Source organism: Muntiacus reevesi, chromosome 9, assembly GCF_963930625.1.
Source record: "Muntiacus reevesi chromosome 9, mMunRee1.1, whole genome shotgun sequence".
NCBI lineage: Eukaryota > Metazoa > Chordata > Mammalia > Artiodactyla > Cervidae > Muntiacus > Muntiacus reevesi.
In genome coordinates this window covers 40,407,113-40,479,201 of record NC_089257.1, presented here as the reverse complement: position 1 = coordinate 40,479,201, position 72,089 = coordinate 40,407,113, and the positions used below count along the sequence as shown (strand labels likewise).

At 38.9% G+C, this 72,089-nt stretch overlaps 3 protein-coding genes and 3 pseudogenes across 3 annotated transcripts in view; all 6 read right to left on the bottom strand.

The window, feature by feature from the left end:
* The window catches only part of LOC136175150 (olfactory receptor 52B4-like), a 945-nt gene extending 795 nt beyond the window's left edge, over positions 1 to 150 (bottom strand). The window contains exon 1 of the mRNA XM_065945465.1: positions 1 to 150. This exon is cut by the window's left edge and continues 795 nt beyond it. Within this exon, the coding sequence (XP_065801537.1) occupies positions 1 to 150 (150 nt within the window).
* Positions 151 to 20,441: 20,291 nt separating this feature from the next.
* LOC136175049 (RNA polymerase II subunit A C-terminal domain phosphatase SSU72 like protein 3-like) lies at positions 20,442 to 21,025 on the bottom strand (annotated as a pseudogene).
* A 15,986-nt stretch (positions 21,026 to 37,011) lies between these two features.
* LOC136174948 (olfactory receptor 52B4-like) lies at positions 37,012 to 37,956 on the bottom strand. The gene has a single exon (XM_065945215.1). The coding sequence runs from the start codon at positions 37,954 to 37,956 to the stop codon at positions 37,012 to 37,014; it is 945 nt and encodes a 314-aa protein (XP_065801287.1).
* A 6,796-nt stretch (positions 37,957 to 44,752) lies between these two features.
* On the bottom strand, positions 44,753 to 45,366 carry LOC136175771 (RNA polymerase II subunit A C-terminal domain phosphatase SSU72 like protein 6-like; annotated as a pseudogene).
* Positions 45,367 to 51,670: 6,304 nt separating this feature from the next.
* LOC136175770 (RNA polymerase II subunit A C-terminal domain phosphatase SSU72 like protein 3-like) lies at positions 51,671 to 52,267 on the bottom strand. The gene has a single exon (XM_065945994.1). It carries the CDS (start codon positions 52,265 to 52,267, stop codon positions 51,671 to 51,673), a length of 597 nt encoding a protein of 198 aa, XP_065802066.1.
* A 10,146-nt stretch (positions 52,268 to 62,413) lies between these two features.
* On the bottom strand, positions 62,414 to 63,356 carry LOC136175769 (olfactory receptor 52B4-like; annotated as a pseudogene).
* Between the last annotated feature and the right edge of the window lie 8,733 nt (positions 63,357 to 72,089).

The following is a 72,089-nucleotide window of genomic DNA, read 5'->3' as shown; positions in this document are numbered from 1 at the left end:
AATGAAGATGAGCAGGCTGTTCCCAAGCAGGGCGGTGACATAGGAAATGAAGAAGGGGATGGAGATCCATACGTGCTGGTCCTCAAGGCCAGGGACGCCCAGCAAGTGGAAGACTGTGTAACTGACACCAGTGTAGTTTAAGGCAGTCATGTTTGATGAGATGATTGGGACTCCACCATCTACGTGCAGATATAGAAAAAATGAAGATTATATACAAAGATATTCTTTAATATCACCAGCACCTTGGTGCTTTCTGATCCCATTCTGTTCAGAAGATGCCATGAATTATGCTATATAAAAAGACGAAGAAGATATGCTCTATAAGGTTGTTATATAGAGAGATAAAATGCTTGTTCTCTAAATGAGATCTTATTCACAAAAACAATATACACACTTTTATAACTAAAGAAAATGCAGTTATGAAGTTAATATGTTAGCTGTACAAAAAATTAATACAGTGACACAAGAGAAGTAATGCTTCTGTATTTGTGAACTTCTAAAGAATAAGTACATATCTGAAGTAGCTCTTGAAGATAATGTAATATACCAATAGGGAGGAGGAGTGGCAAAAAGCTTTTCTTATGAGAGGCACAGAAGAGAGCAAGGAACTCGAAATAAGGCATAGTTCATAGGTAAACCTGCATGTACTCGAGTGATTGGCTGTCTAATCCAACATCATTCTAAAAGACTTCTCAGAGGTTTCATGAAGGTTTTCATGGTTGTGATCTAAATGTCTTCAGCATCATGAGAGGTCAACTCAATCTTTGTGTTTTGTTATAAGAGAATTAGCCCTCTTCAGGGGACTTCTCACCATGTGTGTAACACATCTCCCCTTCATTTACTCTTTTCCTTGATTTCACAGGGAGCCTTATATTAGAGTATCTATCTCATGCATAGGAGTACATCTGATTAGCTGCTGATGATCTCCCCAATTGATTGTGAACTTACTGTGGCTTGCATGACTTCCTTTGCTCATTTTCAAAACCTAGCACTCTGAAACATAGCATAGTCCTCAAAATGCCTAGCAAAAAATCCCATAACAAGCTGATTCATATCAATGTATGACAAAACCCACTGAAATGTTGTGAAGTAATTAGCCTCCAACTAATAAAAAAATTTTTTTTAGTAAATAAATAAAAAGAATAAAGGTTCGGTTTCATCTCTCAAAAAAAAAAAAATCCCATAACAAATATTGCATGGGTGAAATGATAAATTGGGGCAGTAAAATCATGAATAAACCATTAAATAAATACCTTGGATGTTCACAGTGGTCAGGATCTGCGGGCCAATGTAGAACTTTTTCTGTTAGTACTCAGGGGTCTTTGGAACAATAAGAGCTAAAGATTCCCTCAAGTTCGGTTTTGCCTCACTCCCCCCTGCTTTATAGGACTTTCCATTCTACTAGCACATTGCATAAATGTAACTTTGATGCAGTAGTGTACTGGTAAATGGCTAATAAAATAAATAAATGCATATATGCATACATATTACATACATACATATAAATAAAATAAAGCAAAGCTGTTTTGTTAGTGTTTTCCAATTTCTATGATGTATGTATTCCCACCACAGCTTGTTGCAAACTACTAATGTGATGTCACTGAGTATGCTGTCTGAAAGAAATATATACAATTGCACAATTTCATTTTTCATGAATCTGTCAGTGGTTTAGGCACACAACTGCTCTATTCTTTCCAGCTGGGTCTATTTCATACTAAGTAAATGTCTTAATGTTTTCGGCCTCTGAATGGCCTCATAACAGCTAAATATGATATAAGATAGATATAACAAGTTTTCTCATCCCCTGTAATTTGAATTTCACCCCACAGCAATACAGTTTCACTCACTTGCATCAAGTGGAGTTCTCATGAGCTACAATGAATTCATTGCATTTGAACTATCAGAGTGATGGGGAACAGGGATCTGAGGTTTTATCATTTGCCTGAAGCCCTCAGGGACAACTGTTACCCCAGGGGCTGTAGACATAGAGCTGTCCTTCCAGCAATACCCTCTCTGACCTACAGAGTTGGGTCACTTCATGACAGCTGTCCAACCCAGTCCACACCACCCTGTTCTCCACAACATCCTTCCTGCATAGGTGGGCCCATGTGCTTTATTCAATTAATAAACTGTTAGTATGACTTCACAAGGCTTCCTGTTCCCATTTTAATAGGAATTAGCAAACATGAATTCTATTTTCAGTCAGCACAAGTAATTTGAAGTTAACATATAACTTATTTTTAAACTGAAAAAAAAAATACATTTCTTCAAAGTTGAGATATACTTGAAATTCAAAATATGCTTTTTTTTAAGTTATTTAAACTTTGAAAATTATAATAATAATATTCTAAATAATAATCTAGAATGAAAATATTCTAAATATTCTAAATACTATTCCAAAATAATATTCTAAATTCTAAAAAACATGATATTCTAAATAATATTCTAAATTTTATTTGTTCTAAATAAAGATAATATCCTAAATAGAATAAATAATATTCTAAAATTCTAAGTAGAGATAATAATAATTTACATATTCTAAATAAATAATTAAATAATGTTTAAATATCTCAATATTTTAGCTTCTATATATTCCTAAAAATACATAGGAATACTTTAGTGTATTTTTTAAGTTTATTTACACTACATATGTGAATCAAGGTGAACTATAAAAAATATTCTGTACCCTTTTCTCCTTTGGCTACCAAATAATGCATTTAATTTTCAGTTATTTTGTGCAGCAAAGCTCCTTTTGATAAAACTGTCTTCTTTTTATTGTGCTCATATATTTGTGTTTTTATTTAATCTAAGTAAATAATATATACATATTGACAAAGGAGAAACAGCTTTATGCCTTAGAATCACTTATGTGTCTGTGTGTATGATTATAAAACCACAGAATTCTAGTCAAAATGATGTAAGAAGTGATTCAGAAGAACTCTTTTCCCACTTAGAGAGGGGCTCAACAAAAATTCTTACTTTGTTGTTCTTTGTTGTTGTTTTGATGAGCTGTACTTTCGTTGTAGAAAAATATCCATTCTCGTTTACAGAGGCTGTGATAGTTCTAGCTACAAGTCAACTTGCCTAGGCCACAGGTTCTAGATATTTGGTCAATCAGTGGTCTGGGTGTTGCCATGAGGTTATTTTTTCAGATGAGATTAACCTTTAAATCAGACTTTGAGCAAAGCAAATTACTCTCCATAATATGGGTGTGCCTCATCAGTCAGTTGAAGACCTCAGGAGAAAGCAAACTGAGGTCCCCCAAAGAAAAGGAATGTTTTCTTCCAGGCTGTCTTTGGACTGGAGTTGCAATATCAGCTCTCCCTGGTTGCCAGCCTGCAGTCTGCCCTGCAGATTTTGGACTTGCCAATCTCCCCAAATGTGTAAGCCAGTTCCTTAAGTATATAAATACACACACACACACCCTTTATTGGTTTTCATTCCCTGGAGAACCCTAATACAGAAACTAAGAGTACTTTTGGTGGACATATGATTTCATCTATTTTATGCAAATACCTGGGATTGGAATTTCTTGGTCATATAGAAAGAATATATCTAACATCATAAGAAAATGTCAAATCTTCTTTTAAACCAATATGCTCTCACCAACCTGCTATGAAAATTCTATTTGCTCCACATTCTACCAACATCTGTTAATTGTTTTTATTGTTTTAGCAATTGTGTTAGAAGGCTAATGGCATCTCACTGATGCTTTAATTTTAATTTTTAATAGCCAATGAATATTGAATACATTTTAATATACTTATTGGCCATTTGCAAGTCTTCTTTGTTGTTGTTGTTCAGTCACCAAGTCGTGTCAAACTCTTTGTGACCCCATGGCCTGCAGCATGACAGGCTTCCCTGTCATTCAGCATCTCCCAGAATTTGCTCAAACTCATATCCATTGAGTGGGTGATGCCATCCAACCACCTCATCCATCTACAATTTGTGTTTTTCAATTTTTAAATTTTTTTTTACTTTTTAAAAAAATTTTAGTACATGTTTTGATGATAGAATCTTTCATTGCAATGAAATCTAACTTACAAATGTGTTGTGTTTATTCCTTTTGTGACCTGGTAAGAAACCTTTCTCTACACTAATGTCACACAAATATTCTCCATATTTCCTTCCTAAAGTTTTATAGCTTAAACTTTATGTTTAGACCTACAGCCATTCCTTTTTTAATTGAAATATAGTTGATTTACAGTGCTTAGTTTCAGATGTACAGAAAAGTGATTCAGTTACACATATTTTTTTTCAGTTTCTTTTCCCTTATAGGTTATTACAAAGTACTGAATATAATTTCCTGTGCTGTACAGTAGGTTCCTGCTGGTTATCTTTTGTGTACCTACTAGTGTGTATATATTAATCCCAAACTCCTGATTTATCCCTCCCCCCCACCCATTCTCCTTTGTTAACAGTAAGTTTGTTTTATATGTCTGTGGATATATTTCTGTTTTGCATATAAGTTCATTTGTATCTTTTTTACAATTCCACATTTAAGTGATATCATATATTTGTCTTTCTCTGTGTGACTCACTTCACTTAGGACGACAATCTGTAGATACACCCATGTTGCTACTATTGGCATTCTTTCATTATTTTTTGTGACAGAGTAATGGTCTGTTGTCTAAATATACCACATCTTCTTATGCATTCATCTTTTGGTGGACATTAGGTGGCTTCCATGTCTTGGCTATCATAAATAGTGCTGCAAGGAACACTGGGCTGCCTGTATCTATTTGAATTGTGATTTTCTCTGAATGTATGCCCAGGGGTGGGATTGCAGGATCATATGGTAGCTTGAAACAATCCAATTTACTCTTGTGTCAAAAAAAGAATAAATACCTGGGAAAAAATCTACCTAAGGAGGCAAAAGATCTATAGCCCAAAAGCTATAAAGCATTCATGAAACAAATCAAACATGATAAAACAGCTGGAAACAGAAGAAAAATGTGTTCTTCGCTTGGAAGAATCAATATGGTCAAAATGACAATACTACCCAAGGCAGTCTACAGATTAATACAATTCCTATCATATTATAATGATATTTTTTCACAGAACTAGAACAAAAGAAAATTAAAATTTGTTTGGAATCACAAAAGATTCCAAAATAGCCAAAGCAATTGTGAGAAAGGAAAGCAAACCTGAAGGAATCAGACCCCCTGACTTCAGACTATACTACAAACCTATGCTAATCAAAGCTGTATGGTACTGGCTCAAAAACAGAAATGTAGATCAAAGGAATAGAATAGAAAGCCCAGAAATTAACTCATGCACCTTGGTCAATTAATCTGTGACAAAGGAGGCAAGAATATACAATAGAGAAGATACGGTCTCTTCAGTAAGTGGTACTGGGAAAACTGGACAGCGACTTGGAAAGTATAAAAGTAGAATATTCTCTAATGCCACACACAAAAATGAACTCAAAATGGATTAAAAACCTATATGTAAGCCCAGATACTTTAAAACTCCTAGAGTAAAAAGGAAAATACTCTGACATAAATCATAGCAATATGTTTTTGAATCTGTTTCTTAGAGTAATGGAAATTAAAATAAACAAACAAATGAGACCTAATTAAATGTAAAAGCTTTTGCATAGCAAAGGAAACCATAAAAAGAAAAACAACCTTATACAATGGAAGAAAATATTGCAAACAGTGCAACTGATAAGGGCTTAATTTCCATAATAAACAGTTCATGGAGCTCAATATCAAAAAACAAACAACCCAATCAAAAACTGGGGAGAATATCTAAATAGTCATTTCGCCAAAGAAATATACAGATGACCAAAATGTACAAGAAAAGATGCTCAACATCATTAATTATTATTTAAATACAAATCAAAACTAACATGTTCTATCACCTCGCACCTGTCAGAATGACCATCATCAAAGTCTACAAATAATAAATGCTTGAGAAACATGGGAAAAACAGGATCCCTCCTTGTTTGTTACATGCCTTGACACAGTGAAGTAGTTCTCGTTCTTATTTTCTACCTTGGGGAATTGCTATTTATATTCTTCCCTCTGTCTGGCCTATCACAAAGTTTTATTATTCACAGGCTCACTTCTAGCTATGTATGTTCTGTTATTTGTTCTATTGGAAAGAAGGAAGAAGATAGGATAGGAGGAATAAAGGGAGGAAGGAGAGAGGAGGAAAGGGAAAGGAGGTAGGAAGCAAAGGGAACTTTCAGAGGGAAAAAAGTATGCAAAAATCTCTGGCATTCATATATTTCCCTATAACCTTTATACCTCTCTCCCTTCTTTTCCTCCTGCTGTTCCTCCTCCACCTCCTTCTGTTCACCTTCTTCTCTTCCTTTTCTCCTCTCTCTGTTTCCATGATAGAAAAATGCCTTGAAAGAGTTGTCTATATATTCAGGAATCAATAGTTTCCTATTTTTTTAATCTCACCAGACATTTTCCCTTTGTGTTGCATTCATGTTAGAGTGACCCCCACACTGCCAAATCCAATGGTCAATATTCATTCCACATCTTACATAACACATTAGAAATATTTGACACAGTAAATATTCTCTCATTCTTGAAACTTGTGCCTCATCCCACATCAGACAGTGTACTAGAACTAAAAGCTGTACAAAATCAACTGTTTCTTTTAAAATAGAGATATTCACTACTAGTATTTTACAGAATACTGTTATATATTTTCTATTGTATATGTGTGTGCAGGTAAATAAATATATGACCAAAGTTGACATCATGCACCAAAAACCCATACCAGATATTTACTCGTATGTCATCACAGGAAAGAAGGGCCAAGACAATGTGCTTACAAGCAGTGTTTGGGAGGATGTTACTTTTGCAGAAAGTCAGTCTTTTCAGGAGAAATATCACGGGGAAAAGTGTACAACAACTTCTCAGAATTAAGGTGACACCAATTTTCCCAATCAGTGTACGTGTAAGAACAGTGGTATACCTCAGGGGACAGCAAATGGCAATATAGCGGTCAAATGCCATCACCAACAAGATCCCTGACTCATAGATGAAACTAGAAGAGAGGAAGAATACTTGAGTAATGCAACGATCAAGAGAGATTTCCCCAGCATGGAACCAGAAGGTAGCCAAGGCCTGAGGGACTATGCACGTGGAGAGGACGTCTGCTCCAGCCAGTATGCAAAGGAAGAGGTACATGGGTTCGTGGAGGCTGTGCTTTGTGACAATAATGAAGATGAGCAGGCTGTTCCCAAGCAGGGTGGTGACATAGGAAATGAAGAAGGGGATGTAGATCCACACGTGCTGGTCCTCTAGGCCAGGGATGCCCAGCAAGTGGAAGACTGTGTGACTGACACCAGTGTAGTTTAAGGCAGCCATATTTGATGAGATGATTGGGACTCCACCATCTATGTGCAGAGACAGAAAAAAAAATGAAGATTATAATTAAAGATTTCTTTAATATCACCAGCACCTTGATACCTTCCTGATCCCATTCTGTTCAGAAGATGCCATGAGCTATGTTATATATAAAGATGATAAAGATATGCTATATAAGGATGTTATATAGAGAGATAAAGATGCTTGTTCCCCAATTGAGATCTTATTCACAAAAACAATGTAGACATTTTTATAACTAAAGAAAATGCAATTATGAAGTTAATATGTTAGCTGTACAAAAAATTAATACCGTGACACAAGAGAAGAAATGCTTTCTGTATTTGTGAAGTTCTATCCAACCAGTCTGAAAGAATAAGTATATATCTGAAGTAGCTCTTGAAGAGAATGTAATATACCAATAGGGGAAGGAGTGGCAAAAAGCTTTTCTTATGAGAGGCACAGAAGAACTAAGGAACTTGAAATAAGGTCTAGTTCATACGTAAACTTACATGTACTAGAGTGATTGGTTGTCTAATCCAACATCATTCTAAAAGACTTCTCAGAGGCTTCATGAAGGTTTTCATGGTTGTGATCTAAATGTCTTCAGCATCCTGAGAGGTCACCTCAATCTTTGTGTTTTGTTCTAAGAGAATTAGCCCTCTTCATGGAACGTCTCACCATGTGTGTAATACATCTCCCCTTCATTTAATCTTTTCCCTGATTTCACAGTGAGCCTTATATTAGAGTGTCTATCTCATGGAGAGGAGTACATCTGATTAGCTGTTGATGATCTCCCCAATTGATTTTGAACTTACTGAGGCTTGTGTGACTCCATTGCTCATTTCCAAAAACTAGCACTCTGAAACATAGCATAGTCCTCAAAATGCCTAACAAAAAAATCCCATAACAAATATTGCATGGGTGAAATGGTAGATCAGGGCAATAAAATCATGAATAAGCCATTAATTTAATACTTTGGATGTTTACAGTGGTTAGGATCTGTGGGCCAATATAGAACTTTTTCTGTTAGTTACTCAGGTTTCTTTGGAAAAATGAGAGCTAAAGATTCCCTCAAATTCGGTGTTGCCTCACTCCCCCCTCCATTATAGAACTTTCACTCTATAGAACTTTCCATGAATGTAACACTGATCCAGTAGTGTACTGGTAAATGGCTTATCAAAATAAATAAATATATATGCATACATATTACATATATACATATAAGTAAAATAAAATAAAGCTGTTTTGTAGTATTCCCACCACAGCTTCTTGAAAACTACTAATATGATGTCACTGATATGCTGTCTGAATGAAATATGTACAACTGCAAAATTTCTTTTTTCATGAATCTGTATCAGTGCTTTAGGCACACAGCTGCTCTATTCTCTCCCGCTGTGTCTATTTCATACTAAACAAAGGTCTTAATATCTTCAACCTCTGATAGGCCTCATAACAGCTAATTATGATATAAAACTTAGCAAGTCTTCCCACCCCCTGCAATTTCACCCCACAGCAATACAATTTCACTCACTTGCTTCAAGTGGAGTTCTCATGAGCTAAAATGAATCCATCACAATAGGACTTTCAGAGTGATGGAGAACAGGGATCTGAGGTTTTATCATTTTCCTGAAGCCCTCAGGGACAACTATTACCCCAGGGAATGTAGACATAGAGCTGCCCTTCTAGCAATAACCTCTCTGACCTATAGAGTTGGGTCACATCATGACAGCTGTTCAATCCTGTCCACACCACCCTATTCTCCACAACATTCTTCCTGCATAGGTGGGCTCATGTGCTTTTTTCAATTAATAAACTGTTAGTATTACTTCACAAGTCTTCCTGTTTCCATTTTAATAGGAATTAGAAAACATAAATTCTATTTTTAATCAGCACAAGTAATTTGAAATTAACATATAAATTATTTTTAAGCTGAATGAAATATTTCTTCAAAGTTGAGACATATTTGATTTTCAAAATATGCTATGTTTTTAAAGTCATTTAAACTTTGAAAATTATAATAATAATATTCTAAGTAATAATCTAGAATAAAAAATTCTAAATATTCTAAATAAAGTTCTAAATACTATTCTAAAATAATAATACTCTATATTCTAAAAACAAATAATATTCTATTATTGGAAATAAAAGCAAAAATAAACAAATGTGAACTAATTAAAATTAAAAGCTTTTGCACAACAAAGGAAACTATAAGCAAGGTGAAAAGACAGCCCTCAGATTGGGAGAAAATAATAGCAAAAAAAGCAACAGACAAAGGATTAATCTCAAAAATATACAAGCAACGCCTGAAGCTCAATTCCAGAAAAATAAATGACCCAATCAAAAAATGGGCGAAAGAACTAAACAGACATTTCTCCAAAGAAGACATACAGATGGCTAACAAGCACATGAAAAGATGCTCAACATCACTCATTATCAGAGAAATGCAAATCAAAACCACAATGAGGTACCATTACACGCCAGTCAGGATGGCTGCTATCCAAAGGTCTACAAGCAATAAATGCTGGAGAGGGTGTGGAGAAAAGGGAACCCTCTTACACTGTTGGTGGGAATGTAACTAGTACAGCCACTATGGAGAACAGTGTGGAGATTTCTTAAATAACTGGAAATAGAACTGCCATGTGACCCAGCAATCCCACTCCTGGGCATACACACTGAGGAAACCAGAATTGAAAGAGACATGTGTACCCCAATGTTCATCGCAGCACTGTTTATAATAGCCAGGACATGGAAGCAACCTAGATGCCCATCAGCAGACGAATGGATAAGAAAACTGTGGTACATATACACCATGGAATATTACTCAGCCACTACAAAGAATTCATTTGAATCAGTTCTAATGAGATGGATGAAACTGGAGCCCATTATACAGAGTGAATTAAGCCAGAAAGATAAAGACCAATACAGTATACTAACACATATATATGGAATTTAGAAAGATGGTAATGATAACCCTAAATGCAAAACAGAAAAAGAGACACAGATGTACAGAGCAGACTTTTGGACTCTGTGGGAGAAGGCAAGGGTGGGATGTTTCGAGAGAACAGCATCGAACCGTGTATATTATCTAGGGTGAAACAGATCACCAGCCCAGGCTGGATGCATGAGACAAGTGCTCGGGCCTCGGGCACTGGGAAGACCCAGAGGAATCGGGTGGAGAGGGAGGTGGGAGGGGGAATCGGGATGGGAATACGTGTAAATCCATGGCTGATTCATGTCAATGTATTACAAAAACCACTACAATATTGTAAAGTATTAGCCTCCAACTAATAAAAATAAATGGAAATAAAAATAAATAATATTCTAAATATTCTAAATAATAATATTGTAAATAATATTCTAAATTTTAATTGTTCTAAATAAAAATATTATTCTAAATAGAATAAATAATATTCTAAAATTCCAACAAGAAATAATAATGTCTTAAGTATTCTAAATAATATTCTAAATAAATAATTAAATAATATTCTAAATATTCTAAATTCTATGTATTCCTAAAAATACATAGGAATACTTTAGTGTATTTTTTAAGTTTATTTACACTACCTATGTGAATCAAGGTAAAAAATATTCTGTACCCTTTTCTCCTTTGGCTACCAAATAATACATTTAATTTTCAGTTATTTTATGCAGCAAAGCTCCTCCTGATAAAATTGTCTCCTTTTTATATTGTGTTCATATATTTTTGCTTTTATTTAATCTAAGTAAATAGTATATACACATTGGCAAAGGAGAAATAGCTTTATGCCTTAGAATCACTTATGTGTCTGTGTGTATGATTATAAAACCACAGACTTCTAGTCAAAATGATGTAAGTGATTCAGAAGAACTCTTTTCCCACTTAAAGAGGAGCTCAACAAAAATTCTTATTTTGTTGTTCTTTGTTGTTGTTCTGATGAGTTGTACTTTCACTGTAGAAAAATATCCATTCTCATTGATGGAGACTATGATAGTTCTAGCTACAGGTCAACTTGCCTTGGCCCCAGGTTCTAGATATTTGGTCAATCAGTGTTCTGTGTTTTGCCATGAGGTTATTTTTTTAGATGAGATTAACCTTTAAATCAGACTTTGAGCAAAGCAAATTACTCTCCATAATATGGGTGTGCCTCATCCAGTCAGTTGAAGACCTTAGGAGAAAGCAAACTGAGGTCCCCCAAAGAAAAGGAATGTTTTCTTCCAGGCTGTCTTTGGACTGGAGTTGCAATATCAGCTCTCCCTGGTTGCCAACCTGCAGTCTACCCTGCAGATTTTAGACTTGCCAATCTCCCCAAATGTGTGAGCCAATTCTTTAAGCTAATAAATACACACACACACACACACACACACACACACACACACACACACCTTATTGGTTTTGCATTCCCTGGGGAACCCTAATACAGAGACCAAGAGTATTTTTGGTGGGCATATGATTTCATTTCTTTTAGGCAAATACCTAGGATTGGAATTGCTTGGTCATATAGAAAGTATGTATCTAACTTCATAAAAAAATGCCAAAACTTCTTTCAAACCAATATGCTCTCACCAACCTGCTATGAAAATTCTATTTGTTCCACATCCTACCAATATCTGTTATTTGTGTTTATAGTTTTAGCAATTGTGTCAGAAGGCTAATGGTATCTCATTGATGCTTTAATTTTAATTTTTAATAGCCAATAAATATTGAATACATTTTAATGTACTTATTGCCCATTCGCCAGTCTTGTTTGTTGTTGTTCAGTCACTGAATCATGTCCAACTCTTTGTGACCGCCTGGACTGCAGCATGACAGGATTCCCTGTCATTCATCATCTCCCAGAATTTGCTCAAACTCATATCCATTGAGTGGGTGATGCCATCCAACCATCTCATCTTCTGTCATCCCCTTCTCCTCCTGCCTTCATTCTTTCCCAGCATCAGGGTCTTTTTTAGTGATATGCTTTTTCTAATGATTTGCTCATTTTCAACACATTTTTTGTCTTTTTATAATTCATTGTAGGAGGTTTCATGTATGCTGAATACTAGTCTTTTGTCAAATACATGTTCCATGAATACATTCTCTTTACCTACAACTTGCCTTTTTCACTTTAACTTTTTTTTACTTTTTAAAAACTTATTTTTTTTAAGACCCTGATGCTGGGAAAGATTGAAGGCAGAAGGAGAAGAGGATGACAGAGGATGAGATGATTGGATGGCACCACCAACTCAATGGAGATGAGTTTGAGTAACTCCGGGAGTTGGTGAAGTACAGGGAGGCCTGGTGTGCTGTGGTCCATAGGGTCGCAAAGAGTTGGATACGACTGAGTGACTGAACTGAACTGCACTGAAAAGCTATTTTTGGTATGTGTTTTGATAATAAAAGCTTTCATTTTAATGAAATCTAACTTACAAATGTGTTTTGTTTATTCCTTTTGTGACCTGGTAAGAAACCTTTCTCTACACTCATGTCACATAAATATTCTACTTATTTCCTTCTAAAAGTTTTATAGTTTAAACTTCATGTTTAGACCTATGGTCATTCCTTTTTTTAATTGAAGTGTAGTTGATTTACAGTGTTTAGTTTCAGATGTACAGCAAAGTGATTCAGTTACACATTTTTTTTCAGATTCTTTTCCCTTATAGGTTATTACAAACTATTGAGTATAGTTTCCTGTGCTGTACAGTAGGTTCCTGCTGGTTATTTTTTGTGTATCTACCATTGTGTATATGTTAATCCCAAACTCCTAATTTATGCCTCCCCCCACCCTTTCTCAGAGAAGGAAATGGCAACCCACTCCACTACTCTTGCCTGGAAAATCCCATGGACAGAGGAGCCTGGTGGGCTGCAGTCCATGGGGTTGCTAAGAGTCAGATATGACTGAGCTACTTCACTTTCACTTTTCACTTTCATGCATTGGAGAATGAAATGGCAACCCACTCCAATGTTCTTGCCTTGAGAATCCCAGGGATGGGTGATGGGGTCCCACAGAGTCGGACACGACTGAAGCAACTTAGCAGCAGCAGCAGCAGCAGCAGCAGCAGCCACCCTTTCCCCTTTGTTAACAATAAGCTTGTTTTATATGTCTATGAATCTATTTCTGTTTTGTATATAAGTTCATTTGTATCTTTTTTTAAGATTCCACATATAAGTGATATCATATATTTGTCTTTTTCTGTATGACTTACTTCAGTTCAGTTCAGGTCAGTCACCCAGTCATGCCTGACTCTTTGCAACCCCATGAACCACAGCATGCCCGGCCTCCCTGTCCATCACCAACTCACGGAGTTTACCCAAACTCATGTCCATTGAGTTGGTGATGCCATCTAACCATCTCATCCTCTGTTGACCCCTTCTCCTCCTGCCTTCAATCTTTCCCAACATCAGGGTCTTTTCAAATTACTTACTTCACTTAGTATAATAATCCGTAGGTACACCCGTGTTGCTACTAATGGCATTATTTCGTTATTTTTTATGACCAAGTAATGATCTATTGTATAAGTATACCACATCTTCTTTATGCATTCATCTTTTGGTGGACATTAGGTTGCTTCCATGTCTTGGCTATCATAAATAGTGCTGCAAGGAACACTGGTCTGCATGTATCTATTTGAATTATGATTGTCTCTGGATATATGCCCAGGGGTGGGATTGCAGGATCATATGTTAGCTTGAAACAATCCCGTTAACTATTGTGTCAAACAAGAATAAAATACCTGGAAATAAATCTACCTAAGGAGGCAAAAGATCTATATTCCAAAAGCTATAAAGCATTCATGAAAGAAATCAAACATGATAAAACAGATGGAAACAAAAGAATAATGTGTCCTTGGCTTGGAAGAGTCAATATTGTGAAAATGATGATATTACCCAAGGCAGTCTACAGATTAATGCAATTTCTATCAGATTACCAATGATATTTTTTCGCAGAGCTAGAACAAAAGAAAATTAAAATTTGTTTGGGAGCACAAAAGATTCCAAAATAGCCAAAGCAATTGTGAAAAAGAAAAAAGAGCTAAAGGAATCAGGCCCCCTGACTTCAGACTATACTACAAATCTATGTTAATCAAAGCAGTATGGTACTGGCACAAAAACAGAAATATAGATCAATGGAATAGAATAGAAGGCCCAGAAATTAGCCCATGCACCTTGGTCAATTAATCTGTGACAAAGGAGACAAGAATATACAATAGAGAAGATACAGTCTCTTCAGTAAGTGGTGCTGGGAAAACTGGACAGCTACATGGAAAAGAATAAAAGTAGAACATTCTCTAATGCCACACAAAAAATGAACTCAAAATGTATTAAAAACCTAAATGTAAGACCAGATACTTTTTTTTTTAATAAATTTATTTATTTTAATTGGAGACTAATTACTTTATAATATTGTATTGATTTTACCATACATTGGCATGACTCTACCACAGGTGTGCATGTGTTCCCCATCCTGAACCCCCTCCCACCTCCCTCCCCATCCTATCCCTTTGGGTCATCCCAGTGCACCAGCCCAGAGCACCCTGTATCATGCATCAAACCTGGACTGGTGATTCGTTTCACATATGATAATATACATGTTTCAATGCCTTTCTCCCAAATCATCCCATCCTCGCCCTCTTCCACAGAGTCCAAAAGACTGTTCTATGCATCTGTGTCTCTTTTGTTGTCTCACATACAGGGTTATTTTTACCATCTTTCTAAATTCCATATATATGTGTTAGTATACTGTATTGGTGTTTTTCTTTCTGGCTTAATTCACTCTGTATAATGGGCTCCAGTTTCATCCATCTCATTAGAACTGATTCAAATGAATTCTTTGTAGTGGCTGAGTAATATTCCATGGTGTATATGTACCACAGTTTTCTTATCCATTCGTCTGCTGATGGGCATCTAGGTTGCTTCCATGTCCTGGCTATTATAAACAGTGCTGCGATGAACATTGGGGTACACATGTCTCTTTCAATTCTGGTTTCCTCAGTGTGTATGCCCAGGAGTGGGATTGCTGGGTCACATGGCAGTTCTATTTCCAGTTATTTAAGAAATCTCCACACTGTTCTCCATAGTGGCTGTACTAGTTACATTCCCACCAACAGTGTAAGAGGGTTCCCTTTTCTCCACACCCTCTCCAGCATTTATTGCTTGTAGACCTTTGGATAGCAGCCATCCTGACTGGCGTGTAATGGTACCTCATTGTGGTTTTGATTTGCATTTCTCTGATAATGAGTGATGTTGAGCATCTTTTCATGTGTTTGTTAGCCATCTGTATGTCTTCTTTGGAGAAATGTCTGTTTAGTTCTTTCGCCCATTTTTTGATTGGGTCATTTATTTTTCTGGAATTGAGCTTCAGGCGTTGCTTGTATATTTTTGAGATTAATCCTTTGTCTGTTGCTTTCTTTGCTATTATTTACTCCCATTCTGAAGGCTGTCTTTTCACCATGCTTATAGTTTCTTTGTTGTGCAGAAGCTTTTAATTTTAATTAGGTCACATTTGTTTATTTTTGCTTTTATTTCCAATATTCTGAGAGGTGGGTCATAGAGGATCCTGCTGTGGTTTATGGCAGAGAGTTTTTGGCTATGTTTTCTTCTAGGAGTTTTATAGTTTCTGGTCTTACATTTAGATCTTTAATCCATTTTGAGTTTATTTTTGTGTATGGTGATAGAAAGTGTTCTAGTTTCATTTTTTCACGAGTGGTTGACCAGTTTTCCCAGCACCACTTGTCAAAGAGATTGTCTTTTCTTCATTGTATATTTTTGCCTCCTTTGTTGAAGATAAGGTGTACATCGGTGTGTGGATTTATCTATGGGCTTTCTATTTTGTTCCATTGATCTACATTTCTGTCTTTGTGCAAATACCATACTGTCTTAATGACTGTGGCTTTGTAGTAGAGTCTGAAGTCAGGCAGGTTGATTCCTCCAGTTCCATTCTTCTTTCTCAAGATTGCTTTGGCTATTCAAGGTTTTTTGTATTTCCGTACAAACTGTGTAACTGTTTGTTCTAGTTCTGTGAAAAATACCGTTGGTAGCTTCATAGGGATTGCATTGAATCTATAGATTGCTTTGAATCGTATACTCATTTTCACTGTATTGATTCTTCTGATCCATGAACACGGTATTTATTTCTCCATCTATTGGTGTCCTCTTTATTTCTTTCACCAGTGTTTTATAGTTTTATATATATAGGTCTTTTGTTTCTTTAGGTAGATATATTCCTAAGTATTTTATTCTTTTCGTTGCAATGGTGAATAGAATTGTTTCCTTAATTTCTCTTTCTATTTTCTCATTGTTAGTGTATAGGAATGCAAGGGATTTCTGTGTGTTGATTTTATATCCTGCAACTTTACTATGTTCATTGATTAGCTCTAGTATTTTTCTGGTGGAGTCTTTAGGGTTTTCTATGTAGAAGATCATGTCATCCTCAAAGTGAGAGTTTCACTTCTTCTTTTCCTATCTGGATTCCTTTATTTCTTTTTCTGCTCTGATTGCTGTGGCCAAAACTTCCAAAACTATGTTGAATAGTAGTGGTGAGAGTGGGCACCCTTGTCTTATTCCTGACTTTAGGGGAAATGCTTTCAATTTTTCACCATTGAGGATAATGTTTGCTGTGGGTGTGTCATATATAGCTTTTATTATGTTGAGGTATGTTCCTTCTATTCCTGCTTTCTGGAGAGTTTTTATCATAAATGAATATTGAATTCTGTCAAAGGCTTTTTCTGCATCTATTGAGAAAATCATATGGTTTTTATCTTTGAATTTGTTAATGTGGTGTATTAAATTGATTGATTTGTGGATATTAAAGAATCCTTGCATTCTTGGGATAAAGCCCACTTGGTCATGATGTATGATCTTTTTAATATGTTGTTGGATTCTGTTTGCTAGAATTTTGTTAAGGATTTTTGCGTCTATGTTCATCAATGATATTGGCCTGTAGTTTTCTTTTTGTGGCATCCTTGTCTGGTTTTGGTATTAGGGTGATGGTGGCCTCATAAAATGAGTTTGGAAGTTTATCTTCTTCTTCAATTTTCTGGAAGAGTTTGAGTAAGATAGGTGTTAGCTCTTCTCTAAATTTTTGGTAGAATTCAGTCTAAAAATTTAAATATATGGAGGCTAAACAACACGCTTATGAATAACCAACAAATCATAGGAGAAATCAAAATATGCATAGAAGTGAATGAAAATGAAAACAAAACAAACCAAAACCTATGGGACACTGTAAAAGCAGTGCTAAGGGGAAGGCTCATAGCATTACAGGCTTACCTCAAGAAACAAGAAAAAATTCAAATAAATAACATAACTCTACACCTAAAGCAACTAGAGAAGGAAGAAATGAAGAACCCCAGGGTTAGCAGAAGGAAAGAAATCTTAAAACTTAGGGCAGAAATAAATGCAAAAGAAACAAAAGAAACCATAGCAAAAGTCAACAAAGCTAAAAGCTGGTTTTTTGAAAAAATAAACAAAATTGACAAACCGTTAACCAGACTCATCAAGAAACAATGGGAGAAGAACCAAATCAACAAAATTAGAAATGAAAATGGAGAGATCACAACAGACAACAATGAAATACAAAGGATCATGAGAGACTACTACCAGCAGCTCTATGCCAATAAAATGGACAACTTGAAGAAATGGACAAATTCTTAGAAAAGTATAACTTTCCAAAACTGAACCAGGAATAAATAGAAGATCTTAACAGACCCATCACAAGCACAGAAATAAAAACTATAATCCGAAATCTTCCAGCAAACAAAAGACCAGGGCCAGATGGCTTCACAGCTGAATTCTACCAGAATTAAAGTTCTAACTTTCCAATCTTTTTTATACTTCTCTGACCTATAAAGACCCTTAGAAAAACAATGTTCCACAATCTATTTAACCTAGTCCCATTCCTTATAATTTATTCACATACACCTTATATTTTGTTTTTTCAGGAAATGTATTATATTTTTAATTTCTACTGGGCTATATAGAGCTGATTTACAATGTTGTGTTAGATTCTACTGTACAACAAACTAAATCACTTATGCTCATGCTCATGCTTAGTCCTGTCCAACTCTTTGCGGTCCTATGGACTGTAGCCCACCAGAATCCTCTTTCCATGGGATTCTCCAGGCAAGAATACTGGAGTGGGTTGCCATACCCTCCTCCAGGGGATTTTCCCAACTCAGGTACTGAATCCATGTCTCCTGGGGCTCCTGTGTTGCAGGAAGATTCTCTACCACTGAGCCACTGGAGCATTCAGCATTTTCTATATTTTTTTCCCATATAGTTCATTACAGAATTGAATAGAATGCTAGAGTAGGTCATTATTCATTATCTATTTTATATACACTTTGTATTTTGTAATTCATCACTATAATTACTCCATTTCAGCACCTGCAACATTTTAATCCTCTGTCATATCTGCCTTGGTTTGCCCCAGTGGACAGGAACTTAATTAGAAAGACATCAAATTTTCCTCAAAGGAGATTTTCTGGCAAAAATAACTGACTGGAAAAAACATCTCTATCTTCAGAAGAACTTCCAACACTACCTAAAAACCTACTTCAATTTGGTGTTCCCATCTCATGAAATGATAGCCTCAACAGATTATCCTGTCCGGTCACCAATCCTGACCCTGAGAACCCAGAAGCAGCAGAAAAACTAATCATAAAGCCCAATGAATTCCCCAGGAAAGAAACCCTCATGTGCCTACCACCAGTACTGCCATGTGCAGATTTGTACACATGATCACCTGTGGTGAAAGATAGAAAACAGAGTGCTCCTAAATTCCTCTCTCCTCTTCAGCAGTTATATATTTCATCTCCAAACCTGTCTCTGACCCTACACCTGCTCCACCTGTTCAGAGCCACCACCTTACTCCTCAGTGCAGTCTCCTCCTTGGGAATTACTGTACTACCTGGTCCCTCAAGGTCCACCCTAGCTCCATCCTGCTTCCAGTTTGTAAACAAAGTTGGCGTTTACATACTGACATAGCAAATTATCTAAATCATTCATGCCACTACATGGTGGTGGTTTAGTTGCTAAGTTGTGTCCAACTCTTGTCACCCATGGACTGTATCCCGAGAGATTCCTCTGTCCATGGGATTTTCCAGGCAAGAATACCAGAATGGGTTTCCATTCCTCCTCCGGGGTATCTTCCCGATCCAGGGATTGAACCCAGGTGTCCTGCATCACAGGCAGTATCTTTACCAACTGAGCCACAAGGGAAGCCCTTGCCTCTCCTTTATTTTCTTCCATAAGTCAAACAGGTCTTTGTGTCACTGATCAGAATCAAAAATGTTTTACTTCCCAAGAGTGAGGGTCCCTTTTCCAAGAAGAGCAATACTCAAAACAATGAATGTTTCAAACTTGAAGAAAATTTTCTTCAGGAAAGAATGCTTTTCTCCATGGAATTCATGTGACTTGAACAATAAGAAATTGAAGGGCTCGCTTTGTAAGATCCATTTTCTATCACAAATGGTAAGACACTTTTTTTAATCAGAGATTTTTATTTCACTTTATTTAATTTAATGAGCTATTTCATTGAACAGATTGTCAGGATTTTAGTAATAAATGCTGCCCATCATCTAGCCTGAGTTTCTATGAGAGTTAGCATTAGTAAAAAACAAACAATCTACAAATAACAATATTTCTAAATTCAAACATTCAATATAAACCCATATAGCTCACTTAAAAAAAAAATTCATACTTATATAGCACACTGAAAAGGCAAAAGGAAATTGTTTTCAAGAAAAATAGATGGACTTGACAATTTTTGTTTGTTTTTCTAACTGGAAAATCCAACACTTTATTCTTCCAGACCTCCATAATTAACCTTGGTTTGTTCATAGGGAAAATGGAGTCCTTGTAGTTAATTTCCTTGAAGAATTGTTTGTCACTGAATTTTTCCTCCCAAGTCAAGTACCCACACCATTGTCCCTCAAATTGAAAGGGTTTTGGTGTCTAGTGGTAGTCCATGTTCCATTTACATACAAAGATTTTTTTCTCCAATTCCTTCCCTGGGAGGGGTGTACCTGAAAAATATCATACAGATGACTTTAGCAAAAAGGATTTTGAAGGCTCTTCTCAAAGAAGATACCCACTAGTCCAAAAGTCTAGGCACAAATTCTTACCAACAAAGAAGCTGAAACCAGCCAAGATCTTCAGTAGAAGCAGACTGTGTGCAGAAAGCTCCTTCCTGTTTTCTGCTTTGCTGCCTGGAGCAGCTCGGCCAGACTGCTTTGCACGTCATCAGCCTGCTGGAGACCCTGGCAGAGCTCACAGAGATCGAAGCACAAAGGCTGGCTGCCTTCAGTGTGTCCTTTATATCCAAGTTGATCACATGCACAGGCTGCCAGGTCTTCTATTCTCTATCACACAGATCTTTCACCACCATTTTATACACTCTCTCAGCACAGGTGAAGATGACATTGAAGGAATCTCTGCACCCTTGAAATCGTTCTGGACGAGGCTTGATTCTCTCATTTCTTCCCAACATCCGTAACACCCCATTGCTATTATAGTGTACCTGGTCTTTGAGGAGAAGGTCCTTGCGCATCTGCTCACATGTGGTAGAGAAATCATAGACCACGGGGAGGTTGGGTGTCAGTCCTGGAAGTGTCACATAGGATCGCACTCCAAAAGACCTGACATTGAATCCCTTCTTCTTGAGGAAGTTGTGGGCTTCCATGCTCCTGTTCATGTTGCTCATACAGACCACAGCCATGCTGAGTGGGAAGGAGGGCATGATGGTGACCACTTGGGACTCCAGTCAGACAGATGGACTTCAGGGTCTGAGGGGACTCTGAAATCTGGGAGATGAGGGTGTGGGTCCAGCTCTTCCAACAAGAGTTAGTGTCAAAGAACAAACCTTGCTTATATAGAGTCACCTTCCCAGGTTGGGTGGAGAATTTTTGACTGGTGATTGGGTTAAATCTTGATTGATTGGGTTTTTGTTTTGTTTTCTCAGCATAAACTTTATTGAATTGTGCATATGTGTGTGCACATATCCTAAGTGTAAAGCTCAATACTATTCACAAAGGGAACATATCCACAGAAACTCAGGGGCCCCCTCAGACCATCTTTTAGTCTTGAGTGATTGGGTTTGGATATTGGGTGCTGAAGAGAGAACCCAATCCAATCACCAAAACAACCAGTGATTAAATCACCCAGCATCTACCTCAAGGTGTTCCTATCCCCACACCCATCACAGAGCATTTTGTAATCTCAAATAGACTTCTGTTGATGTCTTGTAATTTTTCACAAGTTACAAGATCACTGCATTTTGTCCATTGACTTTTTTTCAATTCATAATGATTCTAGAGAGAGTAGGTCAGACTCAGTGCCCTTTACCACTTTCATGCACTACTCTGAGCACTCCATACTAAGAATATAAAACTTTTAATTACTTTTCTTATATCTATTTGCATAATTGATTAATCAAATAATGTTTGCTGTTGTTCAGTCTCAAAGTCGTGTTCAACTCTTTGGGACCTCATCGACTGCAGCACACGAGACTCCCCTGTCGTTCACTATCTCCTGGAGTCTCCTCAGATTCATGTCCATTGAGTCTGTGATGCTACCTAATATTTCATCCTCTGTCGCCCCCTTCTCCTCTTGCCCTTAATCTTTCCCAACATCAGGGTCTTTTCCAATGAGTCAGCTGTTCGTATCAGGTAGCCAAAGTATTGGAACTTCAGCTTCAGCATCAGTCCTTCCAATGAATATTCAGAACTGATTTCTTTCAGGATTGACTGGTTTGATCTGCTCGCTGTCCAAGGGACTCTCAAGAGTCTTCTCCAACACCATAATTTGAAAACATAAATTCTTCAGCACTCAGCCTTCTTTATAGTCCAACTCTCGCATCCTTACACGACTACTGGAAAAACCATAGCTTTGACTGTACAGGTATTTGTTGGCAAAGCAATGTCCCTGCTTTTTAATATGCTGTCTAGGTTTGTCATAGCTTTCCTTCCAAGGAACAAGTGTCTTCTAATTTCATGGCTGAGATCACCATCTGCAGTGATTTTGGAGCCCAAAAAAGTAACATCTGTCCAGCTTCCACTTTTTTACTTTCTATTTGCCATGAAGTGATGGGGCCAGATACTGTGATCTTAATTTTTTGAATGTTGAGTTTTCAGCCAACTTTTTCACTCTCCTCTTTCATCCTCATCAAGAGGCTCTTTAGTTCCCAATAATTCAGACTTAAAATGTGTGAAAAAGATACCAACCAGAAAGGAAATAATTCTTGCACTTCAAAAGGTAGTTGAGAACAGTGGATGTGATTAGATCAACTAAACCACTAAACCTCAGCAACAATGTGGCCACCAAATGAGGGGGGTTGATAGTTAGATTTGGCCCAGTATTTGATTCAGTGAGGGATGAGACTGCCAACATTTTATGCTTAGCTCACTGATGAGCTCTACTGGACCGACTATAAAATGTTAACAGCCCTACAGTGAATTGTTCATAATTTGCCCAAAAGGCTGTTTTAAAATTTTTAACTTTCATTCAATTCAGTTTTACCTATAATTGCAATATTTTTGCACTTAATATAAAGTCAGGAAGTCTAGATATGTAACTTTAAATCATAAGAATATTGTGTAAATTTGGCCCCATAATTCATAAAAATTGTTCATCAAATCAAAAATCACATTCTGGACTATATCCCTTCTGATCACTTACTAGCATTTCAACAACACAGTATTTTCTGCATTTAATATTTGGAAGAAGAACCAAAATCTTCTTGGTATTGGTAAAAGAGTACTTCAAATGGAAACAAGAAATCATTAAGGAAGCGTGACTTACCCATATCTCAGTCTGGACTAAATCTGATGGACTCATGCAGAACATCTGCCAGATACTCAAGATACTCACTGAACCCTTGCCCTGAAAAGAACTTGTGACAACAAATCTACATATTGGTCAGTCAGTCAGTTCAGTCACTCAGTCATGCCTGACTCTTTGCAACCCCATGAATCGCAGCACGCCAGGCCTCCCTGTCCATCACCAACTCCCGGTGTTTACTCAAACTCATGTCCATCGAGTCGATGATGCCATCCAACCATCTCATCCTCTGTCGTCCCCTTCTTCTCCTGCCCCCAATCCCTCCCAGCATCAGGGTCTTTTCCAATGAGTCAACTCTTCGCATGAGGTGGCCAAAGTATTGGTACAGACCATAAAATATCTCCTGAGGAGATAGGGACAATGTTGATAATTTCTCTTTTACATTTTATTATTGAAGTATCACTTCAGTTCAGTTCAGAAGCTCAGTCGTGTCCAACTCTTTGCAGCCCCATGGATTGCAGCACACCAGGCTTCCTTGTCCATCACCAACTCCTGGACTTTGCTCAAAATCCTGTCCATCGAGTCAGCAATGCCATCCAACCATCTCATCCTCTGTCGTCCCCTTCTCCTCCTGACTTAAATATTTCCCAGCATCAGGGTCTATTCCAATGAGTCAGTTCTTCATATCAGGTAGCCAAGTATTGGAGTTATAGCTTCAGCATCAGTCCTTCCAATGAATATTCAGGAATGATATCCTTTAGGATGGACTGGTTGGATCTCCTTGCAGCCAGGGGAGCCTCAAGTGTCTTCTTCCAATTGTTTATTGGATGAGAAGGCATGGGAATTATATCATTCTTACTTATTGGGTTATGATATGGACCAACACCACAGTTCAAAAGCATCAATTCTTCAGTGCTCAGCTGTCTTTATAGCCCAACTCTAACATGCATACATGACTAGTAGAAAACCATAGCTTTGACTAGATGGACTTTTGTCAGCAAAGTAATGTCTCTGCTTTTCAATATGATGTCTAGGTTGGTCACAGCTTTTCTTCCAAGGAACAAGTGCCTTTTAATTTCATGGCTGCAGTCACCATCTGCAGTGATTTTGGAACCCAAAAAAACAAAGTCTCTCACTGTTTCGATTGTTTCCCCATCTATCTCCCATGAAGTGATGGGACTGGATGCCATGATCTTGGTTTTCTGAATGTTGAGCTTTAAGCCAACTTTTTCACTCTCCTCTTTCACTTTCATCAAGAGGCTCTTTAGTTCTTCTTTGCTTTCTTCCATAAGGGTGATATCATCTGCATATCTGAAGTTATTGGTATTTCTCCTGGCAATCTTGATTCCAGCTTGTGCTTCATCCAGCCCAGCATTTCTCATGATGTACTCTGCATATAAGTTAAATAAGCAGGGTGACAATATACAGCCCTGAGGTACTCCTTTCCAGATTTGAAACCAGTCTGTTTTTCCATGTCCAGTTCTAACTGTTGCTTCCTGACCTGCATATAGATTTCTCAAGAGACAGGTCAGGTGGTCTGGTATTCCCATCTCTTGAAGAATTTTCCACAGTTTATTGTGATCCACACAGTCAAAGGCTTTGGCATAGTCAATGAAGCAGAAATAGATATTTTTCTGGAACTCTCTTGCTTATTTGATGATCCAACAAATATCAGCAATTTGATCTCTGTCTCCTCTGCCTTTTCTAAAACCAGCTTGAACATCTGGAAGTTCACGGTTCACATACTGTTGAAGCCTGACTTGGAGAATTTTGAGCATTACTTTGCTAGCATGTAAAATAAGTGCAACTGTGTGGGAGTTTGAACATCCTTTGGCATTGACTTTCTTTGGGATTGGAATGAAAACTGACCTTTTCCAGTCCTGTGGCAACTGCTGAGTTTTCCAGATTTGCTGGCATATTGAGTGCAGCACTTTCACAGCATCCCATCACTTCATCAGAAATAGATGGGGAAACAGTGTCAGACTTTATTTTAGGAGGCTGCAAAATCACTGCAGATGGTGATTGCAGCCATGAAATTAAAATACACTTACTCCTTGGAAGGAAAGTGATGACCAACCTAGATAGCATATTAAAAAGCAGAGACATTACTTTGCCAACAAAGGTCCGTCTGGTCAAGGCTATGGTTTCTCCAGTGGTCATGTATAGATGTGAGAGTTGGACTGTGAAGAAAGCTGAGTGCCGAAGAATTGATTCTTTTGAACTGTGGTGTTGGAGAAGGCTCTTGAGAGTCCCTTGGACTGCAAAGAGATCCAACCAGTCCATTCTAAAGGAGATCAGTCCTGGGTGTTCATTGGAAGGACTAGTATCTCAGTGGGTAGCATATGGCAATGTATGACAAATGCCAAAACCAACAAAATTCCTGACTCAAACATGAAAGTGCAATGGATGATGAAGAACTGAGTAATGCAGCAATCCAGGGAGATCTCCCCAACATGGAACCAGAAGGTGGCCAAGGCCTGAGGGACAGTACACATGGAGAGGACAAGGTCTGTTCCAGCATGCAGATGAAAAGGTACTTGGGTTCATGGAGGCTGCACTTTGTAACAATGATGAAGATGAGGAGGCTGTTCCCCAACAAAGCAAGGACATAGGAAATGAAGAAGGGGATGGAAATCCACATGTGTTGGGCATCAAGGCCAGGGATGCCCAGCAAGTGGAAGACTGTGTGACTGACACAAGTGTGGTTTAAGGCAAGCATATCTGGGGCCACTTTTAGAGACATCACCTCCTACTCACAGACAGAGCAGACAGAGATGAAAATCCAGATTTTCCTGGAATATTCTTTGTGAAGTCACAGACTTTTGGCATATCTCACACACTCCATCTTCTGTAAACATGCAAATAAGAAACATGAAAAGTCAACAGCATATGTTCTCTGTTTCAATGAATGATAGTCTCATTAAAAGATATGCATATTTCCAGATAATCAAATAAAACATACTACTGTATATATTTCTCCTACAAACAGAGAATTATGAACATAAGTGGAAATCATTATATGTATCTGGAAATGTTATAAGAAGAGGTTTCTTGAATTTGAACTTGAACTTCACCTTGGTGGTTAGTTTATCATAAGAAGAAGAATGAAAAAAAGAGGAATCAATAGAGGAAAAGTGGGTATTCAGATAGAAGTATAGCATATTAATGAACACAGCTTGTTCAGATCCAGGCAACTGTGCATAAAGGATACTGAAGAGAGCAGTATAGCTGGAAGTAAAGGAGATTTGGCCTAATTGATGAATGTGAGGTTTGAAATCTCTCATACACACTTGTGAGTGGATTCAAGAGACATTTTAAGGGGTAACATGACAGGGCCTGTGTGTCTGAGGTGAGGCATTCCTCTGGCTCATACTTTAGGGAACTAAGTTAAGAAGTGACTGAAATTGGAAAATAGGGTATTATTACTATTTGCAATAGGAGGGGTTGGACATGACATCTGGAAGATTTTTTCAGCAGGTGGAAATATTGTCATCTTGTTCTTAGTGTTGATTCATTCATTCATTAATCTGATCAGTCAGGAAGCAGAAACAAATTTTCAGGTACCACACTACAAACCGGGGATATAGAAAAATAGTAATTTGCCTGAGTCCTTTTGTTTGAGAGAAAATTTGCTTTTTGTTTGAGAGAAAACCAATCTACAAGCAGGTCAATTGAAGAATTGAAGACAAACATCAATTCCCCCTAACAAAGGGGTATTTTAAACTTTTTAGCTCCGTAGCTAAGGTGTATCTTACGCTTATCAAAACTAAGTCTTTACTCCTGATGTTTCTTCCTGAGGAGGAAAGTCTACTCTGATTTGCATCCTCCAAGTGTTGGGAGACAGTGTTCTGCCATCAGATTCAGCAATCCTAGGAGTCCAGTCAGCTGGCTGTCAGGGCACTCTCTCCTCAAGGGCACACAGCTGCTCTGGAGAAGATTCTCTGCAGCCAGAGCTGCATAGCTCCCACAGGAAAACAGGTAGGATGACAGCAGGGGGACATGAGGGAAAGCATGTGGCTCAGAGGTGATTAGGAAAGGAAACCAGAAAAATAGCAGGAAGGAAGAGGACGAGGATGACACAGATCAACAAAGGCAGGACTGGTCTAGAGGGCAGATTATGAAAGCTCCAAGTAATTGGGGAAAGCGAGGAGCAAAGAAAATTTTATAAACTGGGGCCAAACAGCAATGTCAAGAAGCTCAGTGGTGAATTTCCCTGTAACATTTGTCCTCTAACCAAGTTAGAGTATCTTGGTCTGACACAGGCCCAGCAGGCTTCTGCCTTGTAGTTCTCTTGTCACACCTGCCTGAGAGGTTCCTGGTCCACTTCCTATGTCCTGTTTTAGGAGTCTAGGACAGACCTCTGTCATTGTCAGGGCTTTTAACATATTTGAAGAAAGGTCTTTAGTCTTAAGTCAATATCTCTTCTGTTTTCTGATGTCTGGTCGAATTATTAGGACCCTTGTCATATATTGGATCACTTTACATTCTTTATAAACCTTCATTAACCTCAGCTGCCTATAGAGTCTCCACTTCCCTTCCCAAACCTCACCCTCCACATGGGCTGTAATCAACTAGCATGATGCCTCTGATTTTTGCCAGGCATTCTGCACATATGTCAATAGCCTCCAAGAGGCTTGTCCCCTCTGGCCTGTCTAGGACGTAAGAGCAGCCCAGTCTTTATCTTGGTCCTGGAACCACCCCACCCTCGGGCATCTAATTCACTCATCAGCCTTTCCTGAGTCTTCAGGAACAGACATATGATTGGTAATGAAAGTCAGTTTGTTGGGGTCTGGACACTTGACTGTTTATTCGCTGACAGGAGAGCCCTTGAGGGAAGCACTTACATCAGAGCCCCAGGGACAGCTGTCTTCACCAGCCTTGCCTCCTCCCAAATGGCCTAGACCCAGTCCTCAAGTTCATCCATGCACCATGCCTCCCCTCAGCCTTTCCCTTCTGTTTCCTCTCCTGCTCTCCCCATGTGCTCAAATCTCTACTTCACACTGAGTGTTCATTTTTAGAATGTTTTACAACAAAAGTCTCTCCCAGTAAAACCAACTTTTCCACAGTCCTATTTTAATATCTACACTGCCATTAAATATTGAGTTAAATTAATGAATATTAATGTGATGTTCAATCTTCTGTATCAATGGATACAATTTATATATAAACATGATTTACACATTTTTGTTTTTCTTGTGAGGATGAGTTGATTTATATTTATCTCTAGACTAGTTGTACCATTCATATTTTCAGGTCATCGATAATGTTTCCACTTTTTTCTAAGGGTACAAAAATATCCATGTACTGTTGGTAGATCACCTATGATTCTTGATATTTGTGTCACACTTTGCTTCATTCACTGACCTAGAGTATCATTTCATTTACTGCTTCGTCACCAAAAATACACATTTATGGTTGTCAGAGAAAAGGTGCTAATGTTTTTGTATATTCTTTTAAAGTAATTTTATTTACTCGTCCTGAATTTTTGTGGGCTTCCCAGTGGCTCAGATGGTAAAAAAAAAATCTGCCTGCAATGCGGGAGATCCAGGTTTGATCCCTGGGTCGGGAAGATTTCCTGGAGAAGGGAATGGCAACCCACTCCAGTAGTCTTAAAAACTGGAGAATTCCAAGCACAGAGGAGCCCGTTGGGCTACTGTCCATGGGGTCACACAGAGTTGGACACGACTGAGCAACTTACACATCCTGAATGCACACATGAAATTTTTAAACTTAGAAATAATTTTATATTTCACAAATTATGTAAGTACTATTGTGAATGGGCTTCCCTGATGGCTTAGCAGTAAAGAATCCACCTGCAAAGCAGGAGACAATGGTTTGATCCTGGGTCAGAAAGATCCCCTGAAGGAGGAAATGGCAACCCACTCCAGTATTTTTGCCTAGGAAATTCCATGGACAGAGACTAGCAGGCTACAGTCCATGGGGCCACAAGAGTCAGACTCAGTTTAGCCACTAAACCACCACCCCCACTTTCCTACATTACTTTTTCCAGGACATAGAAAGACAGTAAACTCACCTTTTTTAAAAAAAAAAAAAAAAAAAAAAAAAACTGTTTGTTTTGATATAAATGCACACAATTTTTCACAAACCACTTCTAAGTCCTATAACTCTACCTTTTACTTTTATTTGTTTGGTCAGACACTCTCTCTGTTCCTCTAGTGTGCTGTGTCCCTCACTGAGATGGGTAAAAAAAAAGGAAACCTGACTTTGTTGGACTGCAGATTTATTTCTGAGGCTCTTACACTGATAGGCAAGCACAGAGTCACTAAACTCCAAACTCCCAGACCAGTCAGAACTCCACCCTTGTTTAGTTGTTTTTGATGGCTAAGCATTGCCATGGGCACTGTGGTCTTGTACAATACTTTGAGCCATAGGAGAGGGGGAAATCATTATTTTTGATGAAATAGACTTTATAAAGCAAGCTCTGCTAGATAAACATTTCTGTTAAATTTGAATCATACTGGTATCTTGATTTAACAAATTTTCATTTAATTGTTTCCAGTGTAATAAAACACACAAATGATCTTAGTAATAATAAGTCATATTTTCTTATTACTTCACAGATATTCAACCTGGTCAGAAACAAATTAAGTATAAATTCTTTTTATTCTCAAGGATCTCTCCTATATGAAAAATATTCTCTTGAAATTTTTTTAATGCATGTGTTTTTTAGAAGTATGTTGTTTAACCTGTAAATATTTGAATGTTTTCAAGCTTTCTGTGATTGATTTCTGGTCTGAAAATATACTTTATAAGACTGATATTTTTAAAATATGTTAAGGTGCGCTTTATGGCCCAGAATGAGGTCTTGTTGTTCAGTCACTATGTCACATCCAACTCTTTGTGACCCCATGAACTGCAGCATATCAGGCTTCCCTGTCCTATTCTATCTCCCTCAGCTTGCTCAAACTCATGTCCATTGAGTCAGTGATACCATTCAACCATCTCCTCCTCTGTCACCCCCTTCTCCTCTTGCCCTTAGTCTTTCCCAGCATCAGGGTCTTTTCCAAATGAGTCAGTTCTTCACATCAGGTGGCCAAAGTACTGGAGCTTCAGCTTCATCCTTCCAATGAATATTCAGGGTTGATTTCCTTTAGGATAGACTGGTTTGATCTCCTTGCTGTCCAAGGAACTCTCAAGAGTCTTCTCCAACACCACAGTCCAAAAGCATCAATTCTTCGGTGCTCAGCTTTCTTTATAGTCCAAATTTCACATCCATACATGACTACTGGAAAAGCCATAGCTTTGATTATACAGACCTTTATTGGCAAAGTGATATCTCTTCTTTTTAAAACACTGTCTAGGTTGCCATAGCTTTTCTTCCAAGGAGTAAGCATGGCTGCAGTCACTGTCTGCAGTGATTTTGGAGCCCAAGAAAATGAAATCTGACATTTAATGGCAGAAAGTGAAGAAAAGCCTCTTGACGAGGGTGAACTTTCTTCTTCACTTTCTGCCATGAAAGTGATATCATCTGAATATCTGAGGTTGTTGGCATTTCTCCCAGCAATCTTGATTTCAGCTTGTGAGTCATCCAGCCCAGCATTCCATATGATGTACTCTGCATATGTGTTAAATAAGCAGGGTGACAATATACAGCCTTGACTTATACTTTTCCCAATTTTGAATCAGTCTGTTGCTCCATGTCCAGTTGGTTTCTCAGGAGGCAAGTAAGGTGGTATGGTATTCTCATCTCTTAAGAATATTCCACAAAAAAAAAAAAAAGAATATTCCACAGTTTATTGTGATCCACACAAAGGCTTTAGCATAGTCAATGAAGCAGAAGTAGAGTTTTTTTTGGAATTTCCTTGCTTTTTCTATGATCTAGTGGATGTTGGCAATTTGATCTCTGATTCCTCTACCTCTTCTAAATCCAATTTCTAGAATGAAGTCTAGTCCGGTGAATATTCTAAGTGAACTTGAAAATGATCTTTGTTCTGCTGTGATTGAAGATAGTACTCTACAAAATGTCTGTTAGAACATGTTGGTTCACAGTTTTGTTATATGAACTATATCTTTATGGATTTTCTGCCTGCCAGATCTATCAATACTGAAAGAAGGATGATTAAGTTTCCAACTAGATAGTGGATTTGTCTCTATCTCCATGCAGTTTTATTTGGTTTTGGCTCACATAATTTGATCTCTACTGTCAGGCACATACACACTTCAATTGTTGTGTCTTCTTGGAAAATCAATAATTCTATCCTTCATAATGCATTTCTTTCCCCCTGAAAATTTTCACTGTTCTGAGATATGCTTTATCTCAAGTTAATAGCACTACTTCAGCTTTCTTTTGTTTAGTGTTTGCAAGGTATGTCTTACTCCATCTTATTATTTTTACCCATCTGATTCTTTACAGTTAAGATAAATTTCTTGCAGACAACATACAGTTAAGTTTTTTTTTTTATTGTGGCAAAACACACACACATGAGACATGAAATCTACCATCTCAGAATTTTAAATACACAGTACAGCATCATTAACTCTAAGCACAACGTTGTTCAAGAGTTCTCTCAGAACCTTTTCATCTTGTATGACTGAGTCTATAGCCCACTGAGCAGCAATTCCCTATTTCACTCTCTCCCCAGTGCCTAGCAACCACCATTCTACTTTCTGCTTCTATGAGTTTGACTATTTAGACACTTCATGTAAGTGGAATCCTGCGGTATTAGTCCTCCTATGACTAGCTTATTCCACTTGGCATGGTGTCTTTGAGATCTATTTATGTTTTGGCAAATGGTAAAATTTTACTCTTTCTCATGGATAAATATTCCACCTAGATAGATGTGTTTGTGATATACTACATCTTTTTATCTATTCATTGGTCCATGAATAATTATGTTGTTTCCATATTGTAGATAATGTTGCAATGAACATGACAGTGCAGATATCTCTTCAAGATCCTGATTTTAATTATCTTTAATAGACATCCAGAAGTGGATTTACTGGATCGTGTAACAGTTCTATGTTTAATTTTTTGAGAAAATTTAGTACTGCTTTTGACAGTAGCTGAACCAATTTACATTTCTACCAACAAACAGTGCACAGTGTTTTCCTTTTTTCCACATCCTCCACAAGCTTGCTCTCTCTTCTCTTTTTTATAAAATAGCCTATTTCTATAAAATAGCTCTCTCTTTCCTTTTTTATAAAATGAAAAAACAAGTGTGAAATGATTAGTAATTTTGGTCTTGATTTTCATTCCCTGATGATTTGTGATGTTGAGAATTTTTCATGTTCCTTTTGATTACTTGTATGTCTTGTTTGGAAAATATCTATTCAATTTCTCTGTCCTTTTTAAAAATTTTATCTTATTGAAGTATGCTTGATTTATATCTCTGTCCATTTTTAAATCAGGCAGTTTGGATATTTTTGCTATGGAGTTGTATGAGTTCCCTATATATATATTTTGGATAATAATCCTTACAAGATATATGTTCTGCAAATATATTCTCTCATTCCATACTTTGCTTATTTGTTTCATAAATTATTCCCTTTGCTGCACAAAGCATTTGAGTTAGATGTAGTCTCACTTGTTGATTTTTGTTTTTGTTGTCTGTGCTTTTGTGTCATACATAAAAAATTATTACCAAGACAAACTCAAGAAATTTTTTCCTTTAGGAGTTTAATGGCTTGGGGTCTGAGTTTAGGTCTTTAATCCACTTTGAGAGGCGTGTGTGTGTGTGTGTGTGTGTGTGTGTGTGTGTGTGTGTGATGTATGATGTGGGTCCAATTTCATTTTTCTCCTGATTACCCAGTTTTCCTAATACTATTTGTTAAAGAGACTATCTTTCTCTGTTGAACATTCTTGACCATTGTTAACCAGATATATAAAAGTTTATTTCTGGGCTCCCTTCTGCTTCATTTATTTGTCTGTTTTTATGCCAATCCCGTAGTGTTCTGATCAATACAGCTTGGTAATAGTGTTTAAAATAACTACAGAATTATAGGTAGTTGTAAAAAAACAATGTAAAGAGTAGCCCCTCATACAATTCACCTAATTTTACCCGAGTAACATCCTGCATAACTATAGTAGAATATCTAAACCAAAAAAATGACATTAATAAAATCCACATATTTTATTTAGATGTTAAAAATTTTACATGCACTTATTTCAAGGGAGTGGTTCTAGGCAATTTTATCACATGTATAGGTTTGTATAAGCATCAACACAATCAACAGGGTGTTCCTGTTGGGCTGTACTCCACAGGCTTCTGAGACTGGTGCTTGCCCAGCTTTAAGATGGAAGAAAAGAGGGCTTCCCAGATAGCTCAGCTGGTGAGGAAACCACCTGCAATGCAGGAAACTCGGTTCGATTCCTGAATTGGGAAGATCTGCTGGAGAAGGGTTAGGCTACCCACTCCAGTATTCTTGGACTTCCCTCATGGCTCAACTGGTAAAGAATCTGCCTGCAATGTAGGAGACCTGGGTTCGATCCCTGGGTTGGAAAGATCCCCTGGAGAAGGGAAAGGCTACCCACTCCAGTATTCTGGCCTGGAGAATTCCATGGACTATACAGTCCATGGGGTCGCAAAGAGTCGGACACGACTGAATGACTTTCACAAAAAAAAAAAAAAAAAGATGGAAGAAAGAGTTAAGAGTCAGCAACAGAGGCGTCAATGGTATAATAGATGGGGGATTTCAATGTCCGGAGTAACTTCCTTGTGTGACACCACACGGTAAGTGGGGATGACAGGAAGAACATGGCGGCAAACTTTGCTCCCTGGAGAAGGGGAGATTACTAGTTATAGGGGAATTGGCATCAGGTGGGCTCATTAGTTACCAGGAAACCAGTAAAGGGGTATGTCCCCTCACTGTCCCTTTGATAAGAACCGCAACTATCTGGGGCCTGGGGAAAGTACGTAGGAAGGTCAATTATGTGAGTAGGGTGTAGGTAAAGAGGCACTGATCAGGCAGGGGATGTACAGAGAATAGAAGAGGCTGACATGGCATCTTGCTGGAAACCCAGAAATTAGACTCATTTCACAGTGAGTCCAGCGTTGTGGCTCAGTCCTCAAAAACATTTCCCTTTACTTGGACTGGGGAGGAAATGTAAGGCATCTAACAGTCACGATACAGGAGACATCATGACAAGCAAAATACAAGCAGTAATCACATCTGAGATAATACTACACACACCTGTGGGTTTTTTGTCCCGGTCAGAAAATTCAAGTTTTCAGTGAAACAGGAACATTTGCAAAATCATGTTTATAAGAGCCACCTCTGAACCACAGCTACTCCATTTTGAAATTCGAATGCGTTCGCTTCCTCAGTGACCATAGCAGCTGTACAATGCATGTCTGAAAGGCCACAAAACAGGATGCTCTGGTCAGCAAAATTTAAGTTAAACTATGCAGAAGCCAGAATGACTTTCCCAGACCTCAGTAAGGCAGAGGTTTCCACCATTTCCCCTTTTGACTAAAAACCTTCCAATAGAAAACACTTCTGATTAGAATGTTAGTTCAGAGATGCTGGGGTGCTGACTGCTGCTACACCAGGTTCAGATCATGTTCATTGGTGCTAAGCCTCCTTTATATTCACCCAGTCATTCATATCGGGGGAAAACTAATCAGAATGCGTGAGGCTGTGACATATGTTAATGAGGAAACACTTTACAGGCCATATATTTGTTTTAACTTTTTAATTTGTGTTGAGGTATAGCTGATTAACAATGCTATGATAGTTTCAAATGAACGGTGAAGGGACTCAGTCATACATATACATGTATCCATTCTCCCCCAAACTCCCCTCCCGTCCAGGCTGCCACATAACATTGAACAGAGTTCCATGTGCTATACAGTAGGTTCTTGTTAGTTATCTACAAGGGTCTACAAGTCAATCCCAAACTCCCTAACTACCCCTTCTCCCCATCCATCCCCCCAGCAATCATAAATTTGTTCTCTAAGTCTGTGAGTCTCTTTCCATTTTGTATATAAGTTCATTTGTGTCATTTCTTTTTAGATTCCACACATAAAGAATGTCAGAAGATATTTCTCCTTCTCTGAAATTACCTCACTCATTATGACAATCTCTAGGTCCATCCATGTTCCTGCAAATGGCATTCTTCCATTCCTTGTAATGGTTGAGTAATATATACATATCACATTTTCTTTATCCATTCCTCTGTTGATGGACATTTAGGTTTCTTCCATGTCTTGGCTACTATAAACAGTGCAGCAATGAACACTGGAGTGCATGCATTCTTTTGGATGTTTTTCTCTAGATATATGTCCAGCAGTGGGATTGCAGGGTCATGTGGTCACTGTATTTTTAGTTTTATAAGGAACCTCCATACTATTCTTTATAGTGACTGTACCAATTTACATTCCCACCAACGGTTTAGAAGGGTTCCTTTCTCTCCACACCCTCTCTAGCATTTATTATTTGTAGAGTTTTTTTATGATAGCCATTCTTACTGGTGTGAGGTAATATCTCATCGCAGTTTTGATTTGCATTTGTCTAGTAATTAGCAATGTTGAGCATCTTTTCATGTGTTATATATTTTATGCCATACACAGCAGCAGCAGCAAGTCTCATGCTCCTTTGAAGTGGAACAGTTTTTTGAGTGTGCTCAGAATCAGGGTGACCTTAAGCTTTGTGAGGGTTTCACAAGGTACTAGAACCTTGTGAAACATTGGTGAACGGATTAGCTTAATCAAGAAGTTCCCATCAAAGATGTGAAAAACCATCTCTCATGCCCACATTGGTTTAGCGTTACAAATATAATTGATAGTGAAGATTTAAAGTGTGAAACCACCAGGTAAACCTCTCCTCAATCATTAACAAGTTTTGTGCTTCCTCAGGATTGCTGATAGAGAAGGCAATGGCACCCCACTCCAGTGCTCTTGCCTGGAAAATCCCATGGACGGAGGAGCCTGGTGGGCTGCAGTCCATGGGGTCGCTGAGAGTCGGACACGACTAAGTGACTTCACTTTCACTTTCACTTTCATGCATTGGAGAAGGAAATGGCAACCCACTCCAGTGTTCTTGCCTGAAGAATCCCAGGGACGGGGGAGCCTGATGGGCTACCGTCTCTGGGGTCGCACAGAGTCGGATACAACTGAAGCGACTTAGCAGCAGCAGCAGCAGCAGCAGCAGGATTGCTGAGGAAGAGGGTTTTCTCATTCTATGGAAGTTCATTGAGATGGTATTGAGTTTGGGGCTACGCAGATGTTTTTGGTCTCTTAAACATGCTTTTCTGATGTTACTGATGTGAATTCATTAGAATAAAATGTTTTTCTTTCCAAAAAAATTTTGTCAAATATTTGACAAATGCAAATTATATATTTATAAAGTATACAATCAGACGATTTGATATATAAATACATATACATATATAGCAAGATAATGCAATCAAGTTAATGAACATATTCATCACCCTTTTCATAGGTGCAATTTGTGTATGTATATGTGCATGAGTGTGTGTGGTAAGAAAACATAATATCAACTCTCAAGCAATTTCAAATAGACAATATAAGATTATTAAATATAGAAACAATGCTATCCATTAGGGTCCAGAAGTTATTCATCCTGCGCAACTGATGAATTGTACCCTTTTTATGTGACTGTCCAAGGATGTCACAAGATGTCTCAAAGAGTGGGAAACTCAGCCAGGAATGGTTAAAGAAATTCAAAACCAGAAATCAGTACTCATTTCATCTTTTACCAAATCAAGCTAACGACATGAAGGATACATGATTTAGAAGTTCACAGGCTCTCTGGAGGACACACCATGCTCAGTCAAACATGGTACTACTCTCTGTTGCTTTGACAGCAAAAGATGTAAACTCTGAAACCTACCTTGTGACCTTTCCTGGAAACAGAATCCGCCAAGACATTTATGTTTCAGTTTATCAACAGTGTTTCCACTCACCACATCTGTAGTCCATATCATGAACAGCAAGAGATGATGAAAAGTTTGTTCCTCCTTTGGAGTTATTTCTGCTTTGAAAAAAATATGTGAGCCACTTGCTCCCGGATTTGCTTGGTCTTGATCCCGTAAATGATAGGGTTCAGCATAGGTGGAGCCAGAACGCAGACATTAGCCAACAAGATGTGAACATGAGGTGGAATGTGACGACCAAACCTCTGAGTCAGGATCGTGAAGAAGGCAGGTCCATAAAAGAGAACGATGATGCAGACATGAGAGCCACATGTGTTGAGAGCCTTGTGGTGAGAGTCTTGGGAAGACATGTGGAAGACAGCATGGAGAATCAGCACATAGGAAACAAAAATTAGCAGGGCGTCTAAAACCACTGTTGACATTAGGACAAAGAGTCCATACCAGATGTTCACCTGAATGTCATTACAAGCATATTTGGCCAAACCAATGTGTTCACAAAAGGTGTGGGGTATGATATTATTTTTGCAGAAATTCAATCTTTTCAAAAGGAATACTATGGGGAAAATTGTACAATAACTTCTCAGAAAGATGGTAATTCCTATTTTCCCAATCAGTGTGTGTGTAAGAATAGTGGTATATCTCAGTGGAAAGCATATGGCAATGTAGCGGTCAAATGCCATCACCAGCAAGATCCCTGACTCAGACATGAAAGTGCTGTGTGAGATGAAGAACTGAGTGATGCAGCGATCCAGGGAGATCTCCCCAGCATGGAACCAGAAGATAGCCAAGGCCTGAGGGACTGTGCACGTAGAGAGGACAATGTCTGCTCCAGCCAGCATGCAGAGGAAGAGGTACATGGGTTCATGAAGGTTGCACTTTGTGAGGATAATGCAGATGACTAGGCTGTTTCCAAAGAGGGCAATAGCATAGGAAATGAAGAAGGGGATGGAGATCCATATGTGTTGGTCCTCAAGGCCAGGGATGCCCAGCAAGCGGAAGACTGTGTGGCTAACACCAGTGTGGTTTAAAGTCATCATGTCTAGAAATACACTAAATACATCACTTCTTATTCACATACAGAGATAAAAACACAGATTTTCCTAGTCTTGGTGAAAGCAGCAGGAGATTTTGTCATATTCCATACTTCTGCCTTCTTTGAACATGCAAATAATAAGACATACACAAAGGTGAAGAGGATATGTTCTGTAGCCTAGAATGCTACTCTAATTAAAGGATATACAGGTTTCCAACTAGTCAAATAAAAAGATATTGCTGTATATCTTTTCCGACCAACAGATGGGTATCAATATATAGCAGGGACCATGGTACATCTCTGGGAAGGCAGTAGCAAGATTGTAATTGAACTTGACATTGAGGAGTTTATCATATAGCAAAGAAAGAAAAGAAAAAGATGTATTCTTGAAACATTTTCAGGCAGAGGCTTAGGCATAGGCTAGAGAATTTCAGGCTAGAGAGGCTTAGGCATAGAGAATACTGGAGAAAGTATGGGAGGATTTGTACAGGCAGATTTTTCCTGATTGTGAAGGACATTGATCACAACTTTACACTTAAACTCAACCATTTACATGGGGAGCAGCCCTTAGATGTCATGAAGTTATCAGTTTAGAACAGTTGATCTAGTTTTTAAAATAAAATTGTTTTCAATGTGAAAATAAAATAAAATTATCTATGGAGGTTTACTGGAACAGTAGTTGATGAGACAGGATTCTAAATGGCCAATGGTGTTCCTGGACTAAAACGGATCTGAACCTAATGCTCAAGGAGGAATTAAACTAATATCCATTATGCATCTGCTTTATGCCAGCATCTGCAGTCATCACTTGGTGTGTGTTACTTTATGTATTTTTGCATTCACATGTTGACTATCCATTCAAGGAACTGGGTATTATCTCGTTTCACTCTTAAGAAATATGAAACTCAAGAAATGTGAATTATTTGCCAAATATCCCAAGGAAATAATTAATAGATATGAGATTTTAAAATTGTGCATTTACCACATACAGGAACCTCACTTGTGAAGAGGGTCAAGAGACCTTAAGAGGTGCCATTGACAAGGCCTGTGTGCCCGACGTGAGGCACTCCTCCAGCTTGCCTCTTAGAAAACTAAGTGTAGAAATGACTGAAATTGAAAAAAGAAAGGTATCACTTCTCAGAAGGAGGAGGGAGGGCCGCATGATATTTAAAGTCTTTTTACATGCAGAAATTGAACATTTGTTTCTTAGTACACTTTGATTCACTAATTAACTCAGCTATTCAGGTAACATATATTGAGCAAAAACTATTTTCAGGCACCATATCACTAACCAGGGATAAAGGGGGGAAATGGGAATTTTTAGAATCTTACAATATATACTTATGGTTTAAAGAGGGGCAAATTATGAATAGACAGGTTTTAAGAATCGGAGACAAATGTGAATTCCTTCTATTGAATGAGTATCTTAAAATACTTGTCTCATAAGATTGATCTTATATACTCACTATAAACATTATATTGTCTACTCCAGTTACCCTCGATGCTTCTAATTTTCCTATTTGGGGAGGAAAATCAACTCCTATAATCATGGCTGGGTGCTGGGAGAAAATGTTCTGTCAGAGTCATCAGTCATCAGTTGGCCTTGGGTCTGAAACTGTTGGGCTTCCCAGGTGGCTCTAGTGGTGAAGAATCTGCTCGCAAATGCGGGAGAGGTAAGATATGTGGGGTTCGATCCCTGATCAGGAAGATATCCTGGAGGAGGGTATGGCTACTTCAGTATTCTTACCTGGAGAATCCCCAGGGACAGAGAATCCTGGCAGGCTAGAGTCCATAGGGTCGCAAAGAGTCAGACATGACTGAAGCAACTTAGCATGTACACTGAAACTGTTTCCCATTGAGCACATGCTCCCCTCTGAGAATTCTCTCCAGTGAGGGCAGCCTGTCCATTGCAGGAAGTGGAAAACCAGAAGGCAGGGGAGAGCACCAAATAGAAATGATTGTACTTGTGAATCCCACAGCCTGATTTAAAAATAAATAAATAAAAGGAAAATAGATAAAAGCAAGAAGGAAGAAGCCAGGAAAGACAAATCAACAAGGTAGGGCTTCAGCGGAAAGTGAAAGTCGCTCATTTGTGTCCAACTCTTTGTGACCCCATGGACTATATAGCCCATGGAATTCACTGGGCCAGAATACTGGAGTGGGTAGCCTTTCCCTTCTCCACCAGATCTTCCTAACCCAGGAACTGAACTTGGCTCTCTTGCATTGCAGGCAGATTCTCTACCAACTGAGTTATCAGGGAAGCCCTAGAGCATTGCAAAAGTTCACCAGAGCCATAAAGTGTAGACAGGGACTAAGAGGGAAATATTTAAAATCAGAGTCATAGAAAGAGGCCAGAAAGCTAGGGTTAGTGAATTTCCCTGTGGGACTGGTGTCCCAATGGAGTGACTTCAGTCTGAAACAAGTTAATTCTTAACACCCTACTCAAATGCCTCCTCCTATTTCTCACACACAGGCAAGTCTCCCTGGTAGCTCCCCAAAGCCCCTTCCCACACCCTGCCTGGAGAAATCCCACACAGATCCTTGTCATTTTCAACATCTTTCTCATACTTTGCCAAGAGCGATCTATAGTAAGACCATTTGTTTTCTATTTCTCATGTCAAACCTAATTCTATGGCACCTGTTATTTAATGAATGATATCTCATTTTCTAAGGCAGAGGAACCAGAGATCAAATTGCCAACATCCATTGAATCATCAAAAAAGCAGGAGAACTCCTTAGAAACTTTTTCCAGTAGAAAAACATCTATTTCTGCTTTATTGACTACACCAAAACCTTTGACTGTGTGGATCACAACAAACTGTGGAAAATTCTTAGAGATGAGAATACCAGACCACCTCACCTGCCTCCTGAGAAAACTGTATGCAGGTCAAGAAGCAACAGTTAGAATCAGACATGGAACAATAGTCTGGTTCCAAATAGGAAAAGGAGTACATCAAGGCTGTATATTGTCACCCTGCTTATTTAACTTATATGCCAGAGTACATCATGAGAAATGCTGGACTAGAAGAAGCACAAGCTGGAATCAAGATTGTCGGGAGAAATATCAATAACCTCAGATAGGCAGATGGCACCACACATGGCAGAAAGCGAAGAACTGAAGTTGATGAAAGTGAAGAGCAGAGTCAAAAAGCTGGCTTAAAACTCAACATTCATAAAGCTAAGATTGTGGCATCTGGTCCCATCACTTCATGGCAAATAGACAGGGAAACAATGGAAACAGTAACACACTTTATTTATTTATTTACTTGGGCTCCAAAATCTCTGCGGAAGTTGACTGCAGCCATGAAATTAAAAGACACTTGCTCCATAGAGGAAAAGCTATGACCAACCTAGACAGCATTTTAAAAAGCAGATGCATTACTTTGCTGACAAAGGTCCATCTCATCAAAGCTATGGTTTTTCCAGTAGTCATGCTTGGATGTGAGAGTTGGACTATAAAGAAAGCTGAGCGCCAAGGAATTGATGCTTTTGAACTGTGGTGTTGGAGAAGACTCTTGAGAGTCCCTTGGACTGCAAGGAGATCAAACCAGTCAATCCTAAAGGAAATCAACACTGAATATTCATTGGAAGGACTTATGCTGAAGCTGAAGCTGAAGCTCCAGTACTTTGGCCACCTGATGTGAAGAACCGACTCATTTGGAAAAAACCCTGATGCTGGGAAAGAATGAGGGCAAGAAGAGAAGGAGGCAACAGAGGAGGAGATGGTTGGACACCATTACCAACTCGATGGACATGAGTCTGAGCAAGCTCCAGTAGTTAGAGATGGACAGGGAAACCTGGCATGCTGCAGTCCATGGGATCACAAAGAGTCAGACATGACTGAACAACTGAACTGAACTGATCTGCTAATTTGCTAACTTTCAGTAACTTCAGCTGGTTCATATACTCTCAACCTCCCTTTCCAGACCTTACCCTTCACTTCTGCTAGAAGTACCTCTGTTTAGTATCATTCCACACATATTAACATCCTACAAGGGTGTTGTCCTGCCCCTGCCCCTCTATCCTGTTTAGGACATAGCACCTGCCCCGTCCTTACCTTGATCCTTGAACCATCTCTACCTATAGATGTCTAATCACACCCTGGCCTTAGAATGAGTCCTCAGGAACAGACATTCTACTGGAAATATAAGTATCAGCTAGCTACATGGCAGGATTTGGGCTGTTTATTCTCCTTGATGTGAGCCCCTGAGAGCAGCACTTATCCCAGGACTCAAGGGACAGAACTGTCTCCACCAGCCTCACTCTCTTCCCAAATGTGTTTTGTCTCTAAAACATCTTCACATCTTCTTCACTTCCTCCCACTCCTTTTCTCTCTCTTACTTCTTTCAGATGCTGAATTTCTTAAAAAATGGTTTATCACCTAAGCTAGTCTTTAAGAAAAAAATCAAGGCCATATAAATTTAATGTGATAAATGCTGTTTTGATCAACTAAAATGAAGCTGTCAATGTGAGTCTAGTGCTAAACCCTGTAGCTCAGAGTCTCTTGAGTTTAGCAAGCCTCATCTACTCTGTCCCCTATGTAACTCCTCACTGCCTTTCTCCATTCTAATTACTGTAAAAGTAGGATGTCATTTTGTCCTTTATCTTTCACTTCACTGGACATCATTTACATATGCATTCTGCCTGCGTTCTCTTCTCCTTAGAAAATTTCAAGTAAAATAATAATTGCTACTTGGCTCCACTGTGTTCATAAATACAAATGATAACCCTGAGTTTGCCTACTAATGAAAATTACCCTTAAGCTTATCTTCATTTGGTGCATTTTTTAAAAACAATATAAACTTTTTATTTTGTATTGGGGTATAGTGGATTAACAGTTTTGTGATAGTTTCAGGTGAACAGTGAAGAGATTGTGTTAATCTATTTTCAGCAAAAATATGAAGGTTACAATTAATATGTACCAACAGTTTTTGACATTTCTTCTTCATGAAATATCTTGAAATTGTAAGTGTTAGTTGCTCAGTCATATTCGGCTCTTTCCGACCCCATCAACTATAGCTCACCAGGCTCCTCTGTCTGTGGAATTCTCCAGGCAAGAATGCTGGAAAAGCTAGCCCTTCCCCTCTCCAGGGGATCTTCCCAACCCAGGAATTGAACCCAGGACTCCTGCATTGCAGGCAGACTTGGTATTTACCAACTGAGGCACCAGGGAAGCCCATGAAATAGTTCACACGAAAGTTATACCCATCCTCAGCTTTTCCATGAGTTCCAAATTTCAGAGACATGAATAATGGTGTTGTTGCCTAAGGGTATATAATTATATGTACTTAGTGCTTAACAGATCACATGTAAATCAAAATAATTTTGACACACTCATATTTGCCTGCCTCCTTTGGCTACACTCAAGATTTTCACCTTGATCTTGCTTTTCAGATCCATATTCATGGGCCTAGGCACAGCTTATTTTTATGTTCCTTGAGGTTGGCTGAATCTTCTGATCTGTAAATATTTTTTAATGAGTTTGGAAATGTTCCACAATTCTTTCTCCAAAAAATATTTTCAGTCCTATTCTTTCTCTTATTTCATTTGAAACCCCAAATCCACGTTAGGTATTTTGACATTTTTCCCTCAGTAGAAGGGAAAGAGAGTGACAGAAGATGAGACGGTTGGATGGCATCACCAATTCAATGAACATGAACTTGGGCAAACTCTGGGAGATGGTGAAGGACAGAGAGGCCTAGTGTGTTGCAGTTCCTGGGGTCACAAAGAGTTGGACATGACTTAGTGACAACAACAACAGCAAAGTCACCCAGGACTTGGTGCCATTGTTCATCAGAACCAAGAATATTTCACTACCCAGGAGTAAGGAGCCACTTTCACAGAAGTACAGTACTCAACAAATGAATGTTTTTAGCATGAAGAAAGTTCTCATTAGGAAAAAATGCTTTTCTCCATGGAAGTCATTTATCTTCAACAATAAAAGAACCAAGGCACTGACTTTGTAACAGGTTTCCCTGGTGGAACAGACAGTAAAGAATCTGCCTGCAATGCAGGAAATCCATGTTTGATACCTGGGTCTGTAAGATTCCCTGGAGGAGGAAATGGCAGCCCACTCCAGTATTCTAGCCTGGAGAATTCCATGGACAGAGGAGCCTGGCAAGCTAACTTCCATGGAGTCCCAAAGAGCCAGAAACGACCTAGCAACTTTCACTTTCACTTTGAAGGTTTATTTCTTTTTATTACATTTAATGAGCTATTTTATTGAACAAATCATGCCAGAATTTTAGTAATAAATACAATTCATTATGCACTGAGTTTCTATTAAAGTTGGCACTAGAAAAGGACTTCTGATCTAAAAATAAAAATATTTTTAAGTTCAAACATTCAATACAAACCTAGCTCACTAAAAAAAACAATTCACATTTATACATATGCCAGAAAAGCAAAAGGATTGTTATCACTATAAATGGATAACATAGACACTGTTTTTCATTTTCTGAAATATCCTTCAACACTTCACTTGTCCAGCAACCCATTATGAGTCTTGGTTTGTTGATCATTAAAATGGAGTCCTTGTTGACTTCTTTGCAGAGATGTGTGAACACTGAATTATTCCTTTGAAGGCAAGTCTCCACACTATTCAAACTCAAATTGAAAGGACTTTGATGCCTACTTACAGTTTGTGTTCTGTTTGCCATGAAACATTTTTATCCTCCACTTTTTGACTGAGTGGGATGCACCTGAAAAAAAAATCATACAGACAGCTTTTAATATAAAAGAACTTTGAAGACCCTTCTCAGAGAAGATATATACTAGCCCAAAAGTCTACATTAAAATTCTTACTGACAAGGGAGCTGAAAACCACCTAAGATCTTCAGTAGAAGCAGACTGTGTGCAAAAACTACTTCTTGTTTTCTACTTTGCTGCCTGGAGCAGCTCGGCCAGACTGCTTTGCGTGTCATCAGACTGCTTTGCGTGTCATCAGCCTGCTGGAGGCCCTGGCAGAGCTCGCAGATGATTGAAGCACCAAGGCTGACTGCCTTCAGCGTGTCCTTTATATCCAAGTTGATCACATGCACAGGCTGCCCGGTCTTCTGTTCTCTATCACACAGATTTTTCACCACCATTTTATACTCTCTGTCAGCACAGGTGAAGATGACATCAAAGGGAGCTGTGCACTCTTGAAATCATTTTGGACAAGGCTTAATTATCTCATTTCTCCCCAACATGTGAAACACCCCACTGCTGCTATAGCATACCTGGTCTTTGAGGAAAAGGTCCTTGCATATCTACTCATATGTGGTGGAGAAATCATAGACCACGGGGAGGGTGCCAGTCCTGGGAGTGTCACACAGGATCCCACTCCAAAAGACCTGACATTGAATCCTTTCTTCTCGAGGATGCTTTGGGCTTCCATGCTCCTGTTCATGTTGCTCATACAGACCATGGCCATGCTGAATGGGGGAGGAGGGCATGATGGTGGCCACTTGAGACTCCAGCTGCATGGGTGGGCTTCAGGGTCCAAGGGAACTCTGAAACCAGGGAGATGAGCACCTGGGTCCAGTTCTTGCAACTAGTATAGTGTCAAAGAACAGAGACCAAGTTTATATGCAGTCACCACAATGAGGTGGGTAGAGAACTCTTGACTGATAAGTGGGTTAACTCTTGAATGGGTTTGGATAGTGGATTTGGACTGGAGAGCTAGATTCAGTCATCTGAACAATCTGGTGTTAAATTATCTTTAACATCTAATATTGGGCAAGGGTGTGGTTACCCTGTGACTGTGTTTTGAAATCTCCACTTTTGATAGAAATGCAAAGAGGCAAAATGGTTGTCTGAGGAGGCCTTACAAATAGCTGTGAAAAGAAGAGAAGTGAAAGGCAAAGGAGAAAAGGAAAGATATACCCATTTGAATGCAGAGTTCCAAAGAATAGCAAGGAGAGATAAGAAAGCCTTCCTCAGTGATCAGTGCAAAGAAATAGAGGAAAACAATAGAATGGGAAAGACTACAGATCTTTTCAAGAAAATTAGAGATACCAAAGGACATTTCATGCAAAGATGGGAACAATAAAGGACAGAAGTGGTATGGGCCTAACATAAGCAGAAGATATTAAGAACATGGCAAGAATACACAGAAGGATTATACAAAAAAAGATCTTCATGACCCAGATAATCACAATGGTGTGATCACTCAACTAGAGCCAGGCATTCTGGAATGCAGGCCTTAGGAAGCATCACTATGAACAAAGCTAGTGTAGGTGATGGAATTCCAGTTGAGTTATTTCAAATCCTAAAAGATGATGCTGTGAAAGTGCTGCACTCACTATGCCAGCAAATCTGGAAAACTCAGCAGCGGCCACAGGACTGGAAAAGGTCAGTTTTCATTCCGGTCCCAAAGAAGAACAATCCCAAAGAATGCTCAAATTACCACACAATTGCACTCATATAACATGCTAGCAAAGTAATGCTCAAAATTCTCCAAGCCAGGCTTCAACAATATATGAACCGTGAACTTCCAGATGTTCAAGGTGGATTTAGAAAAGTCAGAGAAAATCAGATTGCCAACATCTGCTGGATCATCAAAAAAGTGAGAGAGTTCCAGAAAAATATCTACTTCTACTTTGTTGACTATGCCAAAGCCTTTGACTGTGTGGATCATAACAAACTGTGGGAAATTCTTCAAGAGATGGGAATACCAAACCACCCCATCTGCCCCCTGAGAAATCTGTATGCAGGTCAAGAAGCAAGAGTTAGAACTGGACATGGAACAACAGACTGGTTCCAAATCAAGAAAGGAGTATATCAAGGCTGTATATTGTCACCCTGCTAATTTAACTTTTATGCAGAGTACATCATGAGAAATGCTGGGCTGGAAGATGCACAAGCTGGAATCAAGATCGCTGGGAGAAATATTAATAACCTCAGATATGCAAATGACACCATGCTTATGGTAGAAAGTGAAGAACTAAAGAGCCTCTTGATGAAAGTGAAAGAGGAAAGTGAAAAAGTTGGCTTAAAACTCAACATTCAAAAAATCAGAGCATCTGGTCCCATCACTTCATGGCAAACAGATGGGGAAACAATGGAAACAGTGAAGATTTTATTTTTTTCAGCTCCAAAATCACTGCAAATGGTGACTGCCACCATGAAACTAAAAAATGCTTACTCCTTGGAAGAAAAGTTATGACCAACCTAGACAGCATATTAAAAAGCAGAGACATTACTTTGCCAACAAAGGTCTATGTAGTCAAAGCTATGGTTTATCCAGTAGTCAAGTATGTATGTGAGAGTTGGACTATAAAAAAAGCTGAGCACCAAAGAGTTGATGCTTTTTAACTGTGGTATTGGAGAAGACTCTTGAGAATCCCTTGGACAGCATTCTGAAATGTCATTTGCAGGCATTCTGGAATGCAGGCCTTAGGAAGCATCACTATGAACAAAGCTAGTGGAGGAGATGGAATTCCAGTTGAGTTATTTCAAATCCTAAAAGATGATGCTGTGAAAGTGCTGCACTCACTTTCAGCATTTCCATCCAAAAGGAAATCACTCCTGAATATTCATTGGAAGGGCTAAGGCTAAAAATGAAACTCCAATACTTTGGCCACCTGATGCAAAGAACTGACTCATTGGAAAAGACCCTGGTGCTGGGAAATATTAAGGTGGGTGGAGAAGGGGGTGACAGAGGATGAGATGGTTGGATGGCATCACCAACTCAATGGACATGAGTTTGAGTAAACTCCAGGAGTTAGTGATGGACAGGGAGGCCTGGCTACAGGAGGCTTGTGCTACAGTCCATGGGATTGCAAAGAGTTGGATATGACTGAGCAACTGAACTGAACTTATGATATTAGGCAAAATGCCCAGATTACTCCCAAGCTTGTCAGCAGCCCTTCCAGTGACCTGAGAACATGCATATGATAAACATGTTTGAAATTTCCAAGCTTACACTTCATTCAATTACAAGAATTTTTCCATATTTCTCTCCTACAATTGATGCTCTAGAATTGTAATTGTGTTAAATCACAGGAAGATACACATAGTTTTGCCCATAAAGTAATAAAATTATTCACCTGTGTAAAAAGGGAACTCCTGGAAAACATCCCTGCAGTATTTCAGGAGTTCCAAGAACACTGCCTATCCTCTATTTTATTTTCTTGAATTCATGATGATTCTCCAGGGACTGAAGCAGCCACCACTAACTTTCTCATGTCTTCAAGTAGAGAGCTGTCTGACCATTCTATATTGAAATACAGTAATTTTTAGTTCCATTCCTTTGTTAGTTTGCAGAATTGAAAGAGCAAAGGATATTGGTCTAAAAATTATGAACAAGACACCAAACAATAAGGAGAGACAGTCTTATCCCTTCAAAATGGTACAAGAGAAACATTCATTTAGTACATCACAGATTTAATGTCCCTGTGCCTCCAACAGTTAGAATGATTGTCATATTCACAGTCCTACCTTAGAAAACATACTCAGTCTTCTCAAAGTGTGAATCCCAGAGCCAGGGCATTAATATCAACCTGTAATGTGTGATAAAGGCAACTTTGGACCCCAGATCCCCAAATCAGAAGCTCTGGAAGTGGAGCCCAGAGGTCTGTCATGTACAAAGCCCTTCAGATGACTGCGATGGACACCATGACTTGAGAGCAACTGACTCAAAGCAGAAGTTTCTGAGCCTTCACTGGAACTTGGAAATCCCTGGGAATTTATACAAAGAATGGCTTCAAGAATACAAGGGAAGCAGAACATTTGTAAGAGAAAAGTCCTACAAACACCAGGCATAAATGGATAAGTAGTCACAACTTAAATATAGTGTGAAATTTTATTACAGTCAGTGACCCAGACTTGAAGGGATCCTATAAGTCATGGAGAACTAGATCTTGGGCATGAACTGAATAGAGCAGACAGAAATGGATCAGGGCCTTATGGGCCTTCCCCGCCATGTCCTCAGTCAGCCTTTGTCTGTGAAAAAACTTTAGTCAAAAAATAACCTTAGGAACTTCCCTAGTAGTTCAGTGGTTAAGAGTCTCTCTGCCTGTGCAGGGGCACAGGTTTGATCCCTGGTCCAGGAAGATTCAACATGCCACAGGACAATATAACCCATTGGCCACAACTACTAAGCTGGCCTTACTGACAACTGCCCACCTAGGACTGGTGCTTCAAACCAAGAGAAACCTGCACACTGCAATGAAGAAAATCCACACAGAGCATGGAAGACCCAGCACAGCCAAAAATAAAGAAAAAGAATAAGCTTAATCACAGAAGTGAGAAAAGGCAGAAACAAAGGAAAACAGTCTAACAAAACTAAATAATAGTTTAGTCACTAAGCATAGTTAAGTATCTTTCAATTCAGTTCAGTCAGGTTGCTCAGTCATGTCTGACTCTTTGCGACCCCATGAATTGCAGCACGCCAGGCCTCCCTGTCCATCACCAACTCCTGGAGTTTACTCAATCTCATGTCCATCGAATCGGTGATGCCATCCAGCCATCTCATCCTCTGTCATCCCCTTCCCCTCCTGCCCCCAATCCCTTCCAGCATTAGGGTCTTCTCCAATGAGTCAACTCTTCGCATGAGGTGGCCAAAGTACTGGAGTTTCAGCTTCAGCATCCAGTGAACACCCAGGACTGATCTCCTTCAGGATGGACTGGTTGGATCTCCTTGCAGTCCAAGGGACTCTCAAGAGTCTTCTCCAAACCACAGTTCAAAAGCATCAATTTTTTGGTGCTCAGCTTTCTTCACAGTCCAACTCTCACATCTATACATGACCACTGGAAAAACCATAGCCTTCACTAGATGGACCTTTGCTGTCAAAGTAATGTCTCTGCTTTTAAATATGCTCTCTAGGTTGCTCATAACTTTCCTTCCAAGGAGTAAGCGTCTTTTAATTTCATGGCTGAAATCACCATCTGTGGTGATTTTGGAGCCCCCCAAAATAAAGTCTGATGCTGTTTCCACTGCCTTCCCATCTATTTCCCATGAAGTGATGGGACTGGATGCCATGATTTTAGTTTTCTGAATGTTGAGTTTTAAGTCAACTTTTTTACTCTCCTCTTTCACTTCATCAAGAGGCTTTTTAGTTACTCTTCACTCTCTGCCATAAGGGTGGTGTCATCTGCATATCTGAGGTTATTGATATTTCTCCTGGCAATCTTGATTCCCGCTTGCGCTTCTTCCAGCCCAGCATTTCTCATGGTGTACTCTGCATAGAAGTTAAATAAGCAGGGTGACAATATACAGCCTTGAAGTACTCCTTTTCCTATTTGGAACCAGTCTGTTGTTCCATGTCCAGTTCTAACTGTTACTTCCTGACCTGCATATAGGTTTCACAAGAGGCAGGTCAGGTGGCCTGGTATGCCCATCTCTTGAAGAATTTCCCACAGTGTATTGTGATCCACACATTCAAAGGCTTGGCATAGTCAATAAAGCAGAAACAGATGTTTTTCTGGAACTCTCTTGCTTTTTCGATAATCCACCTGATGCTGGCAATTTGATCTCTGGTTCCTCTGCCTTTTCTAAAACCATCTTGAACATCTGGAAGTTCACAGTTCACATATTGCTGAAGCCTGGCTTGGAGAATTTTGAGCATTACTTTACTAGTGTGTGAGATGAATGCAATTGTGCAGTAGTTTGAGCATTCTTTGTGATTGCCTTTCTTTGGGACTGGAATGAAAACTCACCTTTTCTAGTCCTGTGGCCACTGCTGAGTTTTTCCAAATTTGCTGGCATATTGAGTGCAGCACTTTCACAGCATCATCTTTCAGGATTTGAAATAACTCAACTGGAATTCCATCCCCTTCACTAGCTTTTTCTTAGTGATGCTTTCAAAGGCCCACTTGACTTCACATTCCAGGATGTCTGGCTCTAGGTGAGTGATCACACCATCATAGTTCTCCCTTAAGTGCTGTAGATAATATTTGGAGACATATCCTGTGAGCTATCTTGTAGATACTGAAACACCTGCCCTGTGGATTAACTACAGAATGACTAGGCATTTGCCATGACATTTGCTGCTTCTGTTTGCCATGACATTCGCTGTTTTTGTTGCTTAGTCGCTAAGTTGCTACGACTCTTTTGTGACTTTGTGGACAGTAGCTGCCACGCTTCTCTGTCCATGGGATTTTTCAGGCAAGAGTACTGGAGTGGGTTGCCATTTCCTTCTCCAGGGAATCTTCCTGACCCAGGGAATGAACCTGTGTCTCTTGCATTGCAGGCAGATTCTTTACCACTGAGCCACCAGACTGGCCCCATCCATGATATAAGCTTCCACAATTTTGAAAATGCTCATAAGGTAAGAGGAACAAACCAACCATAGAACTGAAGATTAACTGGACTTAAATAATCAAGATGACACTAATCAAATCATCTCATGACCAATGTCAAGATGACTGTCATAGCTGCTTCTGCATGTAACCCCCTCCCTCTGTCTATAAAAATTCTTGCCCACTGATTGTCAGAGGGGTAGAGTCAGTCTTTGGAGAGAAATCTGTCCCCCTCCCTGAATCACCACTCCCCTGCCCCCTCCACCTGGTTGCCAGGATGCAAAATAAACTTTCCTTTCCCCTAAACTTGCCTCTTTATTGGCTTTTGAACAATGAGCAGCCAGAACCCACTTTCAGTTACAAAACTCTAATCATAATCAGAGGGGAGGACTATGTTTCAAAAGGATTTAGGAAACACTTTAAGCCAACCTTGAAGACTAGCACACAAATTGGTCCCAAATAATGTGACCAAGGTAAAGAGAGAAAGCCGAGAGTCAGCCATAGTTTGCTCTCTTCTTCAGTAGAAGCAGAAAGCTCCTTCCTGTTTTCCTCTCCGCTGCCAGGAACAGCTCAGCCAGACTGCCTTCCATGTCCTCTGCCTGCTGGAGGCATTCGCAGAGCTCGCAGATGATCAGAGACCCAAGGGTGGCATCCTCCGCGTTGTCGTCCATGTCCACATTGATCACGTGCACGGGCTGGCAAGTCTCCTGCTCTTGGGCCCACAGCTCTTCTATCACCCGGTCATAGACACTCTCCTCGCAGGTGAAGATGACATCAAAGCGATCTCTGCACTCTTGAAATCTTTCCGGGCGAGGCTTGATTCTCTCGTTTCTTCCCAAGATGTGCAAGATGCCGTTGCTGGTATAGCGTTCTCGGTCTTTGCGCGCAAGGTCCTTGCGCATCTGTTCATACGTGGTGGAGAAATCGTAAACCACAGGGAGGTTGCGCGCGGTTCCTGGGAGCCTGACTCGGGATCCGGCTCCAAAAGACCTGACACTGAAACCTTTCTTCCTGAGAATGCTGTGGGCCTCCATGCTCCTGTTCATGTTGCTCATGCAGACCACAGCCACCTTGAGCGGGGAGAAGGACATGGCGGGGGTCACTTGGGACTCCAAGAAGATAAGTGGAATTCAGAGGCTGAGGGAACTCTGAAACTTGGGAGAGGATGGCCTGGGCCTAGCTCTTCCAGAGTATTAATGTCAAAAAACAGAACATTTTTATACGGAGGCACCAGCCCTTGGTGAGTGGAGATCTCTTGATTGGTGATTGGGTTAAATCTTGAATGACTGGGTTTTTGTTTTGTTTTTCCGGTGTAAAGTTTATTGAATTATACTTACCTATGTGCACATATCCATAGGGAACATATCCACAGAAACTCAAGAGCCCCCTCAGGCCACCTTTTAGCCTGAATGATTGGGTTTGGATAGTGGGTGCTGAACAGAGAACCTAATCCAATCACCAGAACAATCCAGTGACTAAATCACCCAACTTCTACCTCAAACTTGTGCCTATCCCCAACAGCCATCACAGAGCATTTTGCAATCTCCAGTTAACCCCTTCATTGCTTGTGCATATGGTGCTAGTTTTGTTTTTAGACAAAGCCAGTAGGCTACTCACAGACTTGAAATTTTCAATCCTATACCTAATTTAATGACACAAAACATCACTATGGTTATTCTATAGATTTTCTCTTATTGTTGATACTTCAGAAGTGTAACTGTGTTAAATTGTAGGGAGATATCCTCATTTCTGCTCCTAAATTTATAAGATTATTCACCAGAGTCAAATCCACCTCTGGAAACATTTCTGCTGATAGTTTTTCACAAGTTACAAGAACACTTTTGTTTTTGCCCATTGACATTTTTTCAATTCATAATGACACTAGAGAGAGTTGATCAAACTCAGTGTCCTTTAGCACATCTCAAGTACTGCTCTGAGCATTCCCTACTCAGTATATAAAAGATTTAAGTACTTCTCTTATAACCATGTGTATAATTGATTAATCCAATAATAGAGACAAAAACTGTGAATAAGACACTGACCAGGAAGATAATCCTTTTACTGCAAAAGGGTGCAAGAGAAATAGCTAATTGTTAATTGATTCAATCTGATTATAAATGTATCTCATCATGAGAAAAGCAGAAATGATTAGATCAAATAAACCACTAAATCTCAGCAACAGTGTGGCCACCCAGTGAGAGTTGTTTTTTTCTGTCTTATACACTATTATTTAATTCCTTACATTTTTTATTTAATTTTTAACACCCAAAACACTTTTTATTGGGGAATAGCCGATTAAAATGTTGTGATAGTTTCAGGTGAACAGCAAAGGGACTCAGCCATATATATACATATATCTATTCTCCCTCTCCCATCCAGGCTGGCACATAACATTGAACAGAGTTCCAAGTGCTATACAATCGATTTTTGTTGGTTATACATTTTAAATATAGCAGTGTGTACACAACCTTCCCAAAGTCTTTAACTATCCCTTCCCCTCCGGCAACAAAGAATTCATTTTCTAAGTCTGTGAGTCTCTGTCTGCTTTGTAAGTAGGTTTATTTGTATCATTTCTTTTTAGAGTCCAGATATAAGGGATGTCATATGATATTTCTCCTTCTCTATCTAACTTACTTCACTAAGTATGACAATTTCTGCCCATCTATATTGCTGCAAATGGAATTATTTCATTATTTTTAATGACTGGATAATATTTCATTATATATGTGTGTATATATTATATTATATATATTTATTTATATATATACATATTATATATATATATATATTACATATATATAGAGAGAGACACACACACACACCACATGTTCTTTATCCATTCTTCTGTCGATGGACTTTTAGATTGTTTCCATGTCTTGGCTATTGTAAATAGTGCTGCAATGAATATTGGGGTGCATGTATCTTTTGGGGCCATGTTTTTCTCTGGATATATGCCCAGGAGTGGAATTGCAGAGTCATATGGTAGCTCTGGGCTTCCCTTGTGGCTCAGTGGGTAAAGAATCCACCTGCAATGCAGGAGACCTGGGTTCAATCCCTGGGTTGGGAAGATCCCCTGGAGAAGGGAAGGGCAACCCACTTCAGTATTCTTGCCTGAAGGATTCCATGGACAGAGGAGCCTGGCAGGCTACAGTCCATGGGGTCGCAAAGAGTCGGGACTGAGCAACTAACACTGTGGTAGGTCTATTTTTAATCTTTAAAGGAACCTCCATACTATTCTCCATAGTGGCTGTACCAATTTATATTCCCACGAACAGTGCAAGAGGGTTCTCTTCTTTCTATTCTCTCTCCAGCATCTGTTTGTGGGGTTTTTTTGGTTTTTATGTTTGTTTGTTTGTTTGTTTTTGATGATAGCCGTTCTGACCAGTGTGAGGGGATATCTCACTGTAGTTCTGATTTACTTTTCTCTAATAACTAGCAATGTTGAACATCTTTTCATGCACCTCTTGGCCATCTGTATGTCCTCTTTAGAGAAATGTCTATTCAGTCTTCTGTCCATTTTTTGAGTCAGTTGTTTGTTCTGATGCTATTAAGTGTCATAAGCTGTTTGTAAATTTTGGAGACTAATCCCTTATCAGTCACATCATTTGGAAATATTTTTCCCAATCTTCGGGTTGTCTTTTTGTTTTGTTTATTGTTTCCTTTGCTGTGCAAAAGCCTTTATGTAGGTCCCATTTATTTTTGCTTTTATTTCCATTACTCTGGGAGATGGATTTAAAAAGATGTTGGTGTGATTTATGTCAGAGGGTGTTCGGCCTATGTTTTGCTCTAAAAATTTTATAGTGTCTGGTCTAACACTTAAGTCTTTAATCCATTTTGAGCTTATTTTTGTGTATGGAGTTAAGGAATGATCTATTTCATTTTTTTTAACATGTAGCTGTCCAGTTTTCCCTTCATCATTTGTTGAAGTGACTATCTTTCCAATATTATGTAGTCTTGCCTCCTTTGTCATAGATTAATTGACTATAGGTGCATGGGCTTATTTCTGGGTTTTCTATCTTGTCGCATTGATCTGCATTTCTATTTTTTGTGCCAGTATCATGCTGTTTTGATTCCTGTAGCTTTATAGTACAATGGGCACCCAATGGAGGTTTTTAATACCTAGATCTGGCCCTGTGATTTTGCAAAGTGAATGAGAGATGAAACTGATCAGAATTTTACAATTATCTCAGGGATCAGCTCAACTAGGTGAACTCTAAAATGTTACAACACTGCAGTGAACTGTTCATGATTTGCCCAGAAGTCTATTTTAAAATTTTTAACTGACATTCAAGGCAACTTTACCTGTAACTGCAATATTGTTGCACTAAGATACAGTTGGATATTCTTGAAATGAAACTATAAATCATAAGATTGTGCAAATTTGGCCCCATAATTCATAAAACTTTTCACCAGTACAAAAGTCACATTCTGGACTACATCCCTGCTGATTATTTATTAGTGCTTCAGCAACACAGAATTTTCTGTATTTCATATTTTGAAGGAGAACCAAAATCTTCTTGGTATTAGTAAGAAAGTGCTCCAAAATGGAACCAAGAGGCCACTGCTGGAGTAGGAGTTCTCCATGTCTCAGTCTCAACTAAGTCTAATGAACTCATGCAGAACATCTGCCAGATACTCAAGATACTTATTGGATCCTTGCCCTAAAAAGAACTTGTGAAAGCAAATCTACCTATTGGTAATGACCGTGAAATATCTCATGATATGTCAAGGACAAATATTGATAATTTCTTTTTTTAATTTTTTTACTGAAGTATAGCTGAGAGAAGGAAATGGCAACCTTCTATTCTTGCCTGGTGAATCCCCATGAACAGAGGAACCTGTTGGGGTGTCTATGGGGTTGCAAAGAATTGGACAGGACTTAGCAACTAAACAGCATAATTGATTTACAATGTTGTGCCAATCTGCTGTATAAAGTGATTCAGTAATACACATATATACATTTTTATATTCTTTTCAACTATGGTTTATCACAGGATATTCAATAGAGTTTCCTGTGCTAATCATTAGGACTTTGTTGTTTATCCATTCTAAATGCAATAGTTTTCATCACCAACTCCAAACTCCCAGTCCATCCCTCTCCCTTCCCCCTTCCCCTACGCACACACAAGTCTGTTCTCTATGACTAGGAGTCTGTTTCTGTTTTGTAGATATGTTCATTTCTGTCATACTTTAGATTCCACCTGTAAGTGATACCATAATCTTTCACTTTGACTTGTTCTCTTAGTATGAAAATCTCTAATTGCATCCATATTGCTGTAAATGGCATTTTTCCTTATTTTTAATGGCTGAGCAGTATTCAGTTGTATAGATGTCCACTTCTTCTTTATCCATTCATCTGTCAGTGGACATTTAGTTTGTTTCTATGTTTTGGCTGTTGTGGACAGTGCAGCTATGAATATAGAGATATATGTATTGATGTATTGTTATATTGTTAATTATAGTTTTGTCTGGGCATATTCCCAGGAGTGGGATTGCAAGAAAATCAGGAATTGGTGAGAGCTTCTGCCTACTTTCATGCTTTCAAATTCAGCTTTATGTGAGCATTTGCACCTGCTGTGCTGTGCTTAGTCACTTTGTGACCCCATGATCTGTAGCTCGCCAGGCTCCTCTGTCCATGGGGATTCTCTAGGCAAGAATAATGGAGTGGGTTGCCATGCCCTCTTCCAGAGATCTTCCCAACCCAGGGATCAAATCCAGGTCTCCTGCAATGCAGACTGAGTCATTACCATCTGAGCCACCAGGAAAGCCCAAAAGTACTGGAGTAGGTAGCCTATCCCTTCTCCAGGGGATCTTCTTGACCCAGGAATTGAACCAGCTGAGCTACCCAGGAAGCCCAAGCATTTGCATACAGAAATGCAATACATTTAAAATTATTTTCATTTCCATTTGTCTTAAGTTTTAAGTGAATATTATATACTTAGAAATTATAAAAATACCAAACAAAAAGGAAAGATAAACATATGACTTTACACTTGTGCAGGGACAATATCTATGAAGCAACACACTATCTTTTAATGCTTCTCTTATGGGAGGTGGTTGTGAATTGCTAATTTTCCTAAGTCATTATACCCTCTAAAGCACTGTTTCTCCAAGTGTATTCCCCAGACCATTAGCTTTAGCATCAAGTAGAAACTTGAGGAAAATGTAAATATGGACCCCAGACTCACTAAGTCTGATACTCTGGGGGTGGAGCCCAAATCTATGTTATGAAAATCCCCCCAGGTGATTCTGTGCCCACCAGTGCTTGTGGAAAACTGCCTGAAGCAGGCATTTCTGAAAATACAAAGTCCTATCTTTACTTCTTAGGTACATGACTATACATTAGAAGTTTCTGAGTTTTAACAATCATTAGATTCAGGGAAATTTTAAATCCTGATGTCTGCTGGTGGGAACTAGATAGCAATAGTTCCTCAAACTAGCCAGGTGGATCTAACATACAACCAAATTTGAGAATCTTTTACCTTAAGCAATGTTACTTAAATCACCTGTATTCAAATAACCTAGCAGGTTCTTTTAGGATCATCCTAACATGCAATTTCTGATTTATTAATCCAAAGTGAGATCCAAGAGTATATACTTCCAACAAACTCCCAGAGGATGCCACAGCAGCTAGACTGAGAACCTACTTTGAACCCTAAAGCCCTAAAAGTTGTACAAAGGAAAGTCAATACCAGGACACTTCAGGTCTGAGGGTTAATGGGCTTTCAAATTCTGTATCTTAAAGGAAATGTCTTTCATTCCCAAATTTTGCATACCTGATGTGCCCTCAAGTCTCTGCTGCTGCTCTGCCCCATTCCACTCGAGAATCTAAACAGATAAGGAAAGGAAGGCTACCTGCAAAACACACATCTGATCAAGGGTAACTCGTGCTTAAATACTTTAATGGCTTCCTTGTTTAACAAAAAATGAAAACGGTTCTAATCTTACCTGTTAGAAAGACATGCTGGGGATCTTTTAGTCCTTTCATTTCCTTGAAAGTAGTAGTCTCTGTCTAGCCTCAGTATCTTTGTACAAGCTGTGTTCTTTCCCTTCAAAGTTCTCTGTCTCGACCTCCATCTACAAACACCTTCTAAGTAGTCTATTCAGCTGTTAGATCAAGCCTAAACTCATTTCCATCAAAGAAACTCATGTTCCCTCCCAGTCCCACATAGCTTTTCCTTTGAGATTCCAAAGCACTCAAAAGTGCCTACACTTGTATGAAAGCTGATTATTATTTTAATTCCTCAATGGATTGAAATATCTGGAATATAGGGATTGTAAGTGCTTAGGCTTACTTCCTTCTCTGGTGGCTCATTGGTAAAGAATCCACCTGCCAATGCAGGAGACCTGGGTGTGATCCCTGGGTTGAGAATATCTCCTGGAGGAGGAAGTGGCAACCCATTCCAGTATTCTCACCTGGGAAATACCATGAACAGAGGATCCTGGCGGCTACAGTTGATGGGGTCGAAAAGAGTCAAACACAGCTGAGCACGCACGCATCTTACCTAGCACCCAGCATAATATTGAGCTCATAAAGTCATCCAATAAATATTTGTTGAATTGATTGATTAAAAGTGAGTTTTTTCTAATTCTAATAAGCTGAAATAGCACATATATTCTTCTTAGCAAAAATTTGAGATAGATTTTGTACTAAAACCTATTTACTTCAGTATCTTTTTTTGTAATGGGAAATGTAGCAGCAAGAATTGATCAAATGACACATTGCTGACACTGCCAGTGTCCAAAATTTGAGTCTACTTAATTTGAATCTAAGTACACACACCAAATCCTAAGGGTCAAATCACCGTAATTTACTTTCTTTATTCAAAGTCAGATCATGGCTTATTAATATTCTCAAACAGCCACTGTGAATATCAGCTAATGTCTAAATCTCTAGTGTGAATAGTGCTGTTGCTGTTTAGTCACTAAGTCGTGTCTCTTTGCGACCCCATGGACAGTAGTCCACCAGGCTCCTCTGTCCATGGGATTTCCCAGGCAAGAATACCGGAGTGTGTTGCTATTTCCTTCTCCAGGGGATTTTCCCAACCCAGGGATCAAACCCACATCTCCTGCATTACAGGTAGATTCTTTACCACTCAGCCACCCTCCTCTACCTGCTTAAGGTCTCTGCCTGAGCCTAAATATTAAACTGGCAGGAGACAGATGAAGCAGACAGAAAACTGTACAAGATTTATTCAATATTTACCTGTATATGAGGACCTTCACAACAGAATGAAGCCCTAAATAAGTGGCCAGACCAAAAAGCTCTTATATTTTTAAGACAAAGAAATAATAATAAATTTGTGACGAAGTGTCAAGACACAGGACTTTGAGTGAGGCACAGTAAGTTGTGGGCAAGTGACTAGAGAATATATGGTGCAGGAGGCAGGACAAGGGGAGATAAGAATTATTTTGTCAAACTTGTTTTTTCAGATCCATTTCAGCATGGCTTCCCAGTCTCTGCAAACGAGGACGGTCTCTTCTGCTGCTGCTACAGGGAGGTCACCTTTCTCCTGGGAAATTGTATGACCTGTTTTTAAGTAGAAAAAGTGGTCAGAGAGCCTCCCTGTCATTCACTGTTTTTCAGCACTCCTGGAGAAGAGAAAGGCTACCCACTCCAGTATTCTGGCCTGGAGAGTTCCATGGACTGTATAGTCCATGGGGTCACAAAGAGTCAGACATGACTGAGTGACTTTCACTTTCACTTTCAATTTCTCTTTCACTCCAAATAATCATTCCAAAGTGACCTATTTGGGAATGCAAGTTCTGAGCTCCTTCATATTCAAGGCCTTTCCTGGGTCACCTTGCCTGTCTCTTAAGAACCCTCTCTTGCCCCTCATATTCTACTTCTCAGACTGCCTACTTGCTATTCCCAAGTCCTTTGACCTGGGAAACTCTTGCTACTGGTCAACACTCAGCACAGGAATCAGCTCCTGTAGGACAACTCCTCTCACTCCCAGCTAGGCAAAGTGACTGTCCTTTGTCTCACAATGTTCCACAGTGTTGTCTACATAATTTATCACAAGGCATTTTAATTGCTAGCTGTTTTGTCTGCTATAATGTATGGCCTTCCTAAGACAGGGGGAATATGATATATATTTCTATATCTCCATATTTTAGCTTAGATCTGATAAGTTATAAAGTGGGTGTCCATTAATGTTTGTTGAGTCACTCCTTTTATTTACAACTTTTAGTTTATTTGTTTATGGTGTGATTATTGAGAAATATGGGCTTTACTGGTGGCTCAGACAGTAAAGAATTTGCAATATAGGAGACCCTGGTTCGATCCCTGGGTCAGGAAGATCCACTGGGGAAAGGAATGACTACCCACTCCAATATTCTTGCCTGGGGGATCCCATGGACAGAGGAGTCCATGAGGTCACAAAGAGTTGGACATGAGTGAGAGCCTAACACTACCATGACTACACTGCTGAGAAGTATATTCTAAATATGTGGTAATCCTGAGTGTTTTTATACAGAAGCTTGACTCCATTTATACAGTTAACCCTTTCCATACCTGTGGTAGCTGGGATGACTTGGTTGTTTCTAAGCAAGTAGCAGGGGGATGGAGGTGGGATGACATTTGGGTTTGTGGGCACTATCCAGGCTGAAGTACAGATTCGAAGGCCCAGAGTAGGTGAAGAGAAAATTCACATATGAGACAACTTCTTAAAGCACTTTTCTTGGGTGTTACCCTGGATTGCCACTTCACCCTGAACTCATGGCCATTTTTGTCCTTGTCCTGCCTTTGTGTTATGTGCAAAGAGACTTTGTGGGAGTTGTGTGAGCTCCATCTCTATGGAATGTCTTTCCTGAGCACAATTATATCAGTTCTTTCAAAGGGAATGGTTACCCTTGGTTTCATGCAATGGTTCTGGTCATATTCCCTGTGTGTCTAGCACAGACTCTATTCTATCTTCTAATATCACACGCTGCTGAAGAAGGAACCAGGAATAATGCATGTTGCAGTTCCTACATTCAGGAGTTGTTTACAATCAGGCAGCTGAATAGACTGTCATGGATTTCCCTTGCCCAAGAGTCAGTGTGCTGCCAGTGTACTCTCCTTGGTTAAAAATAGGAACCATATTTCCTGTGTTCAAACCAATACTCTACAGACATTTCTCCTTTTCTTTTCAGGTATTAACACTTACTCTTATGATTCACAACTTACTGATGTAAGTCATGGACAAGTTAGATAATGGCACACACAAAAACGCTTTCACTAATATAATTCCACTTTTTCTAAATGTACAACTACATAAGTATCTGCCTATATTCATGAGCAGGCTTCCCAGGTGGCTCAGTGGTAAAGAATCCATCTGCCAATGCAGGTAATACAGAAGATACAGGTTGAACCCCTGGGTCAGGAAAATCTCATGGAGAAGGAAATGGCAACCCACTCCAGTATTCTTGCCTGGAGAATCTCATGGATAGAGGAGCCTGGCAGGCTACAGTCCATAGGGTTGCAAATGCCAGACACAACTAAGTATGTATGCACATATTTATGGACATGTTCATTTTTTAATCATCTTAATACCAAATTATTTACCTATCTAGTGGCTGTGTTTAGGGGAACTCTTTTTGTTCCTTCTTAATAGCTATAATTTACCAATATAAAGTTTATACTTCTAAGGCATGCAATATATTATTTTGATATATTTACTTTGAAATGATTAAGAAATCAAGCCAATTAACATATTCTATACACTTAACTACAATTTGTGTCTGTATGTGATGAGAAAACTTAAGATCAAACCTCTTAAAATTTCAGATATATAATATAGTTAACTATAGTTACAATGCTATCCATTACATCTCTAGAAGTTATTCATCTTGCATAACTGACAAATGTACCCTTTGTATGTGATTTTCCAGGGATGTCACAAGATGTCTCAAAGGGTGAAAAACTCAGTGAGGAATAGTTTAATAAACTTAAACCAGAACACTGTATTTATTTCATCTATTACCAAATCAAGCTAGAGACTTGAAAGATGCATGGCTTTGGAAATTCACAGGCTCTGCATAGGGCATAACATGCTTAGTCCAACATGGTATTACTTTCTCTAATGATTTGACTGCACAAGATGTAAGTCCCAGAACCTTCTTGGAGAACTTCCACTGGAATAGAATTCACTGTTTCCTAGTATCCAGTTTACCACTAGGGTTTCCACCCACCAATTCTACAGCTCACATCATAGATACCTACGAAAGCTGGAAATTCTGTTCATCCTCCAAAGTTATCTTTGCCTTGGAAAAAAATATGTGAGCCACCTGCTCCAGATTTGCTTGGTCTTGATCCCATAAATGATGGGGTTCAGCATAGGTAGAGCCAGAACGCAGACATTAGTCAACAAGATGTGGATGTGAGGCGCAATGTGCTGACCAAACTTCTAAGTCAGGGTTGTGAAGATTCCAGGCCCATAAAAGAGAATGATGATGCAGACATGGGAGCCACACTTGTTGAGACTTGTGATGAACATCTTTGGAAGGAATGTGGAAGACAGCATGCAAAATCAGAATGTAGGAAATAAAAAATTAATAGGACATCTAAGACCACTGTTGACATTATGACAGACAGTCCATTCCAGATGTTCACTCTAATGTCATTACAAGCATATTTGGCCAAGCCAGTGTGTTCACAACAAGTGTGTGGGATGACATTATTTTGACAGAAATTCAGTCTTTTCAAAAGAAATATCACAGGGAAAAATTATACAATAACTTCTCAGAAAGATGATAACACCAATTTTCCCAATCAGTGTATGTGTAAAAATAGTGGTGTATCTCAGAGGGTAGCATATGGCAATGTGCAGTCAAATGGCTTCACCAGAAAAATCCCTGACTCAGAATGAAGGTGAAATGGACAAAGAAGAGCTGGGTGATGCAGCAATCCAGGGAGATCTCCCCAACACCAAACCAGAAGATAGCCAAGACCTGAGGGACTGTGCATGTGGAGAGGACAATGTCTGCTCCAGACAGCATGCAGAGGAAGAGGTACATGGGTTCATGGAGGCACCATTCCATGAAGATAATGAAGATCAGCAGGCTGTTCCCAAGCAGGGCGATGACATAGGAAATGAAGAAGGGATTGGAGATCCACATAAGCTAGTCATCAAGGCCAGGGTTGCCCAGCAAGCAAAAGACTGTGTGGCTAACACTAGTGTGGTTTAAAGAAAGCATATATGTAGAGACTACCAGAGACATCACCTCAAACTCTCCAACAGAAATGAAAATTCAGATTTTCCTGGAATATACTTTGTGAAGTCACAAAGACTTTTGGCATATCTCACACACTTCATCTTCTGTGAACATGCAAAAAACAAACATGAAAAGCCAGTAGGGTATATTCTCTGCCTCAGTGAGTGATAGTCTAGCTAAAAGTTATGCACATCTCCAGGGTACAGAGAGATGGGAACTCTTCCACACTGCTGGTGAGAATGTAAGTTTGTACAACTGCTATGGAGAACAGTGTGGATATTCCTTCAAAAAGCTAAAAACAAAGCTACCATATAACCCTGCAATCCCATTCCTGGGCATATATCTGGAGAAAAAACACCATCTGAAAGGATATATGCACCCCAATATTCTTGTAGCACTGTTTACAATAGCCAAAACATGGAAGCAACCTAAATGTCCATCAACAGAGGAATGGATAAGAAGATGTTGTGCATATATGTAATGGAATATTACTCAGCCATTAAAAAGAATGAAATAATGTCACTTACAGCACATGGATGGACCTAGAGATTGTCATACTAAGTGAAGTAAGCCAGACAGAGAAGGAAAAATAAAACATGGTATCACTTATATGCATAATCTTAAAAGAAATGAAAAAAAATGAACTTATTTACAGAACAGAAACAGACTCACAGGTTACAGAATGAATTTATGGTTGCCAGGGAGAAAGGGAACTATCACATTGTTAATCAGCTATGAAAGTGAAAGTCACTCTGTCATGTCTTACTCTTTGTGACCCCACGAGCTATACCGTCCATGGAATTCTCCAGGTCAGAATACTGGAGTGGGTAGCCTTTCCCTTCTCCAGGCGATCTTCCCAACCCAGGTCTCTGGCATTGCAGGCGAATTCTTTACCAGCTGAGCCACAAGGGAAGCCCAAGAATACTGAAATGTGTAGCCTATCCCTTCTCCAGGGGATCTTCCTGACCCAGGAATCAAACCCAGGTCTCCTGCATTGCAGGCAGATTCTTTACCTTCTGAGCCACCAGGGAAGCCCATGAATATACAAAGGAAACCATTATATGTATCTGAGAATGCTATAACAAGAGGTTTCTTGAATTTGAACTTGAACTTCACCTTGTGTTGGTTAGTTTATTATAAGGAGAATGAAAAGAAGAGGAAGCAATAGCTAAAAACTGGATATTCAAATTGAAATACCACTTGTTTGTGAACCCCATTTGTTCAGATCCAGGAGGCTGTGCATAGGAATACTGAAGAGAGCAGGGTAGGTTGGAAGCTGCGAATGGACAGGCGATTATTGGGGGAAGGATGAAACAAAGGAAATTTTATAGACTGGGGCCAGGCAAAGATGCCAAAAAGCTCAGTGTGAGGATTTGCCTCTTCCATTGCTCCCCTGACCAAGTTAGAGTGACCTTGGTCTGACAAAAGTTCAGCCTAAATGCTCACACTCAAGGCTCTTCCCTCACAGTTCTCTTCTCATACCTGCCTGAGAAGTCCTGGTCCACTTCCCAAGTCCTGCCTTAGGATTCTAGGACAGACCTCTGTCATTGTCAGGGCTCTTATCATATTTGCAGAAGGGTCTTGAGTCTAAGTCAATATCTGTTTTGTTTTCTCATGTCTGGCCCAATTGTTAGACACTGGTCATATATTAGATCACTTTACATTCTTTATAAACCTTCATTAACCTCAGCTGCCTATACACTCTGCACCTCCCTTCCTAAACTTTACCCTCCACACGAACTGGGGGCAACCAGTTGGATGCCTTGGTCTTTGCGAAGCTTTCTGCACATATGTCAATAACCTCCAAGAGGCCTGTCCCCTCTGACATATCTGGAACATAAAACCAGCCCAGTCCTTACCTTGGTCCTGGAACCACACCACCCTCGGGCATCTAACTCACTCACCACCCTTTCCTAGTCTTCAGGAACAGACCTAAAATTGATGATGTTCATCGCAGCACTGTTTATAATAGCCAGGACATGGAAGCAATCTAGATGCCCATCAGTGGACGAATGGACAAGGAAGCTATTATACACCATGGAATATTACTCAGCCATTACAAAGAATTCATTTGAATCAGTTCTAATGAGATGGATGAAACTGGAGCCCATTATACAGAGTGAAGTAAGCCAGAAAGATAAAGACCAATACAGTATACTAACGCATATATATGGAATTTAGAAAGATGGTAACGATAACCCTATATGCAAAACAGAAAAAGAGACTCAGATGTACAGAACAGACTTTTGGACTCTGTGGGAGAAGGCAAGGGTGGGATATTTCGAGAGAACAGCATCGAAACATGTATATTATCTAGGGTGAAACAGATCACCAGCCCAGGCTGGATGCATGAGACAAGTGCTCCGACCTGGTGCACTGGGAAGACTCAGAGGGATTGGGTAGAGAGGGAGGTGGGAGGGGGGATCGGGATGGGGAATACTTGTAAATCCATGGCTGATTCATGTCAATGTATGACAAAAACCACTACAGTATTGTAAAGTAATTAGCCTCCAACTAATAAAAATAAATGAAAAAAACAACAACAACAACAAAGATTGATGCTGAAAGTCAGCTTGTTGGGGTCCAGACATTTAGGCTGTTTATTCTCTGTCAGGAGAGCCCTTAAGGGAAGCACTTACATCAGAGCCCCAGAGAAAATTGTCTCCACCAGCCTCGCCACCTCCCAAATAGCCTAGATCCACTTCTCAGTTCATCCATGCACCACAACTCAGCCTTTCCCTCCTGTTTTTTCTCCTGTTCTCTCCACATGCCCTACTCTCTACCCCACACTCAGTGTTTATACTTAGGATGTTTTCCTACAAAAAACCCATCCCAGCAAAACCAACTTTGCTACAGTCTTGTTTAATACTTACAATGCCATTAAATACTGAGATAAATTAATGAAAATTAAAGTTATTTTCAGTCTGTTATATCAATGCCTACAATTATTATGTAAAGTTTATTTTCAAATTTTTGTCCTTCATATAAGGATGATTTGAATTATATTTATCCCTAGAGTCATCATAAGATTCATATTTTGGAGTTATATATCATGAGTCTTCATTTTTTCCTGAGGGTATGAAGATGTCCATGCACAATTTGTAGAAATCTTGTGATTCTTGACATTTGTGACATATTTCATTTCATTTGCCAGCCTAGATTATCATTCCATTTACTGCTTATTCACCAAAAATTCACATTTATGAGTGTTGAGGGGAAAAAATGCTAATGCTTTTTGTGTATTCTTTTAAAGTAGTTTTACCTGCTCACCGTGAATGCATACATTAACTTTTTAACTTAAAAATAACTTTATATTCAATAAATTATCCAAGTACTCTTGTACATTATTGTTTCTCAAGACAGGATGAAATTAATATCAACTTCAAAAAAATTTGTTTTGTTATAACTACACACAGCTTTTTCATAGACCAATTCTAAATCCCATAACTGTACCTTTTTTATTTGTTTGGTCAGACACCCCTATATTGTTCAGTGTCCCTTACTGAAATGCATAAAATAAAACTTGACTTTGCTGAACTGCAGGTTTATTTCTGTGGCTCTTACTAATTAGGCAAGGACAATGTCACTCATCTCCAACTTCTCAACCCAGCATTTTACCCAAGTTTAATTGTTTTTGATAGCCAGACATTGCCCTGGGCACTATGATCATGTACTTCCAGCCATAGGAGAAATAAAAATCATTAATTTTGCTGAAATAAACTTTATAGAAATAGCTCTGCTAGATAAAAACTTGAGCAAAATTTTAATTCATACTGATGTCTTAATTTAACAAATTTTCATGTAATTGTTTTCTGTGTAATAAAACACATAAATGATCCTAATATCTATGATGTGTATTTTCTTCACTTTCATACATATATCACCTGGTCAGGAACGAGTTGAATATATACTTTCTATTCTCAAGAATCTCTCCTCTATGAAAAATACTCTTAGAAGTATTAATATTTTGTTTAATCTCTTAAGTATTAAGATATTTTCAAGCTAACTTTCTGTTTTTGATTTCTGATCTAAGAATATACTTTATAAGATTGATATTTTAAAAATATGTTAAGATGTGCTTTATGGCCCAGAACGATGTCTAGTCTGGCAAATATTCTGTGTGAGCTTGAAAATAATCTTTGTTCTGCTATCATTGAAAAGACTGTTCCACAAATGTCAACTAGATCAAGTTAGTTCATAGTTTTGTACTGACAACTTAATTTTCATGGATTTTTGGACTGCCTGGTCTATCAAAGTCAAAGAAAGGTGATAATGCCTCCAACCATAATAGTGGATTTGTCTCTTTCTTCATGCAGTTTTATCTGGTTTTGGCTCACATATTTTGACCTTCTGTTGTCAAGGACATATACATTTCAATTGTTATGTCTTCTTGAAGAATCAACCATGCTGTCATTATATAATACACTTCTTTATTCCAGATAATCTTCATTGTTCTGAAGTGTGCTTTATCTCAAGTAAACAGAGCTACCTCAGCTTTCTTTTGTTTAGTGTTTGCAAGGTATATCTTACTCAATCATATTATTTTTAACTCATCTGATTCTTTACAGTTAAGATAGGTTTCTTGTAGACAATATACAGATGGGTTTTTCTTCACTATGGTAAAAAAAAAAAAATGAGATCTACTTCTTAGCTGAATTTTAAATACACAGTACAGTGTCATTAACTCTAAGCACATGTTGTTCAGGAGATCTCTTAGAACTTTTTCATCCTATATGACTGGAACTATAGCCCATTGAACAGCAATTCCCCATTCCCCTCTCTCCAGTGCCTGGCAACCACCATTCTACTTTCTGTTTCTAGGAGTCTGACTATTTAGACACCTCACATAAGCAGAATCATGCAGTATTAATCCTCCTATGACTGGCTTATTCCACTCAGCATGGTGTCCTTGAGATCCGTTCATGTTTTTACAAATGGAGAAATTTTCTCCTTTCTCATGAATGAATAATATTCCTGTGTGTGTGTGTGTGCACGTGCGTGTGCGTGTGTGTGTACCACATCCCCCTTATGCATTCGTGATACATGGACACCTATGTTATTTCCATATATGGCTATTGTGGACAATGCTGCAATGAACATGACAGTACAGATATCTCTTTAAGATTCTGATTTCAATTATTTTGGCTAGACATTCAGAAGTAGGTCTGCTAGATCATCTAGTAGTTTTATTTTTAATTTTTCGAGGACCATACATACTATTTTCCACAGTGACTGAACTAACTTATGTTTTCAACAATAGTGCACAATGTTTCACTTTTACCCTCATCCTCACCAAGGTTTGACCTTTCTTTTTTATTAAATAGCCATTTAAGCAAGTGTGAATTGACTAATGAATGTCCTTTTTATTTTGATTCATTGATGATTAGTAATGTTGAGAACCTTTACATGGACCTTTGGCCATTTGTATATCTTCTTTGGAAAAATGTCTGTTCAACCCATGAGCCCATTTCTAAATCAGGTGATTTGGATTTTTTTTGCTATTCAGTTGGACGAGTTCCCTGCATATTTTGGATAATAACCTCTTACAAGATATGTTCTGCAAAAAATTTTCTCTTATTCCATACTTTGATATTTTTTCATTTTGTTAGGTGCTTCTTCTGCTGTGCAGAGCATTTGAGTTGATATAGTCTCACTCTTGATTTTTGCTTTTGTTATTTGTGATTTTAGTGCCATACATTAAAACTCATTGCCATGACCAGCTCAAGGAGTTGTTTCTCTGTTTTCTTTTAGGAGTCTTATGGTTTGGGTTTGATCTTTAATCCATTTTGAGGGGATTTTTTTTTTTTTTTTTTTGAGTGATGTGAGATAAGAGTACAGTTTCATTTTTTTCCTCCTAGTTATCCAGTTTTCCTATCATGGAGTCTATCTTTTCCCCATTGACTGTAGATGACCATACATGTAAGAGTTTATTTCTAGTGTTGTCGATGAGGCCTGTGTGTTTGGAGTGAGCACTCCTGCTCACATCTTAGGAAAAAAAGTTTAAAAATGACGTAAGTTGGAAAAGAAAAGCATTACTGCTGGCATGCAAGACCATTATATTTAGAAGGTTATTCTAGAAGTAGAAAGTGTACTCTGTATTGGCTAGTGTACTTTCCTTCATTGACCAATGCAGACATTCAGAAGTATATTTGGAACATTAACCACTTTTAAGCACCACATTACAATCTGGGGATGCAGAAAAATTTGGGAAACTTCCAGAATCCTAGAGACTTCAGGTTGACAGAGAAGCAAATTTTAAGTTGGTGATTTTAGAAAACTGGAGACAAATGTTGATTCTCTCTGAGGAAAGTCTATCTCAGGATATGTATCTCAGGACTGTTATATCTTAGACTGATGAACACTGTATCTTCCATCCCAGGTTACCTATCTTGCTTCCTCTGCTTTTACTTTGAGTTGAGAAAAATCAGCTCCTATTTCCATCCTCCTAGCAATGAAAAAATTGTTCTACCCTTAGACTTACTGGTCAAGGGAGCCCAGTCACTGGCCTTGACACACAAAACTCTAGAGCATAAGGCTGCTCAGTGAGGAGGAAGAAGCTGAAAAGTCACATTTCTACACAGACAGAGGTTTGAAACACAATAGATGATTGTGCTAATGGTGGTCATGTGTTAGGATAAAAGGGAATAAAAGGAAGTGTCTGTGTCTGTTTTTAATTTTAGGGAAAGACCAAAGCCATGGAACCCAGGGTTATTTCGCAGGTTGTTCTTCTGACAGAGCAACTTTGTTTTTTTGGGGTCTTTTTCCATTTATTTTTATTAGTTGGAGGCTAATTACTTTACAATATTGTAGTGGTTTTTGCCATACATTGACGTGAATCAGCCATGGATTTACATGTATTCCCCATCCTGATCCTCCCTCCCACCTCCCTCCCCACCCGATCCCTCTGGGTCTTCCCAGTGTACTAGCCCCGAACAGTCATCTCATGCATCCAGCCTGAGCTGGTGATCTGTTTCACCCTTGATAATATACATGTTTCGATGCTGTTCTCTTGAAACATCCCACCCTCGCCTTCTCCCACAGAGTCCAAAAGTCTGTTCTGTACATCTGCGTCTCTTTTTCTGTTTTGCATATAGGGTTGTCATTACCATCTTTCTAAATTCCATATATATGCATTAGTATACTGTATTGGTCTTTATCTTTCTGGCTTACTTCACTCTGTATAATGGGTTCCAGTTTCATCCATCTCATTAGAACTGATTCAAATGAATTCTTATTAATGGCTGAGTAATATTCCATGGTGTATATGTACCACAGCTTCCTTATCCATTCGTCCGCTGATGGGCATCTAGGTTGCTTCCATGTCCTGGCTATTATAAACAGTGCTGCGATGAACATTGGGGTGCACGTGTCTCTTTCAGTTCTGGTTTCCTCAGTGTGTATGCCCAGGAGTGGGATTGTTGGGTCATATGGCAGTTCTATTTCCAGTTTTTTAAGAAATCTCCACACTGTTTTCCATAGTGGCTGTACTAGTTTGCATTCCCACCAACAGTGTAAGAGGGTTCCCTTTTCTCCATACCCTCTCCAGCATTTATTGCTTGTAGACTTTTGGATAGCAGTCATCCTGACTGGCGTGAAATGGTACCTCATTGTGGTTTTGATTTGCACTTCTCAGATAATGAGTGATGTTGAGCATCTTTTCATGTGTTTGTTAGCCATCTGTAAGTCTTCTTTGGAGAAATGTCTGTTTAGTTCTTTGGCCCATTTTCTGATTGGGTCATTTATTTTTCTGGAATTGAGCTTCAGGAGTTCCTTGTATATTTTTGAGATTAATCCTTTGTCTGTTTCTTCATTTGCTATTATTTTCTCCCATTCTGAAGGCTGTCTTTTTACCTTGCTTATAGTTTCCTTTGTTGTGCAAAGGCTTTTAAGCTTAATTAAGTCCCATTTGTTTATTTTTGCTTTTATTTCCAATATTCTGGGAGGTGGGTCATAGAGGATCCTGCTGTGATTTATGTCAGAGAGTGTTTTGCCTATGTTCTCCTCTAGGAGTTTTATAGTTTCTGGTCTTGCATTTAGATCCTTAATCCATTTTGAGTTTATTTTTGTATATGGTGTTAGAAAGTGTTCTAGTTTCATTCTTTTACAAGTGGTTGACCAGTTTTCCCAGCACCACTTGTTAAAGAGGTCTGACAGAGCAACTGTGGTCTAATACATGTTCATCCTAGATTCCTCCTAGAAATCTGCTTCAAATGCCTCCTCTGACATCTGCTTAAGAAAGCCTAAAAGTCTCCTCTTTCCATCCCTTGCTTTGGGAACCCCAGCAAAGACCCCAGTCATTCTTAGGACTCTTCATATTTGCCATGACATATCTGCAGTCTAAGTCAGTATCTCCAGCCTGGTAGAATTATTAGTGTACTTCTCATTTTTTGGAAGGTGTCTCTTTACTTACAAAATTTCAGGAACATCAGACATACCATGTACTCCCACCTCCCTTCCCAGATCTCACCCTCCACTTCAGCTATAAATAACTAGATTTGAACTTCCTTGGTAGTCCAGTGGTTAAGAGTCCACCTGCCAAGGCAGGAGACACAGTTTCAATCCCTGTCTGGGATGATCCCACATGCTGGGGAACAACTAATGTCCTGCGCCACAACTACTGAGCCTGAACTCTAGAATCCCAGAGTTGCAGCTACTGAGCCTGCCTGCTGTAACTACTGAAGCCCATGTGCCAAGAGCCTTTGCTCCACAACAAGA

Coding starts and splice junctions, on each gene's coding strand:
- LOC136174948 (XM_065945215.1), bottom strand. CDS start 37,956: ATGATGACTTTAAACCACACTGGTGTTAGCCACACAGTCTTCCGCTTG.
- LOC136175770 (XM_065945994.1), bottom strand. CDS start 52,267: ATGTCCTTCTCCCCGCTCAAGGTGGCTGTGGTCTGCATGAGCAACATG.